General features: G+C 33.6%; 3 protein-coding genes across 6 annotated transcripts; 1 reads left to right on the top strand and 2 right to left on the bottom strand.

Annotated features, from left to right (window-relative positions):
- Positions 1 to 19708: 19708 nt before the first annotated feature.
- LOC115695975 (uncharacterized) lies at positions 19709 to 22126 on the top strand. The gene is made up of 6 exons (XM_030623089.2): positions 19709 to 19948; positions 20058 to 20185; positions 20541 to 20710; positions 20877 to 20951; positions 21356 to 21500; positions 21606 to 22126. The coding sequence occupies exons 1-6, from the start codon at positions 19843 to 19845 to the stop codon at positions 22017 to 22019; spliced, it is 1038 nt and encodes a 345-aa protein (XP_030478949.1). The 5' UTR covers positions 19709 to 19842; the 3' UTR covers positions 22020 to 22126.
- A 1592-nt stretch (positions 22127 to 23718) lies between these two features.
- On the bottom strand, positions 23719 to 27042 carry LOC115725765 (syntaxin-61). 4 transcript variants are annotated; one of them, XM_030655373.2, is made up of 8 exons: positions 26887 to 27042; positions 26383 to 26451; positions 25956 to 26069; positions 25516 to 25633; positions 25136 to 25329; positions 24785 to 24875; positions 24040 to 24105; positions 23719 to 23892 (listed from the first exon to the last, which is right to left on the bottom strand). In XM_030655373.2, the coding sequence occupies exons 2-8, from the start codon at positions 26409 to 26411 to the stop codon at positions 23782 to 23784; spliced, it is 723 nt and encodes a 240-aa protein (XP_030511233.1). In that variant the 5' UTR covers positions 26412 to 26451; positions 26887 to 27042; the 3' UTR covers positions 23719 to 23781. The 4 variants fall into 4 exon arrangements, with proteins under 4 accessions (XP_030511233.1, XP_030511231.1, XP_030511232.1 ...); XM_030655371.2 differs by having other exon boundaries at positions 25516 to 25629; XM_030655372.2 differs by lacking the exon at positions 26887 to 27042 and adding an exon at positions 26634 to 26860 and having other exon boundaries at positions 25516 to 25629.
- A 12019-nt stretch (positions 27043 to 39061) lies between these two features.
- LOC133039255 (uncharacterized) lies at positions 39062 to 39745 on the bottom strand. The gene has a single exon (XM_061118104.1). It carries the CDS (start codon positions 39743 to 39745, stop codon positions 39062 to 39064), a length of 684 nt encoding a protein of 227 aa, XP_060974087.1.
- Positions 39746 to 72089: the final 32344 nt, after the last annotated feature.

Here is a 72089-nt window from a genome sequence, read left to right as displayed (position 1 = left end):
GTAGTTCATGTGAGGGGGTGCTGGGTTCAGTATGTCGTACCCACTTCTATGGCTCCCAACTCTCACACAAGGCCCAAAAGAGAGGAATTTAACCTTAAAATAAATAACTATTATTAATTGAATAGGTCCAATACTAAATGGACCTAAATAAAATCTATCAGGGTGTGACATTTTATTTAGCAACAACCTATATGCATATATATAATAAAATAAACACATAGGCTCACACAGGTACACACTTGGATGGATCCTATTATGTTGCTAGGTCATACACAGATGAAAGAAGATTATAAAATTACCTGTTACAAATTATTAACTTGACCAACGGAGCCATCAGATCATTAGATCTGGCAAAAAGTAACCATGGCTATTTGCAATCAAGTAATAATAGGTTTTGAAAACTTACAAACAAGCTAAAACCACATACTCCTGCAACAAGGTTAGCTGGATAGTTAGAAGTAGGATTTATTTAATTTTAAATAAATAAATTTCGAAAATAATTAAATTAAAATAAAAAATATTTAATTTTGAAAAATAAAATAAATAATAATATTAATTTATTTTTCGAAAAAAAATAAAATAAAATTAATTTTAAATTTCGAAATTATTTTAAAAAAAATATTTAAAATTAAATCTACAATTTTGAAAAATTAGGTTTCAACTAACCTAAATATCATTTCAAAATTTGCTAACTACTTTTAAAAATTAAATGTTATTTTATAAATAAAAATTAAATAAAAATTAAAAAAGATAGATTAAATATCTTTTTCAGATTTTAAATTTAATTTAAATAAATAAAATAACAAAATTTAAAAGTTAGTAAAATATCTTACATTTATTTAAAATTACATGATTATAGTTATCTTATTTTAAATTTAAATAAGGTCAAATTATTTTAAAAAAAATAAATTTAAAAAATTAATATCTAACCTTAAATTTAAAAATAAGATAAGATATAATCAAATTTAAAAATAAGATAGATAATTAAGTAAAAAAAATAGATATTTACTAATTTCAAATTCAAATTACACTAATATCATTAATTAAATTTAAAAAATATTAAATAAATTAATTATGATAATTAGAATTCAATTAGGAATTATAAATATATAAATACAGAACTACACAAAAAATCGGAAGTTAATTCCATGAAAAATCATGAAAAAACGAAGAAAAACGAAAAATTTGTGAGCTGTACGGACAGTATGCCAAGCATACTGTCTGCGCGCGCACACTGGAGGGACTGGCCGAGAAACCTCGGCGGACAGGGTGATTTGCAGCATTCCCACGCGCGGAATGGGGTGTCATCAGACATGCGCGCGCGTTTTTCAGACAAAATCCTGTCTGAACACGCGTGTGACCGAGGTTGACTCGGTTCCGCGCGCGCGTGAAGGTGCACATCAACCTTATCTTTTTTTGAATCTTCAAAAAATCATAACTAATTCAAATTAAATCGAAATTGTGTTCCGTAAAAAAGTAACTTGCTTAAATTTTTCCATACTATCCAATAAAAATAATTCCAGAAACAAATATTCAATTATTTTTCACGAAAATTCACAAACATCAATCAATCATCATATAACACTCAATACAACATGAAACCATCCAAATAACAAATAATCGTTTTAAAGTCCAAATTTCTTGCAAGAAAATCAATTACCATGGCTCTGATACCAGTTGTTGGAATTATTTTACCAGGATCTTAGATCTACTCACAAGTATGTTGTTTAACACCCTAAATATGAACTTTCTAAAACGATAAATTAAACACATATAAAGTTAAGAAAACCTTACATTGATGCAGCGGAATTAATGTCTCCTTCCACGCAGATCTCTAACCCTTGTATCCTTTCTGTAGCAGAGTATAATCAAGATCTGAGCCCGAATGTCTTTCTTCTTTAAGTTTGATCCTTCACAGTCTTCCAATCTATGATTGAGTTACTGCTTGCTGTGTGTGGGCACTCACTCTTTCACTAGGGTCACGAAATTTATGAAGAGAGAAAAGAGAAGAGGTTTCGGCCAGGTATAGAAAGTACGCAAGGCTCAGTTTTTCTGAAGAGAGAAATTTCTGTCAGATAACTTATGAATTGTGTTATTTTGACTGAGCCATCACTTTCTATTTATAGGCAACTACTAGGTTTAGGTTAGGAATTATTTGGCATTAAAATAATGAAAAAATTAATTTGAAAATCCACAAATAGTGGCCGGCCATGGTGTAGTTATGGGCCCCACTTGATTTTACAGTTTTAACAAATTTTATTTCTATTTTTCTCAAAAACGCCAATTTTCCAATTCTAACCATTTAAATGTCAAAACTAATTATTTAATAACTAAAATAGATTATTAAATAATATTGTCATTTAATTTAATTATTAACTAGACATATAAAGTCCATTAATAAATAAATAAACCAAGAATCTCTTTTTTTTACAATTTCACCCATGCTTAGTGAAAATTCATAAATTAGACATAGTCTAACTTTAGAATTATAATTGATCAATCACGAATCAATTAATGAGTCTTACAAGCAGAATGTTCTCAACTAGAATGGGGACCATGGATCTATATGCTGAGCTTCCAATAAGTGAACCAAATTTACCAAGTAAATTCCTACTTATTAATTCTTCGTTTAATCCACTTTTAGAACTTAGAATTGCACTCTCAGACTTATATAGAGCATATTATATGTTCCACGATATCAATATGCTATCTCATTTAACCATTGTTATAATCTTATTGTGATTTAAAGATCCTCTATATAGATGATCTACATCAAGATGAGAATTCTTTACCGTTCTCACCCCTCAATGTATTTTGCCCCTTAAAACACTTAGCTACCTGTAAATGGTGTTTAGTGATCTAATAATTAGTCAGTTAAACAAGAGCTCATCCATTTACTTCTATTTGCTAAGCTCGAAGGGAATCATCACTTGACTTCTATACACCAGTAGAAGCTATAGATTCCATATTTATGTTCAGCACTCCCACTCAATGATACTATCATGTTCCCAAAATATACGTATCACCCTGACCCAAAAGTAGGCTTAACTAATAAATCAAAGAACATGAATAGTACTCCTGAGTTGAGCCTAAGCATATCAGGATTTAGATTCTTTTAATCTTAAGATCAACTACTGATATTGACTTGGAAGGATATATATATAACGGTATGTTTGTAATATCTTAACTTAGTTGCAATATCGGTCCAGTCCAATGTATACTCCATACATTCGAAACTAGTATACTTTACTAATGTCCTGGAAAGAACATAATACTTACTCCAAGTGTAAGTACACATCATCGCTGATTGTCACATTAGTGTAAATCCAATAACACTGATGAAACAGGGACCGAGTCTTTTGATTCATATGATCACAATCACATTCCACTATGTTGACGAAACTATAATTGTGAATAAACATATGATCTGGATTTAACTGATTCTGTGTGTAAATGTAATAAACATATTAAACCATTAGCATGTAGAATTCATGCAAACGTCAATCACTTCAAATTTCTTGTGTTGATAACTAATCAGGTTGTAAAGAGTTTTATTTAGGGCATAAAACCCAACACAAACAGTACCTCAATCATAGTTTGGAAGATTGTGAAGGATCCAAATCCAAGAGAAGAACATTCGGACTCAGATCTTGATTATACTCTGCAACAGAAAGGATTCAAGGGTTAGAGATCTGAGTGGAAGGAGACATATTATTCCGCTGCATCCAATAAAGTTTCTCATACTTTATATGTGTTTACTTATTATCGTTTTAGAAGTTCATATTTAGGTTAATAATCAACATACTTGCGAGTAGATCTAAGATCCTGGTAAAATAATTCCAACAGCCCCTGGGTCCTTCCTACAGTGGGAGGCGCTAATGGTGGATCTACTCCTGGAGGCACGGGCCTGCCACTTGGATCAACCAAGATGCTCGCATCAGGTTGGCCAACTAAGGTGGTCAGACTTATTGTGGTGACAGGATTCACCACATCTGTAGTATTCATGGGGATTCCAATTGTGACTGGAACCCGAGTGTTTGGATCTGCAATCTGTGGATCTTAAGGAAGACCCAAAGATGCAGATAGTGCGACAGGAGTTCCTCTTGTGTTCACCATGACATTTGATCAGATCACGATATCCACGCTCTCAATGAAAGCACCAAACTGTTGACCTCAAAAAGAGATCAACCGACAGCAGGGTTGTATAGATCTGATGCTTGCGACGCGTGTGTACAAATAACAGTGAAAAAGCAATAGACAACATGATTTATTATAGAGGTTCAACCCCTTGTGATAGCGGGTAATGACCTACTCCCCTCTTAGTTGTATTATACCGAGGGAATTACTATCCAGATCGCTATAGTACCCTTAGGATGACAATATATGAATTGATATCTGGCAGGGCCCAAGTGTCAGACAGCCTAGGCTAGGCATGTGAGAGAATGAGGAAGAGAGAGAGTCTGACAGTTAGAGAGTTTGAGGTTTTTAGCTTAGAGGCGGCTTAGGCAACTTATGTTTTCAGTCAGAGGTTAAGGCCATTATATAGGAGGCCTTAAATCCTAGGTTTACTATTCAAATCCCTTGGAAATTGTATAGATAGTTAGATATTTACAAGAGACCAATATGCCCTTGATTCTAGATATTCTTCAGTCAGTTTGTTGGGCTTTTCGGGCCTAATTCGCAGCCCATCTTTGTTGTCCACGTGCTAGAGTGTCCTTGGGGCCCTACAGTGCAATCCTTGGCCGCCCAAGCCCTTGTGCTGGCCAGGCTGGCCGATCCTGGGGCCAACTCCTGAGAGTGAGTTGGTAGGGGTGCACATTTGGACCCGCACACCCGAAAAACCCGACAACCCGCCCCGACCCGTTGCTAAAAAAACCAACCACCTAAAAACCGGTGTAGTCGGGTCAGGTTCAACCCGAAAAAGCCTCCAAACGGGTTTCAGGTTCGGGTGTGGATAAGTCATTTTTTTTGGTCGGGTTGTAACCCGTAACCCGAAACTATTTATTTTTTTAAAAAAAAAATTAATATTAATAATACTTAATTACTTATTAATCGAAAAAAAAGACTTCATTTCACTAAAACGCTGACTATTGGTCAGCTTAATACTATTACTTGTCATTAATTAAGTTGTCAATACTTAATTAATATTTTTTATTTTTTTTAGTTAGATTAAAAAAAAAAAAAGACTCTTCAATTCATATTGGTATTCGTGACTCTCACACTAGACCAAGAGTTTTTTTGGTTCTCACTTCTCAGTCACTCCCTTAACCATAAAGGTAATGAATGCATTACATTTTTAATATTATTATATACTACTAAAAGTCTTCATAAAGAATATAATATTTTTATATACTTTAATTTAATACTGATATATGTTATTATTATTTTTAAAAGGTTCAAACAATGTTAAAAATAAAAAAAATGGCATTTTTAAAAATTAAATATCATTTCAGCCCATAAATTAAATATTCGGGCTTAGCCCAATAGGACCGGCTCGAACCCGAGTACGCCCAACCTGAAAAAGCCCGACCTGATACCCAACGCACCTGAACACCCGAAAACCGTGTTCGGTTGTGCATTTCCAAGACCCGAAGCCCGAAAACCCGAACCCGACTACCCGAAAACCCGACCCGTGTGCACCCCTATGAGCTGGTCTGTCACTTGGTCCCCGTTTGAGTGTCGGGGTCTTTGTTGGCTTGGGTGCTGACTTGGCCTTCCCTTTAATGAATTGTACTGCCAAGTGCCACACATTCTGTCCACGTAAGCATGCCACGTCATGAGGACAAAAATTAGGTTAACAAGCACCATTGGTGCCTTTATAGCAATGCTACATAAAAAGAAATGCTAAAAGGTGGGTCTAACACTACATAGAAATATTATATCATTATTGGTATAATTAAGTATTATGTCTCACATAATTTTTTTTTTTCATTAAAGCGTTTAAATATACAATAAATTGCATAATTTAAGATACCATCTGAGGATCCCCAACAGACAACACACATGCACCCTCCCATACTTCTTACGGCCACTTGAGTTAGATTATTTAGATTATTAAATATATATATATATATATATATAAAGGAGAAGTATGAGACGGTGACATTCTAAAATCACTCTAAAACTATTTTTCTCTTCTCTCCTTAATTCTCTCAATTTTAATATTTTATTAAAGCATAAATCTACAAATTGATATTTTACTATTATTTTTATTTTCTATAAAAATATAAAATATTTTAAAAAAAATTAGAAAATAAAAAATAAATTCTACAAATTGATATTTTATTATTATTTTAATAATATTTTCTATAAAAAAAATCATAAATCTACAAATTGATATTTTATTATTATTTTAATTTTCTATACAAATATAAAATATTTTTTAAAAAAGTTAGAAAATAAAAAATAAATTACAAATTAATATTTTACTATTATTTAAATAATTTGTCTATAAAAAAAACATAATTCTACAAATTGATATTATACTATTATTTTAATTTTCTATAAAAAAAATATAAAATATTTTTAAAAAAGTTAGAAGATAAAAAATAAATTCCAAAAAAAATATTAAAACTTAAATTAAATCTAATTAATCGTAAATTTCGTTTATATACACACATAAAATATCAATCAATATATATAAATCTATATCTATATATCTATATATATAGTAGAGACATAAAGCGGTTACATGGTACTCTAAAATTTATTTAAAACTATTTTTCTTTTCTCATAACTAAAATAACACATTATTTATATTTTTTCTTTTTTCAATTAAGATATTTAAAAAATAATAATCATTTTTTCAAAACATATTAGTTAATAATAAAAGAACAAACTAATGAGTTTACTCTAATATCTTAAAAATATTAAAAAATATTTAAAATTCGAGATAAAATTTAAGATTAAGATATATATTTGGGAAATACAATAGTCACGACTACAAGTGAACTACGGTAATGACAAGGGATGTGATACAGTGATGACAACGGGTGAGATACTGTTGGAAATTATTTTACCAGTATCTTAGATCTACTCACAAGTATGTTTATTAACACCCTAAATATGAACTTTCTAAATCGATGAAATAAACACATATAAAGTTTAGTAAACCTTACATTGGGTGCAGCGGAATATAATGACTCCTTCCGTTCAGATATCTAGCCCTTGATTCCTTTCTGTAGCAGAGCATTATCAATATCTGAACCTGGATCTCTTTCTCTGATTCTTTAGTGCTGAAACTCCTTCTTGCTGAAAGTCTTTCTTCACGATCTTCCTCACTATGGTTGAGGTATCACTTGCTGTGTGTGGGCACTACTCATACACTAAGTATTTCGAAATCTCAATGAGGAAGAGAGAGAGAGAGTGGGTTCGGCCAAAGATAGGGAGAGAGAAGGCTCATGTTTTTCTCTGAAGGAAAAATAGAAAATTTAAGTGTAATTTTCCTGAAGTCTTCACTATCTATTTATAGCATTCCACTAGGGTTAGGTTTGAATTATTTGGCATTAAAATAATGAAAATATCAGTTTAAATTTCCTACAAAAGTGGCCGGCCCTATACTAGTGGATTTGGGACTCACTTTTTGTAATTTTGCAGTTTTACCTTTTCTGCATCTGATTTTCTCAAAAACGCCAATTTTCTAATTCAACCATTTAAATGCTAATTCTAACTATTTAATAACTATAAATAATTATTAAATAATATTGTCATTTATCATATTTATTAATTGAACCATACAAAGTATCATAATTAACAAATATGCCCCTAAAACTCTTTCTTTACAATTTCGCCCTTACTTAGTGAAAAATTCACAAATAGACATAGTCTAATTTGATAATTATAATTGATTAATCAAAACCAATTACATGAGTCTTACAAGCAATATTATCTCAACTAGTGCGGGGACCATGGGTCTATATAACCGAGCTTCCAATAAGTAGATCAAGAATTTATTATTAAAATTCACTAACTTATTAATTCTTCGTTGAATCCACGCATAGAACTTAGAATTGCACTCTCAGTATAATAGAATGCTCTATATGTTCCACCATATAGACACATCATTAGTTATCCATTGTTATAATCCTAATTTGATCACTAATCCTCTATATGAATGATCTACACTGTAAAGGGATTAAATTACCGTTACACCCTACAATGTATTTATTCCTTAAAACACTTGACCCCATATAAATGATATTTCAGCTTATGTGAAATGAGTACTCCACCATTTATGTTCGTTTGGTCAAGCTCGAAGGAGATCATCCTTTGCTTACTATTCGCCAGATAGAAGCTATAGATTCCATGTTTATGCTAGCGCTCCCACTCAATTGCACTACCGTGTTCCCAAAATGTACGTATCACCCTGACCTAAAAGTAGGCTTAACTAACAAATCAAAGAACACGAATAGCCTCTCGAGATTGAGCCTAATCATATCAGGATTAAGATCATTTGATCTAGGATCAACTAGGCGATTTTGACTTGAATAGATATTACGGTAAGTTTAATAAATCTAAGTCAAAGTTCAATATCGGTCCCTTCCGATGCATACTCCATGCATCCAACCTGAGCTTTACTTTAACCAATGTTCTGGAAAGAACATAGTATTTCTCCAAATACAAGTAAACTCTTGTTGTAGATTATCATATCAGTAAAACCCTATGTCTGATAAATCTAGGAAACTTTATTCACATAGTCATGTTTACTTTCCAATGTGTTGACGGCACAATAAATAGGATCAAGTATGTGAAAAGGGTTTCAGATGAATTTATACATTATGTACATATAATCATGAAATAAATCATGTGAACCATGCAACATTAAATGTTATTTCTGATCTATATTAATAAGTAAATTTGATTATATTGAAATGAGTTTTATTTAGGGCATAAAACCCAACAAACTCCCACTTGCACTAATATAAACAAAAAGTGCGTTTCAAATAATCTTAACACCTTGATATACAAATCAAGTGTAGTAGTAGTAAACTCCTCGTAATAGGATCTGAAAGGTTGAATTAACCACAACCTTTCCTCCACCATTACTCTTCCTTAATCACAAAATCATTGATAATGTGAAATTCCTCTCTATATGTCTACTCTCTTGGGATACTGGATTCTATATCTTTGGCAACTACTTTTGGGTTAATCAGGAAATTAACACTAGTAGTTTAGGCAATTTTGAATGGTGCCAAAAATGTATAGAACTTTCCTTAGACTGAATAAGTACCTTTCCTATAACTTTAACATTCAGTCCCCCTCTGGTAGACCTAGAGACTTCAGATAGGTTTTTACACTTCTCCAAAATTACTATTCCACCCCAGAGTAATCACCATCTTATCAGAAAGATTTTCTAGCACAAAGGCAAATTTCAAAATCTGATATGGTGTAAGTCTAAGAGTTTTAAACACACCCTTATAGACTAACATATAGTTCCTCTTCTTAATCTTAATATTTACTTGATTGTCTTCCAATGTTCTTCTCCTGGATTAATCTGATACCTACTCATTACTCCCACTCAACAGCAGGTGTCTGGTCTAAGGCATACTAAAGCATGTCTAAGACCTCTCACTGTTGATTTAAGAAATTCTTTCATGGCTTTATCTTTTTTGGAATAGTTGAGACTTTTCCTTAGATAAATAAAATCTTTGCCTAAGAAGTTGTGAAGCTTCTATAGATTGCCATTTGAAAGAAAATGCTTCAGCATCTTACTAAAGTAAGTTGCTTGCATTAGAGTAAGTAATTACCAGGTATACCATAAGCCATAGGTTTAGATAAACTTAAACCTATAATACTAGGAACAGGAAGTTTGTTAAGTCCATAGAATAGACTTGTTAACTAAAATTTCCTTTTATGTCCTTGTAATAGAAAACTTTAGGTTATTCCATGTGAATGGATTAAACCATAGTTCTATTGGCTTTTCTTCTTAGTTTCTTATCTTGACAATCCATTACTTGTTTAAACTCACAATGGATTTTAATCACTAGTGTCTCCCAATTCATGAGAAGGTGAGTTCCTAGAAACTCTCCCACTACGAAAAGGTACCGTGAATTATGTCTAAGAAAACTAAATGGTATTTAACCTCTTTGGTTGTGACAAGACAACAGAGGCAGTGGGATCATCATATGTCAAATAAGATGATAGAATACTTTTGGAATCAAGAAATAAATATCTCCTTTATTTGCTACTTTATTTTTCAGACTTAGTCATTATCTTAGAAAAGTAGTATTTGTTTGAACAAACACTTTCTTATCTATTGACTATGGGATGGTCCACCCCTAATCACTTAGAATAGCTAACAAACCATGGTTAACAGTTCTAGCTTTTCTTAAGATTTTGATTAGGTCATCCATGAATCTAGTAATGATTTACATTAAGTACCCAACCATTACATCATTCTGAAATTGTATTACCATAGAAGGATTTAGGCAACGACTAGTAACTAATCATCAATATGCAACTCGAAATTTCTGAGGAGGTAAGTTTGGATATAATTCAAAAATCAATAATGATCTTTGAACTGCATATCTACTAACTATTTCTCCACCCCTATCAGTTCGCAAGATCTTTAACCACTTACCTTAATGGTTTTAACCATTGCTAGAAATTAATGAAATTTTTTAAACATTTCAAATTTCTTGCTAAAAGGTATAATCTAGAGTTATCGTTTTAAGAATACAACAAAAAACTCATATCCACCCCTGAATGTACATCCATCTGCGAATGAGATGAACTACTTTCAGTGGATATAGGCATATTAACTATTTGCAGAGATTGATCTTGTCAAATCCACTATGAATAAGATACAAATGCCATAGATTAAAAAAAAAGTGGTAGTGTCTTTTGATGACATAGGTTTAGTTACATCAAAGAGTTTTTAGAATACTGCAAGTGGATCCTGGTCACAGAATACCTAACTCATATTCCATACAGTTTTAATCCATTAATGGAAGATGGATATTAAACACTTGAGAAAGTGTAACTGTATTGTATTCTGGAATTAGAAATATAAGAAAATTTCTATTTGGAATCTAAAATTAAAGTCAAAGACTTAAATTTATACCAAATATAATGAGTAATTCTATCTTGGACCAGCACTAATAATACAAACTCTAAGTCAGATTTGCCCATACAAGTAGGAGATTTCTAAGATTGAGGATTTATATCAATTGGGAATAGAATTTCGGGATTATAATCATATGCGTCATTTAATTTCTTAAGAGAAAATATAGAATGACATGAAATGATTTATACACCATTCATCCAATGATATGTTATTGAGCTAATTCGAAATGAATAAGCTAAGAGGAATTAGGATAATTTTGTTTAGAAATAAGAATCCAACGATGCTTCGATTAGCGAAAGTCAAAGTAATCTTATTTATATAATCTTCTTGTTTCATATTGTAAAAATGCTAGTCTAAGGTGTCATCAATTGATGAACAGCTAGATGTCGCATATACAATATTTATCTTTCGAGATCTAACACTATTATGTATGTCTAATGGTAAAAATCCATTAGGGATTTATCTCATTAGAAAAACAAATATGTTAGACCAACAATTAAGATTCGAAATTAAACTACAACTTAATAACAGAAAATAACATGGTTCAATATAAATTCATACACAATTCAGAAATTATTAAACATATAGCAAGTAGGAATGACCGGTGAAAATACTAAAACATACAATCCTAAATAATTTCCAAGGTTTTCAACAAACTGATACAGTGTCCCGGTAGGCGAGAGTCAAAGTATCATTCATTGAATAGAGTTGTCAGCTCATCTAAAATAGAAACCATTCTAGCAACCTTTTATTCGATCAAAATAAGAATCCAACGTTGTCCCAGTAGGCGAGAGTCAAGGTTATTCTCATTTTATGAGCTTCCACCATTGTTTCATGTTTTATAAGTTTATCTCTAAGTAGTCACCGTAGGGGAGAGTCTAATAGAGACGAAAACTTACAAAACACTTATCAAAGGAGATCTTACGGTGTTAAATGCGTTCAACGAATAACCATCCATAGGGGGACGAAGTCTAGCGTCTCGAGGTTATATTGAAAACATTTAACTATTGTAAGACCAACAATGGAGATCGAATATCTTAATAATAATAAAGCTCATTATTTAAAGTGAGTTGTATTTTCTTTGATTCTCTTTATTTAATCTATTTATTTTAAATATATATTTATTTAATTAAAATTTCAATTTAGAATGAAAAATTCTAAATATAAATTTTAATTTAATATTTATAAATTTTACTTAGATGGATATGAAAATAATATGAATTATTTCCATCTTAGTAATAATTTCCAATAAATATTTAGAAAAATATTCAATTTAAGTTGTTACAAAATTAATTTAAATTAATTTACAACTCAAATTTTATTTTCTATAAATATATTTTGCATTTCGAAAAATTAAAGTATTTAAGAATACAATTTTCGAAAAATGCATGTTAAAATAAAAAATAAATCCTGAAAAAATTATTCTAATTTAATGTTGGCCCAAAATTAATTAATAAAATTAATTTACAGCAAAAAATATAATTTTCCTATTTAATTAAATATATATATAAAAAAAAAAATCAAATATTTAAGTGTGATAATGAAAATCAACTTAAATATTAATTTTCTATTTAATTAAATACACTAGAAAAATACTCCAAGCAAAAATATCACCTATCTAGATTTTTCTTTGACTAATTAATTCAATTTCTAATAATATATTTTAATTCATTTATTTTAAATTAATCAATTAATGAAAAAATCATTGATTTAAGTTGGTCCAAAATTAAAATAAATAATTTACAACTTTAATCTATTTTTCAAATAAAATTCGAAATTCCAGCATTTAAGAAATGGAATTTCGAAATTTGATTAATAAAATAAAAAAAATATATTTTGAAAATTATTTAAATTTAGTTGAAAAAATAAATTTTAACTAAAAATAATTTTCTATTTAATTAAGTGTCATGAAAAAGAAATATTTAAGTATCATGATGAAAATCAACTTAGTTATTTAATTTTCAAATTAATTAAATGTATTAAATTCAAGAAACAAATAATTAAGTGTAGAGAAGGCTTAATTATTAATCTCTAGTTTAATACTAGGAAAAATATACTTAAAATAAATTGTACCAAAATTAATTATTTAAATAATTAATTTCACAATGTATAATATTTTCCTATTTAATATTAGAAATAATAAGTAGTCTAGAAATAACTATCTAGAAAATATCTTATTTGACTAAGTATCTTTTCCTCAAAATTTTAAAAAAATATCTAATTTAAGTTGTATTAGAAAAAATCTAGAACTTAAATATTTTCAAATTTAAATTTAATTAAATATAAAAAATTAAGTTGTAACCACTTAATTCAAAAATATTCCATTTTAAGTTAATATTCGAAAAGATATTAACCTAAAAAATATCTAAAATATTCCATTTTAAGTTAATATTCGAAAAGATATTAACTTAAAAAATATCTAAAGAATCTTAATAACCAATGCCTAAAATTCCTCAACTTAATTTTGAAATTTTAAATCCAAAAGATATTCAGATTTAAGTTGGTTAGTTGTAGATAACTAAATATCAACTTAAATAGGAATATTTAATGAAAAATTTAAATTAAGCTCCAGATGGAATCTAGATGGTTATAATTCTATATTTAATTAAATACAAGAAAATACATATAGTTTAGCTTAGAATAAAGAATCCTTTAAACTATAATTTTCTTAAATTAATTTCAAAATAAATGAAATTAATTATGTTGCTAATCAATTTTATTAGGTTAAACTAGTTTAATTAACCTAGTACAATTATTCAAATCAGGCAAATGGGCCTTCACAATTGGGGTGGTTCATGTGAGGGGGTGCTGGGTTCAGTATGTCGTACCCACTACTATGGCTCCCAACTCTCACACAAGGCCCAAAAGAGAGGAATTTAACCTTAATAAGAACAACTGTTATTAATTGAATAGGCCCAAAAAACTAAATGGGCCTAAATAAATTCTATCAAGAACTATGATAATTTATTTTAGCAACAACAACCTATATGCATCTATAATAAAATTAAACACATAGGCTCACACATGCACACTTTGGATGGGTCCTATCATGTTGCTAGGTCATACACAGATGAAAGAAGATTGTAAATATACATGTTACAAATTATTATCTTGACCAAGGGAGCCATCAGATCAATAGATCTGGCAAAAGGTAACCATGGCTATTTGCAATCAAGTAATAATAGGTTTTGAAAACTTACACACAAGCTAAAACACATACTCCTGCAACAAGATTAGTTGAATAGTTGGATGTAGAATTTATTTAATTTTAAATTAAATTATTAATTTCGAAATAATTAATTAAATAAAAAAATAATTTTTGAAAATTTAAAAAAAAAAAATTTGAAAAATTCGAAATTTTAAAAAAAAATTAAATTTAAAATTAAACCTACAATTTTGAAAAATTAGGTTTCAACCAACCTAAATATCATTTCAAAATTTGCTAACTACTTTTAAAATTTAAATGTTATTTTATAAATAAAAATTAAATAAAAAATTAAAAAAAGATAAATGAATATCTTTTTCAGATTTTAAATGTAATTTAAATAAATAAAATAACAAAATTTAAAAGTTAGCAAAATATCTTACATCTTTTTAAAATTACATGATTATAGTTATCTTATTTTAAATTTAAATAACGTCAAATTATTTAAAAAAAAAAAGATAAATTTAAAATATTTAAAATCTGACCTTAGATTTAAAAATAAGATAAGATATAATCAAATTTAAAAATAAGATAGATTATTAAGCAAAAAAGATAGATACTAACTATTTTTAAATTCAAATTACATTAATATCTTGAATTAAATTTAAAAAATATTAAATTAATTCAAAATGATAATTAGAATTGAATTAGGAATAGTAATAGTATAAATACAAAACTACACCAAAAATCGGAAGTTAATTCCATGAAAAAGCATGAAAAAACGAAGAAAAACGAAAAAATTGTGAGCTGTACGGACAGTTTTCGCGATCGCAGGAAAATTTCAGCACAACTCCGATTTTTTCGAATCTTCAAAAATTCATAACTAATTCAAATTAAATCGAAATTGAGTTCTGTAAAAAAGTAACTTGTTTAATTTTTTCCATACTATCCAATAAAAATAATTCCAGAAACAGATATTCAATTATTTTTCACAAAAATTAACAAACATCAATCAATCATCAAATAACACTCCATACAACATGATACCATCCAAAAACAAACAAACAATCGTTTTAAAGTCCAAATTTCTTGCAAGTAAATCAATTACCATGGCTCTGAGGCCAGTTGTTGGAAATTATTTTACCAGGATCTTAGATCTACTCACAAGTATGTTTATTAACACCCTAAATATGAACTTTCTAAAACGATGAAATAAACACATATAAAGTTTAGTAAACCTTATATTGGGTGCAGCGAAATATAATGACTCCTTCCGTTCAGATATCTAGCCCTTGATTCCTTTCTGTAGCAGAGCATTATCAATATCTGAACCTGGATCTCTTTCTCTGATTCTTTAGTGCTGAAACTCCTTCTTGCTGAAAGTCTTTCTTCACGATTTTCCTCACTATGGTTGAGGTATCACTTGCTGTGTGTGGGTACTACTCATACACTAAGTATTTCGAAATCTCAATGAGGAAGAGAGAGAGAGTGGGTTCGGCCAAAGATAAGGAGAGAGAAGGCTCAGGTTTTTCTCTGAAGGAAAAATAGAAAATTTAAGTGTAATTTTTCTGAAGCCTTCACTATCTATTTATAGCATTCCACTAGGGTTAGGTTTGAATTATTTGGCATTAAAATAATGAAAATATCAGTTTAAATTTCCTACAAAAGTGGTCGGCCCTATACTAGTGGATTTGGGCCTCACTTTTTGCAATTTTGCAGTTTTACCTTTTCTGCATCTGATTTTCTCAAAAATGCCAATTTTCTAATTCAACCATTTAAATGCTAATTCTAACTATTTAATAACTATAAATAAGTATTAAATAATATTGTCATTTATCATATTTATTAATTGAACCATACAAAGTATCATAATTAACAAATATGCCCCTAAAACTCTTTCTTTACAATTTCGCCCTTACTTAGTGAAAAATTCACAAATAGACATAGTCTAATTTGATAATTATAATTGATTAATCAAAACCAATTACATGAGTCTTACAAGCAATATTATCTCAACTAGTGCGGGGACCATGGGTCTATATAACCGAGCTTCCAATAAGTAGATCAAGAATTTATTACTAAAATTCACTAACTTATTAATTTTTCGTTGAATCCACGCATAGAACTTAGAATTGCACTCTCAGTATAATAGAATGCTCTATATGTTCCACCATATAGACACATCATTAGTTATCCATTGTTATAATCCTAATTTGATCACTGATCCTCTATATGAATGATCTACATTGTAAAGGGATTAAATTACCGTTACACCCTACAATGTATTTATTCCTTAAAACACTTGACCCCGTATAAATGATATTTCAGCTTATGTGAAATGAGTACTCCACCATTTATGTTCGTTTGGTCAAGCTCGAAGGAGATCATCCTTTGCTTACTATTCGCCAGATAGAAGCTATAGATTCCATGTTTATGCTAGCGCTCCCACTCAATTGCACTACCGTGTTCCCAAAATGTACGTATCACCCTGACCTAAAAGTAGGCTTAACTAACAAATCAAAGAACACGAATAGCCTCTCGAGATTGAGCCTAATCATATCAGGATTAAGATCATTTGATCTAGGATCAACTAGGCTGTAACGCCCTGTCCAACAGGGACGCCACGTGTGTGCAATTTAATAAAATACTGATATTTGTATAATATGTAATTATACTAAAAGTGTGGGTAATTAAATTTTGATAATTAAAATTCAACTTTTAAACTGTTTAACAAAAGATAAGTAATATGGACTACGGGGTTCCCCTGTTTTCAAAATATTCACAAACTGGTTTCAAAGTATTTTACAACATAAACTTTATACTTCCAAAATACAATCAAAATAGAGCATCCTGTTTACTGGGCCGTGTCACTGCGGCTGGTATGTACATTGCTGCTGCGACCAGAAACTCATGGTTGCTCAACTTTTGCCTTTCCTTTACCTGCACCATAAAGCACCCCGTGAGTCACAGAGACTCAGCAAGAAAAGTAACCAAAACGTTAACTGAAAATGATTATCAATTTAATCTCATATCAATATGTTTACTCATTATACAATATCATAAAGTATTCCTTTACACATTACACATTCACATTACACAATCTTGGTACTTTATAAAGTACCCCTTTTACCACTCGTTAACCACGAGCTGAATATGTCACTATCGTTGCTCGATAAAGCAGACGATAAGTAAGAAACCTAACCGCGGTTTCAAGAGTAATTACTCGTAACGGTAATAACCGTTTCCAACCCTAGGTCATAACCTAGGCTTACTAAATATTTAATCAAAGTCTTGATAATAATCAAGGCCACTTCCATTCAACCATTAATCTTTAACCACATACGGTGCTTACCACTTTTCTTACCTTGGTTCAGAAATCAAGAGTACGGGCCGACTTGAGTGGAAAACAAGCTAAGCAATTCCGGTCCTATATCACGACAATCAAAACTCAATAAAAACCTTAATCAAATTTCTGATAATCAACTCTAATTCTCACAATCGAACACACCCTACTTTCCCCCAGATCAAACTAGCTTAACCATCTCTAAAACACCCCGAATTCCACTGCGAAAGACACCCCGAATCGAGATCGGACTTGAGGAGAAAAACCCAAAATCTCCCATTCACAGGAAAAACGGTCGGCCGTTTTCGGACACCCGAGAAAAACGGCACGCCTTTTTTCCTGGCGACCATGGTGATTTACGGTTTTTCACCCCAAAAACCAATCAAACCTCCACCAAACCTAACCAAACTTTCCAGAACAGTATATTATGGCAATTATAACATAACCAAACAACCATTTCAATGCAATATATCAATTTGCTCAAAATCACACTTCAAAGTGAAGAAAAACACAATTTTAACCCTATGTAGCTTAATTAATTCAACCAGCCCCTAACTCCAATCAAATTAAACTTAAACAAGTTTCAAACACCCTCAAAAACTATCCTAGAATCATATTCTATCACCAAACAACTTGCAGCCCCCTTGAAAAACCAAAACCCCAACCAAAACTAACTTAAAACCAAAAGAATTTAGGGAAAACATGCAACAAAGACTTACCTCAAGGCTTCTAAGTTGAGCTTGGGAGTAAATTCTGCTAGAAAGAAAAAGAATTTGAGGAAGAACTCCCTTGGTTCAGCTAGCTTCTAGGTTGCACGAGAGAGAGAAGAAGAAAAGAGTTTGTTTCTTGTCTTGGAAGTTAATTCCTTAAAATAGGGTTTTTTTTTTTTTTTTTTTTAATAATAATAGGCAGCCCTAAAAAAGTAAAAAGGCAAAAGACTAATTTACCCCTAATGAAAAAAATATAAACTTTAAAATAACCTAGGACATTTTTGTAATTTTTCTAATTCTATTAAACCGACATTCTAAAATTTCTAACCTAGTCCGGAATATTCTCAAAATAATTCTTCCATAAATGTCGTGACATTTCTAACCAAAATTGCCGGGCCCAATAAAAATGTTTTATTTCGAAATTGATATCCTCGGTACTCACATATCCCAAAATAATCTCTGTAATTAATAAATTACGCTTTTTATTTCATTGAGTAAATTCTCAATAGTTACCCTAAGTAAGATCATAATCTTACTTCATTACCAACATAATTACATATTTAATAAAATATGCCTATTTAAATATTATTTATTTTCCAGGATATTACATAGACGATATTGACTTGAATAGATTTTACGGTAAGTTTAATAAATCTAAGTCAAAGTTCAATATCAGTCCCTTCCGATGCATACTCCATGCATCCAACATGAGCTTTACTTTAATTAATGTTCTGGAAAGAACATAGTATTTCTCCAAATACAAGTAAACTCTTGTTGTAGATTATCATATCAGTAAAACCCTATGTCTGATAAATCTAGGAAACTTTATTCACATAGTCATGTTTACTTTCCAATGTGTTGACGGCACAATAAACAGGATCAAGTATGTGAAAAGGGTTTCAGATGAATTTATACATTATGTACATATAATCATGAAATAAATCATGTGAACCATGCAACATTAAATGTTATTTCTGATCTATATTAATAAGTAAATCTGATTATATTGAAATGAGTTTTATTTAGGGCATAAAACCCAACAGATACGGTGTTAAAAATAAGTGAGATACAATGAGACAACAAGTGAGATACAATAATAATAATAGTTTTGAATGATTGAGATATGAAAATAATGTATTATGAAAAACACCGTAATTTTTTTCTATATCATCTTATTTATTTATTTTTATAAAAATAATTTCTTTTAACAAAACAATTTAAAAAATTATCTATAATAAATTTTAAATTTCGTAATAAATAATTCTAAATAATATTTAATAAAATTATGCATTTAGTTTTTAATAAATAAATTATTTATAATAATATAAAATAAGATAATATAATTTTTTTATTATATGTTAAAATTATATTTTTAAATAACTATTTGTTATAATACTTAAAAAAAAAATTAAATTAGCCGCTCTAATTATAAAGTATCACCAAGAGGCACATTGGTGCAGCAGTGCTCCGAAAATACACATGACTTTCTTGGATCTCGACTCTATAACATACCCTATTATTCAAAGTCGGCAAGAAGGAGCTCCTTCCGTCTGCAAATTGGGAGAAGTTTTAACTTTTGATGGAAAAGGGGAAAGCTCTATCGGCTATTACAGATTCTCTAACGAAACTCAATTTTAATGTCGGATCCAATTCTCAATACCCCATCACGACCTCTCATGTCTCCAGTACATCTCTCTCTCTTTCTCTCTATATGAATATATATATATATTTATATACATACATATATATATATATGTGCTTAACTGTTGTTATGTATATTTACGGTGATAACAGGAAAAACGTGGGAGAAGAGAAGGCCCCCGAGTTTAGTGAGCTTGTGCCTTGGACTTATTGGAAAGCATTTGGAGGATATAATTCTAGATTTAGATGAAATTGCCGGAAATTTTCCTGCTGATATTAAGGTTTTATAGTTATTATAATTTATGTTAAATGATTTTTATATTGTCATTATATCTTTTCTACTTTAAATGTAAGACTTTTTACCCCCTTTCTTTCGGATATTTAAGATAAAATTGTTAATTGAAGATACAAGAGAGCACTTTGGTTGGTAATGAAAGAATTTGCGTCTCAGTTGAGTTCATTCGTACTTAAACAGATACTTCTTAAGTAAAATTTATTAATGTGACTGGTTCAAAAGAACATTCGTTTTTTGTTGTTGGTATGATTAGTACACTAGCTTGCATTTGATAATTCTCTGTGTTGATGTGTTGTTAAACAAAGTTGGGTTGATTCTTAAGATTATTTTCTGAATGACAGATTGCAATGGCTGCCATTGCCAGACGAAGGAAGTTGCTAAACGATGAGGTTATTGTATCTCTAGCTGATAGTTCCTGGGAGTTTCTTGACATATCTGGTTCAGATGTTTCAGATATTGGGTTGGTAAAAGTGGCTGAAATCTGCAAGTTTCTACGAGCTGTAGATATAAGGTGTGAAATCTGTTAATCTTTCCTACTGCTTTGTTAAAACTGCGTAATCAATTAAATATGGGTTATGTTTGATTCCCTGACTTTGCGGATTTATATGATTAGAATATTTGATATAAGAAATTTATTGGCATTGGAGTTCAGTAATACTAAAACAGGTTTTCTGCAGCCGCACCAGAATTACTTCAGGTGGGGTTTCTGATCTAGTGCAGCATTGTCATTCGTTGGAGACGTTAAGATGCGGGTACTCTTTTTAAATCAGAATATCTTTTGTTTGATTTTCAGTATTTGTTGTATGAATCGTTTTTTTTTTTGTGACATATTGGCTATCTTTGGCTGACACAATGAGAACTTTTTATTACATAGTTCAAATTTTTCTTTTTGTTTCATGTCTTTAGGTATATAATTAACAAACTAGCATCTTGAAATTAACTAAGTTTTTTTTTTACTTTAACCATTTTTAGAACCTACTTGACTTACCCTTTCCCACCATTGTGTTGTATTCGTATTGATTAAATATTTAAATAACATCACAAACTGCTCTTTGTTTCAATAATTGTCTATGGAATTTAATGAGTTGGGGTCTATGGTGTTTTGACTAGTATTACAAATCTAATAACAGGATATGAACCAAAGTTAATGTTGCAGAGGGTGCCCGAGGAGTGACTACACTGCACGCTGGTGCTTGGACATATTTAAACCAAAACTACATAACATGGAGGGAGATTCTTGGGAAGAACTTGTTACTGCAGAATTTGTTAATGGTGCAAAATCATTACGGTGGCTTGTTTGGGTATTTACTTAATGAATCTGGAAAGATATTTCTTCTGATGTTGAGATATAAATATTGTTGGTTAGTTTTATTTAACTTTTCTCACGCTGCCTAATTTTTTTGCAGCCAAAAATTGATAAGGCTACTTTGGAGATGTATGCAACCGAGTGCCCACGGATTGTTGTGAATCCTAAACCATCGCCTTTTGGTTTCAGAGGGACCAAAGTTCCAAGGGAAGCATTACCAGATGTTGCACTCGATGATCCAGCTGTTGAGGATATCGATCCTAAAACATGGGTATTGTACGGATCAGTTCCAAAGGCTATGCCTCCTCTTCTCTCAAGCCCAGTTGAATTGTCCATGGCTGAAAAATTTAGACTTGCGTTTGTGGAAAGGGACAACAGATTGGCTCCAAAAAGAGCAAAAAATATCAGGCAACATCAGCGGCGGGCAGAGAGGGAGTGGGCAATGATGGATGCAAGAACAAAGGCACTTGCCCTGGCCTCACAAGCAAGCAAGTCCTTTCACATTCGTAGCTAGTATTAATTGCACTAAATGCGGATTTCATAATTAAGATCCAATCTAATCCGTATATTAACTCCGATCCAATTTAACTCACAAAAATGCAAGTTGGATCGATTATTTTAGATTAGTTACTTTTTAATATTAAACTATTTAATATTTTAATATATTTTTTTTCACATGATTAACAATAAATTAAAATAAATAATAAAAAAAATTAAAATTTAAAGCAAGAAGATATATATTTTTTATATTAAATTATTGGGTAATTCTACAATAGATACCCTTAAATTGGGTCTATCAATAGACACCCTAAATATTAAAAGGTAATTGGTTGTAATATGTATGTTCACTATATTTTGTGTGCCTCATCACATTGAATTTTTAATTCTATTTTACTTAAAAAAAATTAAATTTAAATAGGATTAACAAAGTGAGAGAAGAGATTAAGTGATTTGATTGGATCTCTTTCATCTCAAGGCTTTTATTTGTTATCTCTTATCTGCAAGTTTCTTTTTTTATCTGGTTCATAAACATAATCTTGTTTTTATATTTTTTGCATTTATGTGGATTTGGATTTACAAAACTTTTATAATCAATCAATATATTTTATAAATAATTATACATGAGGAGAAACAAATTTCATTTTTTTTTTATTATTTTTGTATGAGTTCTTATTAAGGTCACTATGAAATAACAAAATGAAGAAGAATCTGAAGAAAAAGAAAAGAAAAAAAAAAACTGCTTCATACGAGATTAAATTGAAAAACAAAATGAAAAGATTTGTGATGGGGAAGATTTTAGTGAAAACGTTTAATCTGGTAAAATTCTAATGCCATCAATTCCAGTCTCTTTTTTCTTAGAAAAAAAAACTAAGAATAAAAAATGAAACAATTTTTTTTTTCATTTGTATTTATCTAGGTGGACTAATTGAATAGTAATTTAAGGTATGCATGAGTACATCCACTTTGACCAAATCAAACTAAATTTTGATTCAATACACTAAGCCCAATAATATTTTTGAAGAAGTTTCCTACCATCACCAATTAAAATGGATTATAGGGAAAATATTGATGTGTCTATTATAAAGGGGTCCATTAAAGAATTTTCCTAAATTATTAATTGTATATATAATTCTTTTTAAAATATATAAATGTATAGATTAGATTGGATTAGATTGACATTATCATCTAATTTGTAAATTTTAGATTTTTCAATCTAATTTAATTTATCCAAGAGCAAATATCTGTACTTAGCCTTAAATTGAGTATTTTATGAACAACTTTAGCTAGTATAAGTTATTTCATATTTGTCGTGAACAAAGATGTCTAATAAAATATTTATATGATGTACTATTTTATGCAATTGATGATATTCTATATCCCGAGGTATAGTACCTTTAAAGCGCACTGCAGCAGGTATAATTTTCTCCTTCAATTGTTAGTTACATTAATAAAGTGACAAATTCAGTCAACAAAGATAAGACCTTGCATATTCACACACGAATTTAATTAGACATATAAATTACCATCCGCATTAAATGATGTGGCACGCACCCTCAAAAATTTGATTTGTCAGAAGTAAATAACCATAATATGAAGCTGATTTACGTACACTTTTTCAGTCCAAGATCTCAAAAATTGTAAAGAACCTTCAAGGACTATATTCCTTTTTTTTTTGTGCACTAATCAAATCATCTGTATTTCTCAACAGCCCCGTTCCCAAACGAGCAGATCACTCTTGTATTTATAAACTTGGCATACATGCTTCAAACTTTACACTAAGTAAAAAAGACCAAGACAAAAAGGATGATAAACAGGACCACCAAAAATAGTATCATCATAATCTGGCCTTTCGCACCAGCCTTCTTCATGACCATAGCCACCTTTTTCTGCAACAAAATCAGTCCAGACGTTTTCATCCTCTTATGAGACCACTAATATATGGCATTCTGATTGCCAAGCTAAATAGATTTACAGCTAAGCTCACTTCTCAGAAGTTGGAAAAAATGACCAGTTCAGAACATAGAAAGACCAACCTGAACAAAGTCAAGACGGTTTGATGTGCTATCCATTTCCATACCCAATTCATCTATGATTTTTTCCTGCACATAAAATATATATTATCAGGCCCTTCACCGTGCTCTTTCAGTCCTTTAAAGATTACAACAATTTCTTTTATACATTATATATATATATATACATATATATGTGAAATCTCAGCATAAAAATGCCGTATGTGTGACATACCCTATGTTACGTACTAAGGAAAACAGAAGAAACAAAATATGGGAGAAAAAGAAAATTAGACAGAAAGAAACAAAACACATTGCTTTCCTAATTGTGTGGTATGTAGCAAGGAAAAAATATGGTATATTGCAAAATTACTATATTATCCCTGAAATTATTCATATAATACTATGTATAAATATGTTTTAGTCTTTATGTTATTTGTGAGAGACTTTTCTCTTCAATTTTCTTTCCAAATTAGAGAGAAAAATTGGTGAACCCATCACCACATTTTTCTTCTCACTTTTCTCTTCTCTCTATTTTTCATTCTTACCAAACAACTCAATTTTATCTTTTCTTCTCATTTTTCTTTACTCTCTTTACTTTCCCACTTTCTTCTCTATAAATAACTAGGCGCTAAAAGTTACTCTTCAAGTAAATCTTCAAAACTCACGTGTATTCCAATAATTCCAATCAATTTCTTCCATTGAATTGTTCAAGGCACCAGAAAAAATGCAACTTATAACATCACGGTGAGTGACCATGGAATTTTACCTGTTGAAGGAGCTCTTCGTGTATGGTAAGCCCGACACCTCCAATTCTCTGCACACTTGCACTAAGTTCATCTAACTCCTCATCCTGTTGCCTACAAATAAAATTATAAACAAACAAGATATGTATCAGTACATGGGGAAGGATATCCTAAGAATTCTAATTGTCAGTAAGAAATAAGAACAAAAGGAACCAGTGGATAGCAAAAGATACTCTACTTTATAAGAAGCTACCGTCTATCTGATTCTATATAAGGCACAGGTGTGGAAGAAAGAACATGTACTCTACTATACAAGAAGCAACCATCTATCTGATTCTATCAAAAGATACAGGTGTGGGAGAAAGAAAAGGTACTTTATAAGAAGCAATTGTCTATCTGATTCTGATGCTATGAAATCATCATTATCATTGGCAGCGTAAGGGTCAGTTCCATCTGTCCCATACAGATTTGGCAGCTTCATTAGCTCTCGACGCATTGCATTTCCAGATGTGGTGCCAGTACCATTTGACTCCTTTCCTCTTGTAAGGACCTTCTTCACTGTGCTCACCTAATAAAAATATGGCAATAATTTAAAAGAGTTAGGTAAGCTCGCAGAGAGGTATATTGCTACTAAATGAACTACATGTCAAGAATAAATAACAGAACTATAAAATCCAATAGCAATGAATCTAATTCTAAACAAGTACTCTTAACCAATACTAGAAAATATTCAATACAGTTATACTAAAAATACCTGAGTACGGGCATTGCTGGTCCATCTCCTTCGTTTTTCAAGTTCTGTCTCATCAATACCATATAAAGCAGGATCCCTAGCTGCTACAGCAATCGTTTTGTCCAATTCATCCACCTTCCTATCAAGAAAGTAAGCTTTCAGTGATTGCAGGAAACTTTGAAACAAAGACAAATAGACATGCAAAATTCATAACAAGCCATGTTTCTCATAGTGTTGGTATAAAACAATGATCGGTGGTTATTACTCAGCCACGGTATTGGAGAAATTTATCAAAAAAAAAAATGCTGATTAAGTCACATCCATTGTAAAGATAAAACCATTTAAGTTCAAATTAGCCTAACCTCATCTTCTTACATTGAACAGCAAATGCTAGACATACGTATTATGATAGCAACAGAGAGGTAACCATAAGGCATAAAATGCTGTAATTCAGAATGTACCTGCCAGTCAATGCTCCCACAACTAGCCAGTAACTCTTTAGAAAGATGTATTTGCTCTCCAGTATTGGCTGGAATACGTTCCCAGTGATGAAATGAAGATTGCAATTTGTCAATCTGACAAACAAAACAAAAAGAACAAATAACTCCAACGTGCAATAAAATTATCTAGTAGCCACACCACCTTCTGGTATTTTTGCTATGCTAGTATTAGTATGAAAACGGCCATTTATAGTTGGTCCATCACAAAAGGTGAAATGGAATTTGAGAAAATCCAGGAGATGATTTTTGTAACTTAAATAATGGAGCTCTAAGGATCTAAAGCGCAACTGCTAATACTAACAATGCATAATAATGGGATCTTAAAAAACAATGCTTATATGATACATACATACGAAATCCCATAATCATAAGCAAGTTAAAAGCTTACAGATTCTTGAATCTCCTCTTTAACCACATAAAATGGGTCCTGAGCCGAAGGCATTCTTCAATTTAAGGCCTACCGAATCAAATCGCATGAAAAGAAAAAAATCATTAGCCATATAAGAACTGCAGCAATAATCTAAATTCAAATAATCAAAAAACGAATATCAGCAAATTTAGAACCAAACAAATTAGAAAACAAACAGTTTTACACAGAAAAACCGACAAGAATTTGATAAAGATTAGTTGAAAACAAACCCAAAATCAGCTTAGGAGAGAGTGTGAGCAGAGATGGAAATAGCAAAGTAATAATATATTTATCAAGGAAAATGAAAAGAATGTTTCAAAATCGCAATACAATTGGCGTAATGCAAACAGATCTAGTAGCGATTTCGCGGCAAAAATGGGAAGAAAAATAGAACAATTTCACGAGATGAATTTCGTCGAAGATCTAGCAAAGTTTAAGAATGAATTGAAAATTTACATTAATGATAGATCAATAAAAGCATACCTACTAAAAGTTGAAAGATGATCAGTGAGTTTGCGTAATCGTGAGAATGTACCAAACCAGAGAAACGACCCTGATCTGTTAAGCTTAGTCGAAGAAGGCGATGCCACGAAACCCGAAACAAGCATCTTTCTTAGAGAAAACTTTGAAAAATATATACTTTTGGGCTTTCGGCCCATATGATTATGAATATTAAAAATATTGGAATTTGGATTAATTTTTACAAAAATACTCACACGAAAATCTTTTCAAAAATACTGTATTTTATAAAACAACACTTAAATACAAAACAGAACAACTAAAAACAACAGTGGAATAACTAAAAAATAACTGTAGAACAACAGTAAACATTTAACATAATACACATTATAAAATTTACACAGTAATTTTGAAAAAAAAACATAGTAGTTTTAAAAAAAAAATTTGCCTCACAGTATAAAAATAAAAAAATTGAAAATTTCAGTATTTAGTGTAATTATCCCAAACGTAAAGCAGGAGAACTTTTTTTGGACATATTCACGATTTTTAAAATATATTTATGGATTAGAAATTTATTTTACAAAAATACAAACTGTTATTCTCACATTTTTACAAAATATTTATATTGTGGTTTGCACTTTTTTTTATATTGTTTTTATATTTATAATTAGAGAACTAAGTTATGCTTCGGTGTTGGCCAATTTTGAGTGATATAATTTAAAATATAACATTTGAATGTGTATATTATTAATAAAGTAATGATGTTAAAATTGAAAACATAATTTGTTATTTTTAAAATATAAAAAAAGATGAGGATTTTGTAACAAATATTTTAAATGTTTGAATTAATAAATAAATTGCATGTATTTTTATAAGAAGATAAATGAAAAAGATAAAAATTAATTTAATAAATTATGTTTGTAATTAATGATAATTTTTAATAACTATCTGGACTTTTTTTTAATAGAAATAAATTATTTAAATTATTCTTCTAATTTATATATATAAAAAATTAACAGAAAATAAATTATCATATCAATAATTTTTGTGATACATGTTCTAAATAAATAATATTTACAATTTGTAATAATAGGAAATTTATTTTTATACTTAGTTAAATTGAATTAATTATTATGTTATTTATAACTTTCTATTTTTTTTTTTCATTTTTGTTTGAACTATCTAAATTTTTTTAAAAAGCCGTAATTTAGGAAGTGTCCATTTGGGGCCTGTATCAGTTATGTCTTTAGCTAACTCCCCTTTGTATTTTAACTGCTAATTACATCTATCTTTTTTTAAATTTGTCAATCTCAACCGTTCCCTCTTTCCTCTTTCCCCTGCATCCTTACCGCCGGTCACCCCCACCCTCCTTATTTTCTCTGTTTCCCATGGATCCACTAATGCAAGATATGAGTAACACCCTTTCTCTCACTGAGGAAGAGCGTTCAATTGTTTCACTGCCTGAGTACTGTCCCAATCTGATCGACAGTAGCCCACATACTCTTCTGGCTCGAGTTCTTACTCACCAGACAGTATACCAACAGATGTTCATTGATCAAATGTCCGGCCATTGGAATGGTCGGTTTCCAGTTTTGATTATTGAAAATAAAGGTGAAGATGGTTTGTTCCATATCAAGTTTGGTTGTGAAGGCGATATGCACCGGGTACTTAACAAAGAACCATGGCACTTTCAAAATCATCTCATTATTTTTAAGGCGCCAGATGTTCTGCAAAATGTCTCAAAGGAAGATATGATTTTTACTTCGTTTTGGGTACAAATTTATCAACTTCCTTTCTTAAGCAAGTCAAAAGCGCTGGCTGAAGCGCTTGGAAATATTGTCGGAGAATTTATTGAAGTATTTGAGGACTCCACTAACGAAGGTTGGGGCCCTTTTCTTCGGGTTCGGGTCAAACTTTGCACAAACAATTTTTTGTTGAGAGGCCATATGATCCGTTTGCCTAGGATAAAAGATGAATTTTGGGTCGACTTCTGCTACGAACGGCTTCCAGAATTTTGCTTTGAATGTGGTCGTTTGGGACATCCTTTTGAGCGTTGTGTGGCTTTTATGGAGCATATAGATAATGGCAATGAGGATGACTTCCAATATGGCCCATGGATGAAAGGCGCCAAACTACCATCTAATGGCTATGATCGATAGCGAACTGATTTTGCCAAGGGTAATGCTTGGCTTCTACTTACTAGATTGGCTCGCTCATCTTTTACTACCACATTCCCAGCATTAAACAACCGAACTCAGCCTCAACCACGTGTGCTTTATGCTGGTGAATCTTCAAGTGAAAAGCCCCCAAACTACAATAACAATGTTGGTTCGAACAATGCCAATCCCACTGTCAATGTCCATAGTTTCACTGCTTCCTCTCCTATAACCACTTCCTTCTCCACTATTGTCCCTTTTGATCACAACACCCATGGTCACACCAGCAGCCCCTTTATCAATACCACCTCACAACCAAACTCTTCTTCATCACAAATCAATACCAATATCTTCCCACATCAGAAAACTCCTACTGATCTTCATGCACATCCAAATTTGACCATTAACTCTATACCAACCACTGGACACATTGTTGGAAATTATTTTACCAGGATCTATTTACTATCATGTATGTTGGATTAACAACCTAATATGAATTCTAAAACAATGAAAATAAACACATATAAAGTTAGAAAACCTTACAGTGGGTGCAGCGGAATATTATGACTCATTTCGTTCAGATCTCTAGCCCTTGATTCCTTTCTGTAGCAGAGCATCACCAAGATCTGAACCTAGATCTTCTTTTCTCCTTCTTTGATGCAGAAATTCCATAGTCTTACATACTATGATTGAGGTACCACTTGATGTGTGTGGGCACTACTCATCTCACAAGGATTTCAAAATTTCTCTCTATTTTTCTCTCTTAATTTCGTGGTTTTTTTGGTTACAAGAGAAGAGAACAAGGGTTGCTTTATATAGGGAAAAGGGAGAGCACAAATTTCCAAATAAACAGTTTCCTCTTTTACTGTGTAATTGATTAACTGCCTTATTTAGTGTGATCCACCACTTTCCTATTATTGCTAGGCTTTGATTAGCAATTACATGGAAATTAAAATTGAAAACAATAATTGGGAAACAAGCAAAGAGGTGGCCGGCCATAGGGTGAAATGGACCTCACTTAGATTTTGCAGTTTCCTCAATTTTATTTCTATTTCTCCAAAAATGCCATTTTTCCAATTCTAATCATTTAAATGCCAAAACTAATTATTTAATAACTAAAATAGATTATTAAATAATATTGTCATTTCAAATAATTATTAATTAGACATGCAAAGTCTCTCAATTAATAATTAAACCTAGAAACCCTTTTCTTTACGATTTCATCCTTAAACTGTGAGAATTCATAAAGTAGACATAGTCTAACTTTCAGAATTATAATTGATTAATTAAAATCAATTAAATGAGTCTTACAAGCAGTATGGTCTCAACTAGTATGGGGACCATGGGTCTATATAACCGAGCTTCCAATAAGTCGAACCGAATTTACCAAGTAAATTCCCTAACTTATTAATTCCTCATTGAATCCACACTTAGAACTTGGAATTGCACTCTCAGTCATATAGAACGCTCTATATGTTCCATGATATAGAAACGTCATTAGTTATCCATTGTTATAACCCTAATGTGATCAATGATCCTCTATATAGATGATTTACACTGTAAAGGGATTAAATTACCGTAACACCCTACAATGTATTTTATCCTTAAAACACTCAACCCTGTATAAATGATATTTCAACTAAGTTAAATGAGATCTCCACAATTTATTTTCGTTTGGTTAAGGTCGAAGGAAATCATTCTTTACTTCTATTTGCCAGATAGAAGCTATAGATTCCATATTTATGTTAGCGCTCCCACTAAATTGCACTACCGTGTTCCCAAAATGTACGTATCACCCTGACCCAAAAGTAGGCTTAACTAACAAATCAAAGAGCACGAGTAACACTCTTGAGATTGAACCTAACCATATCAGGATTAAGATCATTTGATCTAGGATCAACAGGTGATATTGAATTGAATAGATATTACAGTAAGTTTTAATATATCTAATCAAAGTTCAATATCGGTCCCTTCCGATGTATACTCCATACATCCGATACTGGTAAACTTTGCCAATGTCTTGGAAAGGACATAACACTTTTCCAAGGTGTAAGAATACCTATCGCTGATTATACCATGTCAGTCTAAATCCAGTGTTCTGACAAATCATGGAATAAACTTTTGAACATATAATTAAGATTATATTCCACTGTGCTGACAACACTATAATCTTAACAAATTCATATGTTCTGGACTTAAAAAGAATTCATACATTATATACATATAATCATGAAATAAATCATGTGAACCATGCAACATAAAATGTTATTTTTGATCTTTATTAATAAGTAAGTCTGATTATATGAAATGAGTTTTATTTAGGGCATAAAATGCAACAAACTCCCACTTGCACTAATATAAAACAAAAAGTGCATTTCAAATAATCATTAACACCTTGATATACAAATCAAGTGTAATAGTAGTAAACTCCTCGTAATAGGACCTGATAGGTTGAATTAAACACAACCTCTTCTCCACCATTACTCTTCCTTAATCACAAAATCCTTGATAATGTGAAATTCCTCTCTATATGTCTACTCTCTTGAGATACTGGATTCTATACTTTTGGGCAACTACTTCTTGGTTATTCAGGAAGTAACCCTAGTAGTTAAGGCAAGTTGGAACGGTGCCACAAAAGTATAGAACTTTCCTTAGACTGAATAAGTATCTTTCCTGCAACTTTTAACATTCAGTCTCTCTCTAGTAGACCAAGAGATTTCAGATAGGTTTTTACACTTCTCCAAAATCACTACTCCACCCCCAAAGTAATCACCATCTCATCAACAGACTTTCTAGCACAAAGGCAAGTCTTGAAATCTGATGTGGTGTAGTCTAAGAGTTTTAAACACACCCTTATCGACTAACATATAGTTCCTCTTCTTAATCTTAAGAAATACTTGATTGTCTTCCAATGTTCTTCTCCTGGATTAATCTGATACCTACTCATTACTCCCACTCAACAGCAGGTGTCTGGTCTAAGGCATACTAAAGCATATCTGAGACCTCTCACTGATTATTTAAGAAATTCTTTCATGGCTTTATCTTCTCTGGAATAGTTGAAACTTTTCCTTAGATAAATAAAATCTATGTCTAAGAAGTTGTGAAGCTTCTATAGATTTCCATTGGAAAGAAAATGCTTCAGCATCTTATGCTTGCATTAGAGTAAGTAATTACCAGGTATACCACAAACCATAGGTTTAGATAAACTCAAACCTAGGAACAGGAAGTTTTGTTAAGTCCATTGAATAGACTTATTAACGAAAATTTCCTTTCATGTCCTTGTAACAGAAAACTTTAGGTTACTCCATGTGAATGGATCAAACCATAGTTCTATTGGCTTTCTTCTTAGTTTCTTATCTTGACAATCCATTACTTGTTTAAAGTCACAATGGATTTTAATCACTAGTGTCTTCCAAGTCATAAGAAGGTAAAGTTCTTTGAAACTCTCCCACTACGACAAGGTACCGTGAATTATGTCTAAGAAAACTAAATGGTATTGACCTCTTCAGTTGTGTTAAGACAACAGAGGCAGTGGGATCATCTTGCAACGAATAAGATGATAGAACACTTATGGAATCAAGAAAAAATATCTCCTTTATTTGTTACTTTATTTTCAGACTTAGTCATTTTCTTAGAAAATTAGTATTTGTTTAAACAAACACTTTCTTGTCTAATGACTATGGGATGGTGCACCCCTAATCACTTAGAATAGCTAACAAACATGCAAACCAAGGTTAGCAGTTCTAGCTTTTCTTAAGATATCAATTAGGTCATCCATGAATCTAGTAATGATTTACATTAAGTATACAACCATTGCATCATTCTGAAATTATATTACCATAGAAGGATTTAAGCAACGACTAGTAACTAATCATCAATATGCAACACGAATTTCTGGGGAGGTAAGTTTGGATATAATTCAAAATTAAATTAATGATCTTTGAACTGCATATCTACTAACTTTTTCTCCACCCCTATCAGTTCGCAAGATCTTTAACCACTTTCCATTGCTAGAAATTCATGAAATTTTTCAAACATTTCAAATTTCTTTTGCATAAGGTAAAATCTAGAGTGATCGTTTTAATAATACAACGAAGACTCATATCCACCCCTGAATGTACATCCATTTGCGAATGAGATGAACTTAATTTCAGTGGATATAGGCATATTAACTCTTTGCAGAGAATGATCTTGTCAAAACCACTATGAACAAGATACAAATGCTATAGATTTATAAAATATATGGTTGTATCTTTTGATGACTTAAGTTTAGTTACATCAAAGAGTTCTTAGAATAGTGCAAGTGGATTCTGGTCACAGAATACTAAACTCATACAGTTTGAATCCATTGAAAGAAAATGGTTATGAAACACTTGTGAAAGTGTAACTGTATAATTAGTAATTCTTTCTTGGACCACCACTACTAATCTAACTTTATGATTTGCCTATACAAGTAGGAGATATCTAAGATTGAGGATTTATATCATTTTGGGATAGAATTCCGGGAATATAATCATATGCGTCATCTAATTTCTTAAGAATAAATAAGACTTTATATGATTTATAGACCATTCATCCAATGATATGTCATTAAGCTAATTCTAAATGAATAAGCTAAGAGGAATTAGGATAATTTTGTTTTAAATAAGAATCCAACGATGCTCCGATTAGCGAGAGTCAAAGTAATCTTATTTATACAATCTTCTTGTTTCATATTGTAAAATACTAGTCTAAGGTGTCATCAATTGATGAACAGCTAGATGTTGCATATACAATATTTATCTTTCGAGATCTAACACTATTGTGTTAGTCTAATGGTGAAAATCCATTAGGGATTTATCTCATTAGAAAAACAAGCCAAGTTAGACCAACAATGAAGATTGAAAATTAAACTACAATTTAATAACAGAAAATAACATGGTTCAATACAAATTCATACACAATTCAGAAATTATGAAGCACATAGCAAGTAGGAATGACAAGTGAAAATACTAAAACATACAATCCTAAATAATTTCTAAGGTTTTCAACAAACTGATATCAATGTCCCGTTTAGGCGAGAGTCAAAGCTACTATCCATTGAATAGAGTTGTCAGCTCATCTAAAATGATCAACATTCTAGCAACCTTTTATTCGATCAAGATTAGATTCCGCGTTGTCCCGTTTAGGCGAGAGTCAAGGCTATTCTATCTTATGAGCTTCCACCATTGTTTCATATTCTTGCAAGTCTTATACAGTCGCCACCATTAGGGTGATCAAAACTATATAAAAAACTTACAAGATTACTTATCTTTTGAGATTAAACGGTGCTAACTTGCTAATGAACGTTCCTTCATTAGGGAGGATTACTCACTAAAACAATAGCTATGTAAAACCAACAATGGAGATCAAATATCCTTATAATAAAGCTCATTATTTAATGAAGGTTGTATTTTCTTCTAATATTTATTTTAATCAATTTATTTTAAACATATATTTATTTAATTAAAATTTCCAATTTAGAATGAAAAATTCCAAATATAAATTTTAATTTAATATTTATAAATTATACTTAGATGGATATGAAAATAATATGAATTATTTCCATCTTAGTAATAATTTCCATAAATATTTAGAAAATTATTCAATTTAAGTTATTTCAAAATTAATTTAAATTAATTTACAACTTCAAATTTAATTTTCTATAAATATATTGCATTTCGAAAAAGAAGTGTATAAGAATACTACTTTCGAAAATGCTTTAAACTAAAATAAAAATAAATCCTGGAAAATTACTCTAATTTAATGTTGGCCCAAAATTAATAAAAATTAATTTTTCAACAAAAATATAATTTTCCTATTTAATTAAATATCTAAGAAAAATTTCAAATATTTAAGTATCATGATTAAAAAATCAACTTAAATATTAATTTTCATTTAATTTTACTAGAAAAATACTTCAAGCAAAACAGATAATATCTATCTAGACTTTCATGGACTAATTAATTCAATTTCTAATTATAATATATTTTAGTTCATTTATTTTAATTAATCATTAAATGAAAAAACATTGATTTAAGTTGGTCCAAAATTAAATAAATAATTTTCAACTTTAATCTATTTTTCAAATAAAATTCGAAATTTCTACATTAAAGAAATATAATTTCGAAATTTTGGGAAATGATTAAAATAAAAATAAAATATATTTTGAAAATTATTCAGCTTTAAGTTATTCTGAAAAAAGATTCCAAACTTAAAATAATTTTCAACTTTAATTAAATAACATGAAATCAACAATATTTAAGTATCATGATGAAAATCAACTTAGATATTGAAAATTTTAACTTAATTAAATGTATTAAATTCAAGAAATAAATAATTAAGTATAGAGGAAACTTAATTATTAATTCTAGTTTAATACTAGGAAAATATTCTAAACTTAGATTGTACCAAAATTAATCATGAAACAATTAATTTCACAATCTATGATATTTTCCCAATTGATATTAGAAATAATAATTAGTACTAGAAATAACTATCTAGAATATATCATTGACTAAGTGTTTTTCTAAAATTAACTTTAAAATATTACATGAAAAATAAATTTCATATATTTTAAAAGTTAATTATGTTGCTAATTCAATTTTAATTAGGTTAGACTAATATAATTAACCTAATACAATTATTTAAATAAGGCAAATGGGCCTTCACAATTGAGGTAGTTCATGTGAGGGGGAGCTGGGTTCAGTATGTCGTACCCACTTCTATTGGCCCCCAACTCTCACACAAGGCCCAAAAGAGAGGAATTTAACCTTTAAATAAATAATTGTTATTCATTGAATAAGCCCAAATCTAATTGGGCCTAAATAAATTTACTTATGTCAAAATTTATTTTAGCAACCTAGTCCATTTACTTAGTAAAAACTTAAATGGGCTTCCTAGAAGCATCTAAGCCCAAAAGCAAACATATAGGCTCACACATGTCAAATGATTTGGATGGGCCCTATCATGTTACTAGGTTTACACAGATGAAAGAAGTACAAAATTTACCTGTTACAAATTATTTATAAGATCTATTGACAATTGGACTATGATTAAAATTAGATCATTGGATCTGTCAACAAGTTAATCATACCAATTTAGATCAGATAAATAATAGGTTTGTTAAAAAGTTTTTGAATAAACAATATAAATAAACAAACATTGTCCATGTAACAGATGTGAAATAAGATATTAATATAATTAAATTATTATTCTTAAACTAACCAACTAAACTAAACTAATTTTAAAATATCTAGGTTTATTTGAATCAAATTAAATTAAATATCTAATAAGATCAATGATTTGAAAGGAAAGAATCTTCAATATCATTTTCAGATCTTATAATTTAATAAAATAAACCAATTTAAAAATAGATTTGGTTAGATAATTATTATTTTAGGAATAAAATAATAAATGAATAATAATTACCATAATTATATGTCAAAATATCTCAAATTAAACAACATTCAAATCTCTACAAAATATATTTTGCTATTGAAGGGCTACAGATTTATGTGGTGGGATTTGACAGGCCAGGCTATGGAGAAAGTGACCCGAATCCTAGCCGCACAGTAAAGAGTCTGGCTTTAGATGTAGAAAATCTTGTTGATCAGTTGGGACTTGGATCCAAATTTTCTATGATGGGATTTTCCATGGGTGGTCAGGCCATATGGGGTTGCCTCAAGTATATTTCCAATAGGTATGGCAGTGCCAGTTATAAAATAAATTGTTGTCCTGTTTTAAATTGGTGATGTTTTAATTCTCAATTCTATCAAAATATATAAAATACTAGGACAGATATCTTCTTCTCAGTACCGGAGGTAAGGTTCATTCTGGCATTCTTTTATCTTGTTCTCTCTTTAATAAGATTAGAGTTAAGTTCTCTTTAGTCTTTTTGTCATTTTTTCATCAATGAAATGGTGTAAGTTTGTTCTGTTCTAATCAATGTCAAAATATATGAAGAAAATCTTTAAAGTTTTATATGGTGTTGTTTTCTTATAAGATGTACCATCAATTTTTTCTTTTGCATTTTAAATTTTGTATATTCTGTTTTTATTTTTATTATTTTTCTTGTATAATCTTGTTTTGATTGTTGTAAGAGGAAAGAGTACAGATGAAACTATGAAGTTTTCTTCAAAGAATTTATTGTCCGAAAATTTCTTGTTTCTGTAAAGTTGAATTGTTATAATGGGATATATTGTAATATTTTTGTTATTGGTTTGTTCGATATTTGCGCCATTTTTATGGCTTTGGCGCCTTACAAGGCTATAGCGCCTATTATATGGCTGGCCCCTAATTATTTAGGGTAGTTTGTTTAAAATTTTCACGGCTTCTTGTATTGAAAATATAATAAAATGTTGGCACAATAAAATTACAAAATAAACAAGTTATGCACTAGACAAATTTTACTAGTTGGAATATAAGGGTTATTTAAGTTAAGGTATGATGTAAATAAAATTTTAAAATGATATTTTAAAAATATTTTTCAAGTGAAATAAGGTTTAAGGAGAATTAAGTTTAAACGATAATAGCTTTTAGCTATAGTTGGTTCATATTTTTAAGAATTATTAGCAAAAAGGGAAAATGGTGGAATTTAATATTCAGATTCTAATATTATTATTTAAAATTAACCAAGTAATTTAAAGAATAATAAATACGAAGATATTGTAATAAAAGGAGGTATCTTGTCAAATGCGAATTTATTGTGTTCAGATATATTTGGGAAGTCAAATTTTATGGAATTTGGTTTGTAATCTATGTGGTATAGGAAGGTATCATTATAAATATTTTTATGGTAACTTATAAGGATACCATTTTTTGAACTTTTACAAGTTGTCTTTTGGAAATTAAAATGGGAATAATTATGTCATAATAGCTAAATTGGATTATTTTAAGTAATTTTAATTCAATATAGATTGATTTGATTATAATAAAATTTTACCATAAATAAATATGTATAAAAATTGCTCTTTTGGGATAAGTACAATAAAGGAATTTCTAATATTTTAGAAATGGGGACATTAATAATGAATTAATATAGTTGATTTTGTCTATTTTGGGTAGGATTATGGAATTAATGGGTCATTAATGCTTAATAATCAAGATTATTTTGTTTCATTGTATTGAATTACACTAATCATTGATAATCAAGGTTATTGAAGTACATTATTCGTTACTTACTTTATTATTGCGATAATTTTCAAAGTAAACTTTTGATATCCTATGGATTGGAGCATTGCAGGATTTTTGTTATTACTAGATTACATATCAAAAATTTTAGGTTTTAGGGTCTTAGTAAGGGATAGTAAACCTAAGATGATGATGAAGTAAAATACAAGAGTTAAGTTGCTACTAGCCAAAGGGTCTCCCTTTGGCTAGTTATAGTATTTTATATGGGGATCTAGTTTTTCAATTTTTGAGTTTTGAGTGTTTTGATCGGATTGATTATTTTCTGATAAATTTTTTTGGTTTTTTGATTTGTTTTCAGTTTATTCATATTCGTTAGCTTTGGTGACGACTATCAGCAATGGGGAGATGTATTTCAACAAGTTAGGAGCGTTATTTGAAGATGTTATAACTTTATTGTCTAAATTTCTGGGGCCAGTTTTGTCCCATGTGGCTCGCTCTGAGAACTTAGCGGCCCATGGCTTGGCAAAGCATGCTCTGCGGTTAGACGATGAGCTATCCCGGTTCGAGGAGGTTCCAGCGCCGGTGGCGGACGTGGGCGTTATAAATTCATGAGTGATTCTAATCACTTTGTCAAAAAAAAAAAAAATCTCTACAAAATATCTATGTTATTTAAATATTTAAGATATGATTTATAAATTTCTAATAAGCAAAAAAATGATATATATAGAAAAAATATCATTTTTAAACTTATAATTTATAAATAATTAAATATTTAACAAAATAACAAATTTTGAATTTGAAAATATTATGGTAAGTATATCTATAAAAATATCTATGTTTTTTTTTTTTTTTTTTTTTTTTTTTTCTGAAAATGAAATATCAACTTCATTGAATTAAAAGCATTCTGAATACAAGAGGGCCTTCAAATCAGGCCAGACATTATACTCAAAAATACTACAACTAGAGGTAAACCGGGCATGCCTAGCAACAGCATGAGCAACCCAATTTGCTGATCGTTTAACAAAACGCAACTTAACATCAATTAGAGACAACAATAACTCAAAACAGTCTTTGGTGATTAAACCAAAAATAGAGGACATATTATGATCACTTCTGATAGCCTGAACAGCAAGAAGACTATCGGTCTCTATCTCAACTTTTTGCCAATTTTTGCTCTTAATCCAACTGAGAGCTTCCTTGATCCCCAGAGCCTCCACAACCTCAGCAGAATAGGTACCGGCTTTGTAACAAGTTTTAGCTTCAATAAGCTTTCCAAAATCATCTCTCGCTACAATGCCAAAACCATAGGAATTTTCGTGATGGAATAGCGCATCATCTATATTAATCTTGATGTAGTTTTCAGCAGGTTTAGTCCAAAGCTCGGCTCCATCACCACTATTATTAAGGGATAGAGATGATAAAGCAAAATTTTCCTGAGCTTTTCTCCAATGATCAAGAGTAATAGAAGCAGATACTAATACATCACGTACCGTAGAATTCCTTTTGTTCCAAATTGTGTTGTTGCGAGATTTCCATAAAGCCCAACATAGCATAGAAGCTCGGCAAACATAGTCCATGTCCCCTATTTGTTGAAGGCCATCGAACCAACTGCCAAAAGTAGAAGCAGTACTTGTGTTGATGGAAAGGCCGAATGAGTTCCAGCAGGAATTTGCAAAAGAACAATGCAAGAGAGCATGTGTTACAGTCTCGGGAGAGGCTTTACAGACCGGGCATTGTGTAGAAATTGGAACATGCTTTGTTACAAGGTTTACACATGTTGGAAGGGAATCAGTTATAGCACGCCATAGAAAATTTAACACTTTAGGTGGGATCTTTAAGTGCTAGAACTTTCGCCAAAAACCAGAGTTGTTGCTTGTTGGGGCTGCTGGTTTTTCAGATTGCAGCAGACTATAGGCACTACGGACGGTAAAAATTCCTCTATGGTCAGCTGTCCAAGACCAGAAATCTGATCGTGGAGTGCTGGTTAGTGGTATACCGAGAATAGCTTCTGCCTCATGAGGTGGAAACAAGTCCAAAACAACCTCGGGATCCCACTCACGGTGGTCAATCTGCATGAGTGTACTGACTGTATTATTTTGCAAACCAGGGTGAGTTGAAGTTGTGTATCTGTTATGGGGAATCGGCAGCCAAGGGGAACCCACTATACTAGTAGTAGTGCCATCACTTATAACCCGAGACGCTCCTAGACGAACCACATCTTTAGCTCCCCAAATGTTACGCCAAACAAAGCTTGGGTTATTGCCAAGTTCAGCTGAAAGAAAGTCAGTATGTGGGAAATATTTAGCTTTGTAAACTCTGGCAGCAAGAGTGTTGGGGTTACATAGAAGCCGCCAACCTTGTTTTGCAAGCATAGCAAGGTTGAAATCATGTAAGTGTCTAAACCCCATACCTCCTTCATCCTTAGGAATAGCAAGTCTCTCCCAAGACATCCATATAATACCACGACCCGTGCTAGAATTTGATCTCCACCAAAAGCTTGCCATTAACTTCTCTATCTCTTTACATGTGCCAAGTGGTAGGAGAAATACACTCATTGCATACGTGGGTAATGATTGAATAACAGTTTTGAGAAGAATTTCTTTCCCAGCACGAGACAAAAATTTTCCATCCCAACTATTGATACGGGCAATCACTTTATTTTTAATAAAGCCAAGCATAGCTTTTTTATTTCGACCAATAGTGTTGGGAAGTCCAAGATAAAGACTACCTTCGTGGGCTTCATTCATATTAAGAGAAACACATACTTGAGTACGGGTAGAGCCATCTGTGTTAGGACTGAAAAAAATGGATGACTTGGAGGAGTTCACTTTTTGACCCGATGCCTCTTCAAAAAGCTGGAGTAATCTTGAGATGCTAGCAGCCACACCTACAGTTGCTTGGCAAAATAAGAAGGAATCGTCAGCAAAGAACATATGAGTAAGTGAGGGAGCACGATGAGCAATGCGGCAGCCTTGGATAAGTCTATTCTCTTCAAACTTTTGGATTAGAGCAGATAACCCTTCAGCACAGATAATAAAAAGGTAAGTTGATAGTGGATCACCTTGGCGGATGCCACGAGACGGACATATAGGATCCAAAATGTGACCACCATGAACAACCTTGTAGCGAACTGTCGATACACAAGCCATAATTAAGTCCACCCATCTACTAGCAAAACCCATACGAAGCATTACCGCTCTTAGAAAGCCCCATTCAACCCGATCGTAAGCTTTGCTCATGTCAAGCTTTAGTGCCATGAAACCTTTCTTGCCTTTTCTTTTTTCGCTTCAAGTAATGCATTACCTCAAAAGCTACCATCACATTATCTGAGATTAGGCGTCCTGGGATGAAAGCACTTTGAGTATTTGAAATTACTTGGCCAATAAGATCTCTCATACGATTAGCAAGCACTTTTGATATGATCTTGTATAGAACATTACAGAGAGAAATTGGTCTAAGATCAGTCATTGCCACAAAATTTTGCTTCTTGGGGATTAACACTAAATGTGTATCATTGAGACCATTGGGCAGAGCTGCTGAATCAAAAAAAGTCTTCACTAACTGAGTTACATCAGTCCCAACTATATCCCAGTGATGTTGGAAAAATCCTGGGCCCATACCATCCGGCCCGGGGGCTTTGTCCGGATGCATAGAGAACACTGCAGATTTGACTTCTTCATCAAGGATCGGCTTCAACAATTCTTCATTATGGTTGCTGTTGACAGATACTTTGATATTATCAACAACAAGTTGTGAAAAAGTATTTGATGTTTGAAAAAGCTGGGAGAAATAATCATTAATAGTAAATTCAAGGCCGGTTCCCCATTTCTTCCAATCACCATTAACATCTTGAAGTTGCTGAATTTGGTTTGATCTTTTACGAGCACTAGCGGTAGCATGAAAATATTTATTATAAATATATCTATGTTAATTTCAAATTTATTAATTATTTAATTTGTCATATAAGATAATTTTAATATAATATTTTAAATAAAAAGACAAAGTTATCTTTTAATTTAAAATATCTTAAATATCAAAATATCTAATCTTATAATTAAATAATAAATAAATATTAAAGAAGTTAACAAATTTTTAAATTTGACCATAATAGGAAATATTTAAAATTGGAAACATTCCAAAAAAAATAAATATTTTAAATTGGAAAAATTCCAAATTGAAAATATTTAAAATTTGAAATATTTCAATTTACAAATATTTAAAATTGGAAAAATGAATTTTGGGAAACAATCCCATGAAAAAATTGGATTTTTGGGGAAAAACCCCAAAAATCGCAACTTTTTGGGAAACTGCCCAGGAATGGGCGTGCAACAGGCTGCACGCAGCCTTCATGCGCGCATGGATCGAAGGGATGCAGCCCCATCTACCGAGAAACCTCGGCGGGCTGCAGGGTTCCATGGGCGAGACTCGTGGGCGCTGGCAGGGTGCACTCGGGCGTGTCACGCGCGCGCGATTGAGCACCCATGCATACCCGAAATCCCAATTTTCCAAAATTCATAACTTTTTCAATTTTTATCGGAATCAAGTTCCGTAAAAAACAAAATTGCTTAATTTTTGACAAGGAATCCAAATAAAATATTTTCAAAAATCGAAAAAATATTTTTCATGGAAAAATGTACTGTACAACATCAGCATTCATCAAACAACACATAAACCAACATGAAACCATCCAAATCAACACAAAAACATATCAATCATCGTTTTAATTCATATTACATGAAAGTAAATCATTACCATGGCTCTGGTGCTAGTTGTTGGAAATTATTTTACCAGAATCTATTTACTATCATGTATGTTGGATTAACAACCTAATATGAATTCTAAAACAATGAAAATAAACACATATAAAGTTAGAAAACCTTACAGTGGGCGCAGCGGAATATTATGACTCCTTCCTTTCAGATCTCTAGCCCTTGATTCCTTTCTGTAGCAGAGCATCACCAAGATCTGAACCTGGGTCTTCTTTCTCCTTCTTTGATGCAGAAATTCCATAGTCTTACATACTATGATTGAGGTACCACTTGATGTGTGTGGGCACTACTCATCTCACAAGGATTTCGAAATTTCTCTCTATTTTTCTCTCTTAATTTCGTGGTTTTTTTTGTTACAAGAGAAGAGAACAAGGGTTGCTTTATATAGGGAAAAAGGAGAGCACAACTTTCCAAATAAACAGTTTCCTCTTTTACTGTGTATTTGATTAACTGCCTTATTTAGTGTGATCCACCACTTTCCTATTATTGCTAGGCTTTGATTAGAAATTACATGGCAATTAAAATTGAAAACAATAATTGGGAAACAAGCAAATAGGTGGCCGGCCATAGGGTGAAATGGGCCTCACTTGGATTTTGCAGTTTCCTCAATTTTATTTCTATTTCTCCAAAAATGCCATTTTTCCAATTCTAATCATTTAAATGCCAAAACTAATTATTTAATAACTAAAATAGATTATTAAATAATATTGTCATTTAAAATAATTATTAATTAGACATGCAAAGTCTCTCAATTAATAATTAAACCTAGAAATCCTTTTCTTTACGATTTCATCCTTAAATTGTGAGAATTCATAAAGTAGACATAGTCTAACTTTCAGAATTATAATTGATTAATTAAAATCAATTAACTGAGTCTTACAAGCAGTATGGTCTCAACTAGTATGGGGACCATGGGTCTATATAACCGAGCTTCCAATAAGTCGAACCGAATTTACCAAGTAAATTCCCTAACTTATTAATTCCTCATTGAATCCACACTTAGAACTTGGAATTGCACTCTCAGTCATATAGAACGCTCTATATGTTCCATGATATAGAAACGTCATTAGTTATCCATTGTTATAACCCTAATGTGATCAATGATCCTCTATATAGATGATTTACACTGTAAAGGGATTAAATTACCGTAACACCCGCCTACAATGTATTTTATCCTTAAAACACTTAACCCTGTATAAATGATATTTCAACTAAGTGAAATGAGATCTCCACAATTTATTTTCGTTTGGTTAAGGTCGAAGGAAATCATCCTTTACTTCTATTTGCCAGATAGAAGCTATAGATTCCATATTTATGTTAGCGCTCCCACTCAATTGCACTACCGTGTTTCCAAAATGTACGTATCACCCTGACCCAAAAGTAGGCTTAACTAACAAATCAAAGAACACGAGTAACACTCTTGAGATTGAACCTAACCATATCAGGATTAAGATCATTTGTCTAGGATCAACATGTGATATTGAATTGAATAGATATTACAGTAAGTTTTAATATATCTAATCAAAGTTCAATATCGGTCCCTTCCGATGTATACTCCATACATCCGATACTGGTAAAATTTGCCAATGTCTTGGAAAGGACATAACACTTTTCCAAGGTGTAAGAATACCTATCGCTGATTATACCATGTCAGTCTAAATCCAGTGTTCTGACAAATCAGGGAATAAACTTTTGAACATATAATTAAGATTATATTCCACTGTGCTGACAACACTATAATCTTAACAAATTCATATGTTCTGGACTTAAAAAGAATTCATACATTATATACATATAATCATGAAATAAATCATGTGAACCATGCAACATAAAATGTTATTTCTTATCTTTATTAATAAGTAAATCTGATTATATGAAATGAGTTTTATTTAGGGCATAAAACCCAACACACATCACTCCCCACAAATCCAATACTATCAACAAAAATTTCAACAACAACTCTCCACCCTCTCATACCAGTAACTCTTCTCCCAATCTACCCGTGCCCCCATCTATTTCTCATTCCACAAAACTTAAATATCAGTAGTCTCAGACTTATATCAGCAACCCCACTTCCACTCCCTCTTTCACTAATCTAAGTCACCCTCCAACCAAACCTTCTACCACACCAACTCATGGTATTTCACCCCCCAATCTACCCTTGCCTCCATCTGGTTCTCACACCAGCGAGATCAAAAACCAGCAGCCACGAATTTCCCACAGCACCTCTGACAAATCCAATCAAAATGACAATACTATCTCTGACCTTTCTCACATTTTTATACCTAATATCAGAGCCAACACCTTTGCTACATATCCACCTATATTAACACCCTCTCCTATCGACACTAACCTTTCCTCACTCTCTCTCAACCAACCCGCAACTCCTATCTCAACTTTTACTTCTCCCAAAGTGTCCATGGCAAAGGAAAATCAGCCTCCAAATGCTTCTTTCAAGAGGCATCAAGACTCCCTATCAATGAGGAAATTTCTGAAAAGATGTCGTAATGTTCATGGATCATCGTCTTCTCCTTTGTCAAGAGAGGATGATGTTGAGGCGTTAGTTTCTGACTGTGATGATTCTAGCTTCTCCAATGACTCAAGTGCGGTGGTTGCTAAGCAACCCCGCAACTCATCATGAAAATCTTAAGCTGGAATGCACGGGGTTTGGGGAACCCGAGTGCATTCAGACACCTTCGATTGCTTGTTCAACAACAATCGCCCCAAGTTTTGTTTCTTATGGAAACCAAACTACCAGTCAACTCAGTTACACGTGTACGTCAATATTTATGCTTTACTAATTGTTTAGAATCGCCTCGGATAGGCCTTAGTGGTGGACTTTTGCTCCTTTGGAAGGATGATGTTGACATATCTCTATTGAATTTTGGATCTCACTATTTCGAATGTTATATGAAGATTGAAGACAGTCCATCTTTTCACTTCACTTGTTTCTATGGAGCTCCTGAAGCTTGCAACCGTCCAGCCTCATGGACACTTTTACAGCGGTTTGTGGATGTTGCCCCTCTCCTCCCTTGGTTGATTATTGGAAATTTTAACGAAATACTATCCAATTCACAGAAATCTGGTGGAGCTCTCCGAAATGAATCACAAATGGAAGCTTATCGAAGATGTCTTGATAGGTGTAATTGTTGGAAATTATTTTACCAGGATCTTAGATCTACTCACAAGTATGTTGATTAACACCCTAAATATGAACTTTCTAAAACGATGAAATAAAGTTTAGGAGACCTTACATTGGGTGCAGCAGAATTAAATGACTCCTTCCGTTAGAATCTCTAACCCTTGTATCCTTTCTGTAGCAGAGTATTATGAAGATCTGAACCTGGATCCCTTTCTCTGAATCTTTGATGCTGAAACTCCTTTTGCTGAAAATCTTTCTTCACGATCTTCCTCACTATGATTGAGGTATTACTTGCTGTGTGTGGGCACTACTCCAATCACTAAGGGTCTCAAAATATTAATGAAAAAGAGAGAGAGAGAGAGAGTGGGCGGCCAAAGGTAGAGAGAGAGGCTCAGGTTTTTCTGAATGAAAAGTGTAATTTTCCTGAAGCCTTCACTATCTATTTATAAAATTCCACTAGGGTTAGGTTTGAATTATTTGGCATTAAAATAATGAAAATATCAGAGGATAATACCTAAAAAAGTGGCCGACCACGACTGATTGGATTTGGGCCTCATTTTTTGCAATTTTGCAGTTTTTATCACTTTTTTCAAAAACGCCAATTTTCTAATTCAACCATTTAAATGCCAATTCTAACTATTTAATAACTATAAATAATTATTAAATAATATTGCCATTTATCATATTTATTAATTGAACCATACAAAGTATCATAATTAACAAATATGGCCCTAAAAACTCTTTCTTTACAATTTCGCCCTTACTTAGTGAAAAATTCACAAATAGACATAGTCTAATTTGAGAATTATAATTGATTAATCAAAACCAATTACATGAGTCTTACAAGCTATATTATCTCAACTAGTGGGGGGACCATGGGTCTATATAACCGAGCTTCCAATAAGTAGATCAAGAATTTATTACTAAAATTCACTAACTTATTAATTCTTCGTTGAATCCACACATAGAACTTAGAATTACACTCTCAGTATATAGAATGCTCTATATGTTCCACCATATAGACACATCATTAGTTATCCATTGTTATAATCCTAATTTGATCAATGATCCTGTATATGAATGATCTACACTGTAAAGGGATTAGATTACCGTTACACCCTACTATATGTATTTTATCCTTAAAACACTTGACCCCGTTTAAATGATATTTCAGCTTATGTGAAATGAGTACTCCACCATTTATTTTCGTTTGGTCAAGCTCGAAGGAGATCATCCTTTGCTTACTATTCGCCAGATAGAAGCTATAGATTCCATGTTTATGTTAGCGCTCCCACTCAATTGCACTACCGTGTTCCCAAAATGTACGTATCACCCTGACCTAAAAGTAGGCTTAACTAACAAATCAAAGAACACGAATAGCCTCCTGAGATTGAGCCTAAACATAACAGGATTAAGATCATTTGATCTAGGATCAACTAGGCGATATGGGCTTGAATAGATTTTACGGTAAGTTTAATAAATCTAAGTCAAAGTTCAATATCGGTCCCTTCCGATGCATACTCCATGCATCCAACCTGAGCTTTACTTTAACCAATGTTCTGGAAAGAACATAGCATTTCTCCAAATGCAAGTAAACTCTTGTTGTAGATTATCATATCAGTAAAACCCTGTGTCTGATAAATCTAGGAAACTTTATTCACATAGTCATGTTTACTTTCCAAAGTGTTGACAACACAATAAACAGGATCAAGTATGTGGAAAGGGTTTAAGATGAATTTATAAATCAAATAGACAAGCAATTGAGAAAGTGAACCAAAACATACACAAATGAATGAAAAATACTTCTATTTCTTTATTGATGTTAAATGAAATAGATTACATTGAAATGGAGTTTTATTTAGGGCATAAAACCCAACAAACTCCCACTTGCACTAATATAAAACTAATCAGTACATATCAATTAATCCTAAATTCTGACGGTGCTTTTCAAATGCTGTCAGGACCAAGACTTTGGTAAATGGATCAGCTAGGTTGTCCTCTGTGTCAACTTTCTCAACTAGTACATCCCCTCTTCCCACGTATTCTCTGATAATGTGATACTTCCTTTCAATGTGTTTGCTTCTCTTGTGGCTTCGAGGTTCCTTACTATTAGCAATCGCTCCATTATTATCACAAAGTAGGACCAGAGGATTTTCCATTCCAGGAACGACACCTATACTAGTGAAGAACTTTCTTAGCCAGACAAGTTCTTTAGCAGCTTCGACTGCAGCTATGTATTCAGCTTCCATAGTTGAGTCCGATATCGCGGTTTGTTTTGCACTTCTCCAAACCACTGCTCCACCCCCAAGAGTAAACACCATCCCAGATGTAGATTTCCTGTCTTCAAGACTTGCCTGGAAATGTGAATCAGTGTAGCCTATGGGATTTAAAGCACCACCCTTGTAGACTAACACAAGATTCCTTGTACTCTTTAAGTATTTCAGAATATACTTAACTGCATTCCAATGTTCCCGTCCTGGATTAGACTGATACCTGCTCACGATTCCCACTGCATAGTAGATGTCAGGTCTAGTGCATAACATTGCATACATTAGACTTCCAACTGCAGAAGCATAGGGAATTTTCGCCATGTCCTCTATCTCTTGAGGATCATTCGGAGACTGTTCCTTAGATAGACGAATACCATATCTAGAAGGTATGTTTGCCCCATTGGTGTTGTTCATGGAGAATCTCTCTAAAACTTTGTCAATGTAGGTTGTTTGAGAGAGAGCAAGAGATCTGTTCTTCTGGTTTCTGATAATCTGAATACCAAGAACATAGGCTGCTTCACCCAAATCTTTCATATCGAATTGAGTGTTGAGCCATTCCTTGATGTGAGTCATTTTCTTGACATTGTTTCCAATAATCAAAATGTCATCAACATAAAGGACCAGGAATACTACTACTTGGTCTTCCTTGAGTTGGTAAACACAAGGTTCATCTTCATTCTGAAGAAAGCCATAGGTCTTGATAATTTCATCAAACCTTTTGTTCCATGAGCAAGAAGCTTGCTTAATTCCATAGATAGACCTATTTAATTTGCAAACTTTCTTTTCCTGCCCTGGAAGAACATAACCTTCTGGTTGCTCCATATAGATGGTTTCTTCAAGTACCCCATTAAGGAAGGCAGTCTTGACATCCATTTGCCAGATTTCATAATCGAAATCAGCAGCTATGGAGAGAAGAATTCGGATGAATTTGAGCATGGCAACAGGACTAAAAGTTTCCTCATAGTCCACGCCTTCTCTTTGGGTATAACCCTTGGCTACAAGTCTAGCTTTAAAACTTTCGACTTCGCCTCCAACTCCTCTTTTCTTCTTGTAAACCCACTTGCATCCTATCGGATGATAATCGTCAGGTGCGTCTACATATTCCCAGACTTTTTTCTTTTTCATGGAATCCATTTCTGAATCCATGCCGGCCGACCATCGTTTCTGTTGCGGACTAGCCATTTCCTGTTTATAGGTCAATGGATCGTCTTCAATACCGTCACCAACGACCATATTGATTTCACCATCCAAGCCATAACGAGCTGGTTTTGTTGAAACCCTCCCACTACGACGAGGAGCGGTGATCTTCTGAACAAAACTTTAGTAGTAGATTTCTCAGTTGGTTCGATTGAGGGAGTGGGATTGTCCTCTTCACGAGTGGAGGAGGACGGAACATTGGAAGGACTTATATCTGATAGCAATTCCTCTAGAACAACTTTACATTTCGGTTTGTTGTCTTTAATATAGTTCTCTTCAAGGAAAGTAGCATTTGTAGAAACAAACACTTTGTTATCCTTGTGACTATAAAATAGTCCACCCCTAGTCTCTTTAGAATTTCCAACTGTTGACCGAGATTTTCGGCAACTAATAAAATATTATAAAATTATTGAGCTGTAAGAAAGTGAGAGAAGGATTTTTACGTGGTTGGGGCGTTAATGAGCCTTAGTCCACGAGTCTTTATTATTTATGGATGTATTTAATACAGATGTTATACTTGGGAGAATTTCACCCTTATAAATACAGAGAATGTTCTTGGTGAGTATTTACTCTACTTGCTCATATGCAACCCAAGATTCTCGATCCCATTTAATGAGCTTTGAGGGGGTATTTATAGTGTTTTTGGTGGGGTAATCCCTAGAATTGTCCTTACAAGTGTATCTGTAAGTATCCATAAAGTTGGGTATTCCCAATGAATATACCATGGGTAATGCATGGTCAAATCCCTAGGTGCTGTAGGGTTTTTATGTGGAATGTCCTTATTGTCTTTTGATTGACGTGACTCTTCACAGTGTAGCCGTCGCTAGACTTAAATGATCATTACTGTGGCGCTGCTGGTTGGAGGTTGTGCCGTCAGACTTTATTGCGTGTAGCAGTCCCAACACGCTTCCTCCCATGCGGCATTTAATGCGACTTGATTGCTCAGGAGAAACCTGACACTTCGCGGAGACGCCTTAGCGTTATATGAGCTTCCGGGAGCACCTTGAGCTCCATGTGCCTTCTCCGGGACCCACGTCCGGGACGTTACCTTATGGCATAAAAGACTTAGCAAATTTGTGAATTACTTGATCCACGTGTCCCTGTCTGGTTGGTCCACGTATATTGGGAAAAGTTAGGGGCAACACCAACAAACATGCATACTTTGGTACGTGATTCAAGTTTGCCTTCTTTCTTTCTTAAGACATGAGCAGGGCACCCCCAAATTCTGTAGTGGCGTAAACTAGGTGTACGACCATTCCAAAGTTCGACGGGTGTCTTAGGGACTGCTTTAGATGGAACAACATTTAAAATGTCATTTGCCATCTGTATAGCATATCCCCAGAAGGAGGTAGACAGAGTTGAATAACTCAGCATAGACCTAACCATTTCCAAAAGAGTGCGATTTCTTCTTTCTGCAACTCCATTTTGTTGTGGAGTGCCTGGGGCAGTGTATTGGGATTCAATTCCAAGTTCAATTAAATGATCTTTGAACTGCATATCCATATATTCTCCACCCCTATCAGTTCGCAAGATCTTTAATGATTTGCCTAATTGGTTTTGAGCCAAAGCATGAAACTCCTGAAACTTTTCAAACGTTTCAGATTTCTTTTGCATTAGGTAAAGAAAACTATATCTAGAGTAATCGTCAATGAAAGTGACAAAATACTCATAACCACCTCGGGCTTTTACATTCAAAGGTCCGCAGACATCGGAATGCACTAACCGTAGAGGGATTTTGGCACGCTCTCCCTTTGCAGAGAAAGAACGTTTAGTCATTTTTCCTTCTAGGCAGGACTCGCATACTGGCAGTTCACCTAAGACGACAATTTTCAATGGACCGCCTTTGGTTAGCCTATTGAGTCTATCAAAGCCTATATGACCTAAGCGTAAATGCCATAGATAAGTTTGATCATCATTATCAATCTCTTTTCTTTTGAGGTTTCTAGGTTTAGCTACATTGAAAAGTTCACTGTTTAGTGAGATTTGTGTATTCGGTCTTAAAACATAAAGCCCTTGTTCCATGGTAGCAACACATATTTGAAATCCATTACGAGAAATTGAACAATTTGTACTCGAAAAATTCAATATATAAGATTGTGTTTGCAAACATGAGACACTAATCAAGTTTCTACTAAAGTTTAGAATAAATAAAACATTTTCTAAAATTAAAAATCTTTGTTGAAACTTGATGCGGGCTTTTCCTCTAGCTTTGACCGACACTAACTCGCCATTGCCAACTTTAAGCTTTAACTCTCCTGGAAGCAGATTTTCCCAAGTTTCAAGCAACTGCAGTGAAGAACATACATGGTTAGTAGACCCAGAATCAACAATCCAGACAGATTTGTCGTTCTCTAAAACACATGATTCAAAGACAAAAGCATTACCTTCGTTTGAATTGTTTAGAAGCCTGGGACATCGTTCTTCTTGATGTCCCTTTTCATTACAATTCGAACATAGAAGATTATGTCTGATAATTGTTCTTGAAAAAGCAGCTTTGCTAGAGCCTTCATGCCTAGTCCTTTTCCTCTGATTATGAATTGCAAACCCAGGGGGACCCATTGCAATCAGATTCCGTTCATGGGCTCGTAATTCTGCTTCGAGCTTGTCCATGTCGGAGGAGTTGAAATTGTTGATCATATAAGAAATAACAAATTCATTATACTCCGGAGGAAGACTATTAAGAATGAGTTGGACCCATTGTTCTCTTGATAAATCAATTCCTAGTAGATTTGCTTTTGGAACTTCAGATTCATCATCAACAGGTGCGAGTTTATGCAACTACCAGGGTGCATTTTCATACTATAGAGTTCTTTTGCTAAGATATTAACTAGGAGAGGATCGGGGTGAGGGTTATTCATAATGACACTACAACACATCAATAAAACAGAAGTAAGGTTTTGGTTCATAAATTCATACACATGTTCAGATAATAACAAAATAATCACATATGTTATAAAAATACTAAATCTAACATAGTTTATTTTCCAAGGTCTTTCAACAAACTGATACAGTGTCCCGTTTAGGCGAGAGTCAAAGCATCATCCATTGAATAGAGTTGTCAACTCATCTAAAATTATAATCATTCTAGCAACCTTTTATTCGATCAAGATTGGAATTCAGCGTTGTCCCGTTTAGGCGAGAGTCAAGGCAATTCTATCTTATGAGCTTCCACCATTGTTTCATAATTTGCAAGTCAAGTATGGTCGCCACCATTAGGGTGATCCATACCATACAAAACACTTACAAACTACTTATCTTTCGAGATTAAACGGTGCGAAATTGCTAATGAACGTTCCTCCATTAGGGAGGATTACTCACTAAAACAAACGCGATGTAAAACCAACAATGGAGATCGAATGTCTCTTGATTAAAAGCTCATTATTTAAAAAAAATATATAAATTTTGTATAATCATTTATTCCATATTATAATAATGAAAAATTACAAATTAAAGTTGGTTTAAATAAAAAATCAACTTCAATTAATTTTCTATTATTATTTAGTTTCGAAAAATAGATTCGAATAAAAAAAATGGAATAAGTTCCATATAATAATGAAAAATTACAAATTAAAGTTGGTTTAAATAAAAAATCAACTTTAATTAAATTTCAATTATTATTTAAATTCGAAAAATAAATTCGAATAAAATGGAACAAATTTGAAAATATCTCGTTTAAGTTGTTTTAGAAGAATCTAAAAAATCAACTTAAATATCTTTCAAATCAGATTTAATTAAATTAAAATTAAGTTGTAACCACTTAATTTGAAAATATTCCGTTTTAAGTTAATATTCGAAAAGATATTAACTTAAAAAATATCTAAAGAATCTTAATAACCAATGCCTAAAATTCCTCAACTTAATTTTTAAATTTTAAATCCAAAAGATATTCAGATTTAAGCTCGTTAGTTATAGATAACTAAATATCAACTTGAATAGGAATATTTAATGAAAAATTTAAATTAAGCTTCAGAAAGAATCTAGATGGTTATAATTCTATATTTAATTAAATACAAGAAAATACATATAGTTTAGCTTAGAATGTAAAATTCTTTAAACTATGGTTTTCTTAAATTAATTTCAAAATAAATGAAATTAATTATGTTGCTAATCAATTTTATTAGGTTAAACTAATTTAATTAACCTAGTACAGTTATTCAAATCAGGCAAATGGGCCTTCACAATTGGGGTGGTTCATGTGAGGGGGTGCTGGGTTCAGTATGTCGTACCCACTTCTATGGCTCCCAACTCTCACACAAGGCCCAAAAGAGAGGAATTTAACCTTAAAACGAACAACTGTTATTAATTGAGTAGGTCCAAAAACTAACAGGCCTAAATAAAATCTATCAAGAACTATGATATTTTATTTAGCAACAACAACCTACATGCATCTATAATGAAATTAAACACATAGGCTCACACATGCACACTTTGGATGGGTCCTATCATGTTGCTAGGTCATACACAGATGAAAGAAGATTGTAAATATACCTGTTACAAATTATTTACTTGACCAAGAGAGCCACGAGTTAAAATCAGATCATTGGATCTGTCAACAAGTTAACCATGGCTATTTGCAATCAAGCAATAATAGGTTTTAAAAACTTACAAACAAGCTAAAACACATACTCCTACAACAAGGTTAGCTAGATAGTTGGATGTAGGATTTATTTAATTTTAAATAAATAATTTCGAAAAATAATTAATTAAATAAATAAAAATTTATTTTTCGAAAATTTAAAAAAAATTTAAATTTTTTTTAAAAAATATGTAAAATTAAACCTACAATTTTGAAAAATTAGGTTTCAACCAACCTAAATATCATTTCAAAATTTGCTACTACTTTTAAATTTTTAATGTTATTTTATAAATAAAAATTAAATAAAAAATTAAAAAAAGATAAATGAATATCTTTTTCAGATTTTAAATGTAATTTAAATAAATAAAATAACAAAATTTAAAAGTTAGCAAAATATCTTACATCTATTTAAAATTACATGATTATAGTTATCTTATTTTAAATTTAAATAAGGTCAAATATTTTTTAAAAAAATTTAATTTAAAAAATTTAATATCTGACCTTAAATTTAAAAATAAGATAAGATATAATCAAATTTAAAAATAAGATAGATAATTAAGCAAAAAAGATATATATTTACTATTTTCAAATTCAATTTACACTAATTTCATGAATTAAATTTAAAAAATATTAATTAATTTAATTATGATAATTAGAATTGAATTAGGAATAGTAAATGTATAAATACAGAACTACACAAAAAATCGGAAGTTAAATCCATGAAAAAGCATGAAAAATCGAAGAAAAACGAAAAAATTGCGAGCTGTACGGACGGGATGCTGTGCATACCCGTTTGCACGCGCAGGTGGGTGATTTGGGCAAGGAACCTCGGCTGTATGGGGATTTGCATCAAAATCTGCGCGCGCGTAAGCCCTATGCTCAACCTTGATTTTTTCGAAACTTCAAAAAATCATAACTAATTCAAATTAAATCGAAATTGAGTTCTATAAAAAAGTAACTTGCTTAATTTTTTCCATACTATCCAATAAAAATAATTCCAAAAACAGATATTCAATTATTTTTCACGTAAATTCACAAACATCAATCAATCATCAAATAACACTCAATACAAGATGATACCATCCAAAACATCAAACAATCATTTTAAACTCCAAATTTCTTGCAAGCAAATCAATTACCATGGCTCTGAGGCCAGTTGTTGGAAATTATTTTACCAGGATCTTAGATCTACTCACAAGTATGTTGATTAACACCCTAAATATGAACTTTCTAAAACGATGAAATAAACACATATAAAGTTTAGGAAACCTTACATTGGGTGCAGTGGAATTAAATGACCCCTTCCGTTCAGATCTCTAACCCTTGTATCCTTTCTGTCGCAGAGTATTATCAAGATCTGAACCTGGATCTCTTTCTCTGAATCTTTGATGCTGAAACTCCTTTTGCTGAAAATCTTTCTTCACGATCTTCCTCACTATGATTGAGGTATTACTTGCTGTGTGTGGGCACTACTCCAATCACAAAGGGTTTCGAAATATTAAGGAAGAAGAGAGAGAAAGAGAGAGTGGGCAGCCAAAGGTAGAGAGAGAGGCTCAGGTTTTACTGAATGAAAAGTGTAATTTTCCTGAAGCCTTTACTATCTATTTATAGCATTCCACTAGGGTTAGGTTTGAATTATTTGTCATTAAAATAATGAAAATATCAGAGGATAATGCTTAAAAAAGTGGCCAGCCATGGCTGATTGGATTTGGGCCTCACTTTTTGCAATTTTGCAGTTTTATCACTTTTGTATATGATTTTCTCAAAAACGCCAATTTTCTAATTCAACCATTTAAATGCCAATTCTAACTATTTAATAAATATAAATAATTATTAAATAATATTTTCATTTATCGTATTTATTAATTGAACCATACAAAGTATCATAATTAACAAATATGCCCCTAAAAATTCTTTCTTTACAATTTCTCCCTTACTTAGTGAAAAATTCACAAATAGACATAGTCTAATTTGAGAATTATAATTGATCAATCAAAACCAATGACATGAGTCTTACAAGCAATATTATCTCAACTAGTGGGGGGACCATGGGTCTATATAACCGAGCTTCCAATAAGTAGATCAAGAATTTATTACGAAAATTCCCTAACTTATTAATTCTTCGTTGAATCCACGCATAGAACTTATAATTGCACTCTCAGTATATAGAATGCTCTATATGTTCCACCATATAGACACATCATTAGTTATCCATTGTTATAATCCTAATTTGATCAATGATCCTCTATATGAATGATCTATACTGTAAAGGGATTAGATTACCGTTACACCCTACTATGTATTTTATCCTTAAAACACTTGACCCCGTAAAAATGATATTTCAGCTTATGTGAAATGAGTACTCCACCATTTATTTTCGTTTGGTCAAGCTCGAAGGAGATCATCCTTTGCTTACTATTCGCCTGATAGAAGCTATAGATTCCATGTTTATGTTAGCGCTCCCACTCAATTGCACTACCGTGTTCCCAAAATGTAAGTATCACCCTGACCTAAAAGTAGGCTTAACTAACAAATCAAAGAACACGAATAGCCTCCTGAGATTGAGCCTAAACATAATAGGATTAAGATCATTTGATCTAGGATCAACTAGGCGATATTGGCTTGAATAGATTTTACGGTAAGTTTAATAAATCAAAGTCAAAGTTCAATATCGGTCCCTTTCGATGGATACTCCATGCATCCAACCTGAGCTTTACTTTAACCAATGTTCTGGGAAGAACATAGCATTTCTCCAAATGCAAGTAGACTCTTGTTGTACATTATCATATCAGTAAAACCTTGTGTCTGATAAATCTAGGAAACTTTATTCACATAGTCATGTTTACTTTCCAAAGTGTTGACAACACAATAAACAGGATCAAGTATGTGAAAAGGGTTTAAGATGAATTTATAAATTAAATAGACAAGCAATTGATAAAGTGAACCAAAACATACACAAATGAATGAAAAATACTTCTGTTTCTTTATTGATGTTAAATGAAATAGAAGCTATAGATTCCATGTTTATGTTAGCGCTCCCACTCAATTGCACTACCGTGTTCCCAAAATGTAAGTATCACCCTGACCTAAAAGTAGGCTTAACTAACAAATCAAAGAACACGAATAGCCTCCTGAGATTGAGCCTAAACATAACAGGATTAAGATCATTTGATCTAGGATCAACTAGGCGATATTGGCTTGAATAGATTTTACGGTAAGTTTAATAAATCAAAGTCAAAGTTCAATATTGGTCCCTTTCGATGGATACTCCATGCATCCAACCTGAGCTTTACTTTAACCAATGTTCTGGGAAGAACATAGCATTTCTCCAAATGCAAGTAGACTCTTGTTGTACATTATCATATCAGTAAAACCTTGTGTCTGATAAATCTAGGAAACTTTATTCACATAGTCATGTTTACTTTCCAAAGTGTTGACAACACAATAAACAGGATCAAGTATGTGAAAAGGGTTTAAGATGAATTTATAAATTAAATAGACAAGCAATTGATAAAGTGAACCAAAACATACACAAATGAATGAAAAATACTTCTGTTTCTTTATTGATGTTAAATGAAATAGAAGCTATAGATTCCATGTTTATGTTAGCGCTCCCACTCAATTGCACTACCGTGTTCCCAAAATGTAAGTATCACCCTGACCTAAAAGTAGGCTTAACTAACAAATCAAAGAACACGAATAGCCTCCTGAGATTGAGCCTAAACATAACAGGATTAAGATCATTTGATCTAGGATCAACTAGGCGATATTGACTTGAATAGATTTTACGGTAAGTTTAATAAATCAAAGTCAAAGTTCAATATCGGTCCCTTTCGATGGATACTCCATGCATCCAACCTGAGCTTTACTTTAACCAATGTTCTGGGAAGAACATAGCATTTCTCCAAATGCAAGTAGACTCTTGTTGTACATTATCATATCAGTAAAACCTTGTGTCTGATAAATCTAGGAAACTTTATTCACATAGTCATGTTTACTTCCAAAGTGTTGACAACACAATAAACAGGATCAAGTATGTGAAAAGGGTTTAAGATGAATTTATAAATTAAATAGACAAGCAATTGATAAAGTGAACCAAAACATACACAAATGAATGAAAAATACTTCTGTTTCTTTATTGATGTTAAATGAAATAGATTACATTGAAATGGAGTTTTATTTAGGGCATAAAACCCAACAGTAATCTCCATGAAACACCATTTGAGGGTGATCTATTCACTTAGTCTAAATGCCGAAAAGCCCTGCACACAATAAAAGAACGTCTTGATTGGTGTTTTGTTAACAATCATTGGGAGAATTATTTCAATACACCACAAGTCCATCATCTTGATTACTATCAATCGGACCATCGAGCTATAACCACTGCCTTTAATCTTCTCTCTGCCCAAACTTGCAAAGCTAAACGTAGAAGTCATTTTCGATTTGAAAAAATGTGGCTGGCAGACCCTGAATACAAAGATATTATTGTTGATCATTGGTTGAACTCAACCACTTCAGACCCGATTACAGTTGTTTCCAACAATCTGAAATCCTGTGCTGAAAATTTACAAAGTTGGCATGAAAGGAAGTACGGCAGCATGAAGAAGAACATCAAAGAATGCCAAAAAAAGGTGGAAACACTCAACAACTCCTACATTAATTCTAGCAGCCACCTTGATGAACTTAAACAAGCTGAAACCATTCTTGATGAGCTTTTAGAACAAGAAGAAACCTATTGGCAACAGTGCTCCCGAGTGGATTGGTTAGCTTGTGGAGACAGAAATACAAAGTTCTTCCATGCCAAAGCGAATGCTCGAAAATCCAACAACCGAATTAATTTCCTTATTGATGATATGGGACTCAAAGTGAAATCAAATGCTAAAATTTCTTTGGTTATTCAAGATTATTATGCTGAACTTTTTTCGAGCTGGTGACATAAATGATTTGGCTCTTCAAACTACTCTGGAATGTATTCCCAATATGGTGTCTGATGCTCATAATGCCACTTTACTTGCACCCTTCACAGCTATGGAAGTTGAAGCTGCCATCAAGAACATGGGATCGGATAAAAGCCTGGGAATTGACGGAATGTCAGCCATGTTTTACCAATAAAATTGGTCAATTGTAGGAGATCTTGTAACTTCGGCTGTACTCAGTATCTTGAACAATGGAGCTGACCCTCACAGTTCAACCGCACCATAATCACTCTCATACCGAAGATCAAGAAACCACAACGCATGAAGGATTTCAGGCCGATTAGCCTTTGCAATGTCATTTCAAAGATGGTTACCAAAATCCTTGTGGCTAGATTCAAAGAGATTCTTCCTATGGTCATTTCCGAATCATAAAGTGCCTTCTTACCTAACCGATTGATAACGGACAACATTTTGATTGCCTTCGAATTGGTCCATGCAATTAAAAATAAAACATCGGGGCGCCATGGTATTGCAACTATTAAACTCGACATGAGCAAGGCTTTTGATATAGAGTTGAATTGCGTTTCTTGGAAGAAGTTATGAGGAAAATGGGGTTTGCTAATTCTTGGATTTCACTAATAATGGGATGCCTTACTATTAATAGCTTCTCCTTCATTGTAAATGGCGAAGTCACTAGTCAAGTAACTCCCACCCGAGGATTAAGACAAGGTTGCCCTCTATCTCCATATCTCTTCTTGATATGTGCTGAAGGCTTGTCTAGGCTGCTCCAATATGAACAAAGTATTGGTACTCTACATGGGTTCCAACTCACACGCCGAGCTCCTACCATATCACATTTACTATTTGCTGATGATAGTCTTCTATTTTGTCAAGCTGATGAAAGCTCCTGCCTTGCTATCAAGAGAGTTTTAGACACTTATCATCAAGCTTCGGGTCAACTTCTCAATCCTGAAAAATCTGTGATGTCTTTTTCTCCGAATACTACATTGGCTGCCTAAGTTTTCTTTCATCGACACCTTTCCATGCCAATCCGTGAGTGTCATGAACGTTACCTTGGCCTACCCTCCTACTCGGGTAGAGACAAGAAAGAGCTCTTCAGCAACATTAAGAAACGAATTTGGAAACTCATGCACTCTTGAAGTGAAAAGATATTCTCTTCAGAGGTCGTGAAGTCCTACTCAAGGCTGTTGTTCAATCTATTCCAACATATGCCATGAGTTGTTTTCAACTACCGGGTTACTTTTGCAACCAACTTGAGAGTATGATGGCTAATTTTTGGTGGGGGATGAATGCAAATGGGTCTAAAATCCATTAGCGCTCGTGGAATTTGCTATGCAAAACAAAAGGTGAGGGTGGAATGGGTTTTCGGTCCTTCATCAACTTTAATCAAGCATTACTAGCTAAGCAAGCGTGGCGTCTTCTTGAAAATTCAGATTCATTCCTAAGCCAATTACTCAAAAGCCGACACTTTCCACGTAACTCGTTCCTTGAAGCAAGTATGGGTCATTCTCCTTCATTAACTTGGCAAGGTATTAAGTGGGGTCGTGATCTTTTGACCAAAGGGTTGCGATGGAAAATTGGAGAGGGACGTACTGTCAACTGTGGTAATGACCCTTGGATTCCTGGTTATACTTCTTTCCTTCCAATAATATACATTGGACCCCCAAATGCTGTGGTATCAAATTTTATAACTGAGAAAGAGAGTGGGATGTTCCTTTATTGCAGCAAGTTTTTTGCCCTCTTGATGTTGACAAAATACTCACCATCCCTTTGAGCTACTTTAGCACAACAGACAAACTTATATGGCATCACCACAATACAGGCACATACACGGTTCAAGGTGGCTACCACCTTGCAACCTTTCTTGAAGAAGAAGATCACAGCTCCAGCTCTTCCTCATCCCTGTCATGGTGGAAGTTCTTTTGGTCCCTCCAAATTCCTCAAAAAGTTAAGATTTTTGCTTGGCGGGTCATTCATGATGCTATACCAGTTGCTACTTCACTTATGCATAGAAAGATCATTACCGATTCCACATGTTCCGTTTGTAAAAAAGCTTGGGAATCAATCTGACATGCTCTATTTAGCTGCACCTATGCTAAGGCAGTTTGGAGAGCTCAAAATTTCAAGTTTGATTGGCAAAAGTGTACATCAATGCGAAATGGTGATTACTTATTACATCTCTCAACTATTTACACAAGGTTAGAGATGGAACATATCATTTGTACACTTTGGGCTATTTGGACTGAACGAAACAAGGTGGTTCATGGCGGCAAAGCAAGAACAGCTCAAGACTTATCCATTTTTCCATCTGTGTTCGTACAGAACTTCCAAGCTGCCCAACCGAAACCCACTGCTGCAACTGTGACTACACTAGCAACTTCGCACAAGCAGGTTAATTCTGCTGCAACACCGGCTCCAATTCCGTGGACTCCACCAGCTTCTGGTGCCCACAAATTCAACGTGGATGCGGCTGTTGACTCCTCAACAAATATTACTGGTGTGGAAGCTGTTCTCCGAGATGAAAATGGTTTGGTTGTGGCTGCCCTGTCAATGGCGATTGTTGGCAATTTTAAATCACACGAAATGGAGGCCAAAGAACTTTTCCATAGTCTCAATTGGGCTATTCAACATCAACTCCCAATTATGCAAATTGAGACCGATGCGCTTATGGTAGCAAACGCTTTAAAAGCTCCCTTCAATCCAAATTCATCTTTTTCAGATTTATTAGTGGATGTTAATAGTCTCTTATCCTTTTTTCCTAAAATAATTGTTTCACATATTAAACGTACTCCAAATGAAGCGGCACATAGTCTTGCTAAATTTGCATTAGGGTTGGATGAGGCTTGTTCTTGGTTGGAGATTATTCCTCCGCCTATCTACTCTGTTATTGTAAACGATTCTCTATTTGTTTAATAATAACAAGTACTTTTCCTCAAACTTTTTTTTTTAAAAAGACTCTTTGTATGAAGAGAGATATATATACTTATATTTGATATTTTTATTTATTTACTTTTTATATGGAAAGAGATATGTGAATTCATTTTTATATAAAATAATAAAAAATATCTTTTAAGATTATAAATTAATTTAATTTATAGGTAAAAAATTACTACTATATTATAAAATTATTAATATTTTGTTTATTTTTTTTAATAATATGTATTATCCGCATTTTCGCAAGCATGACACGTGGGAATTAATCAGGAAAGGTCGAGGAATCATTAAGCCGCCCAAGGGCCTCGCTCCGCGCTCCAGGAGGATAAAGGTCCTAACCTCGGGGAACTGACCTCCGCAAGAGAAGTCTTCTCGAATGCGAGCAACGAGAGAGATGTCCGCGAGCTAGCAACTCTCTCCATTCTAGAAGACGAGACCCATTGCTCCAACAAAGGATATGGACCTTCCATCAAGATGCACTAGTTCGGGGTACGCCTTTGACCCACGGAAGCTCTGCCCACATATGTCAGGCTACAAATCCAATGGTGGGCCTTTTGCTTGTACGATGTCAGAGGTTGTCTACCACACCACGCTACCATGCAGAGCACGTGTGCCCCTGTGTACTGTGCTAAATGATCCAACGGCTAGGAAGAAGGATAATTCAAATGAGATTGGCCCTGGAATGACACGCGTCGAAATCACTGCCAGTACAGCCAGTATAATCTGACATCGATAAAGACCACATGGAAAATATGTCACCTACCAATCCAACGGCAGGGGTTCATCCCTACAAAAATTTATCAAAGGTGACCGAGGCGAGGGGATCGGCCTATAAATACCCATGAAGACTCACAAGGCAGGGGACTTCACTTTTCCTTCCTTTGGCTCTTCAACTTGAAACTAAAGACTAATTCTTTGTAAAACATCGTACTGTAACCCCATAATCAACTCTAGAATATTCCTACTAAGCTTCCTCTTCTTCAAGAGGAACACGGTGGATTGGAGTAAAAGTCCATTCTTTTTTCTATTTGTATTAACAGTCGCCGGCCAAAGAGCCTAATAAAATGGACTCGTGGACTAAGGATAATTAATGCCTGAACCACGGAAAAATCTCTTTCCTATAATCTTGCTATTTACGCCTTCATTATTTTCCTTGGCTCTATAAATATTTGGTTTCAAAAAAACTCGATAAACATTTTGGTGCTTTCATTGAGAGCTGAAGAAAGAGATATGCATGGTGGCTGCCGACGTAAGACCGTCTGGAAGAAGGCTCTGTTGGAATATATTTTACCAGGATCTTGATTTACTACCATGTATGTTGTTTAACATCCTAAATATGAATTTCTGAAACAATGTAATTTAAACACATATAAAGTTTGAGAAACCTTACAGTGGTTGCAGTGGAATTAAATGACTCCTTCCATTTAGATCTCTAACCCTTGTATCCTTTCTGTCGCAGAGTATCACCAAGATCTGGGCCTAAAACTCCTTCCTTGTGTTTGGATTCTTCATAGTCTTACACACTATGATTGAGGACTTACTTGATATGTGTGGGCATGCACTCAATCACTAAGGCTTGAAATTGTTTGTGAAGAGATGGTATAGTGTTTCGAAAATTGAAGAGAAAGAAGAAGGAAGAGGTCTCATCAAGCCTAGAGAGAAAACTAGGTTTTTAGCTTTGGAGGCATTAGTTGGATAATGAGACCATAGCCTTCCTTTTATGCTATCTTCAATAGGGTTAGGGTTGAATTGTTAGGAATAAACAAATGATAAAAATAGAGTGAAAATTAGCACATATGGCCGGCCACTTAATGGGCCCCATACAAATTTGGTTTTTGCCATTTTTCTTAACTATTTTATCTATTTTTCACAAATACCATTTTTTGTAACTTCAACCCTATAAATGCCAAAACTATTTATTTAATAACTAAAATAACTATCAAATAAAATTGTCATTTCTAATATTTATTAATCAGACTCCATAAAGTCTCTTAATTAAAAAATAAACCCCAAAACACTATTTCTTCACTGTTGACCTCGCTTTTAGCCAACGACAATGAGTCTAATTTTGTAAGCGACAAGTAGTTTAATACGAACGAAATATAGTAAAGCAAATAAAGACACAAGAATTTTATAGAGATTCAGCCCCGAGCAGTTCGGTAATAGCCTAATCCTTGTTATTTGTATTGACTTAAGAACAAGGAAAATGGTTCCTTTTCTTAGAGCTCTTACAACAGTATCTCTGAATATGAATTCTTAGACAAAATCTCTCAACCCTTTGCCCAGTGAATATGAATCACTATTTATAGGGCTATAAGCTTGGAGAGGAAGTATTTTCCTTCTAGTTATAATTGATATAAGTAGAAAGATTGCATAGTAAATACAGAATACAATAATCGTGGGATTTGGATAGCTTTCCATATCTCTGTAATCTAATCCCAAAGTTATAGGGATTTCTTTGATGACTCAGGATGCGGAAGCTGAATTTGCTAAGTGTTGGCGTGCTGCACAAATTGCTCACTGCTCGGTCTAGAGGACCTCGTCTGAGCAAATGTATGAGGTGCCCTGTTAGGCCTATGTCTTGTGAGCAGGTACCTAGAGTCGATTCCACGTGTCACCATCGTGTGATGCCACGTCAAAGTGCAAGAATTGGAATAACATTTGCCCCCAAGTCTGTACGGGACTTTCAAAGTTGCGTGTAGACTTCATCCGAGCTGTCTTTGCATTTGGATGGGTGACACGTGTCAGGTGCGTCTGTTCATGACTCGATGTGAGGCTGACTAGGCGTCTCTTCGGTTTTTGGCTAATAAATGCTTTGCCGCAATGAATGCTTCGAAATCCAATTTTCTCTCACCACGTTTGACGGTCACACTTGATTGTTTTTGATTTCCAATATTTGCTTTTGGGGGAACTGAGGCGTCTGAGGTTTTTGAAATGATTACTCATTTTCGCTGTTTTGCCTATAAATACGGCTGATCATCGTTCACAAACTCATTTTTTCCAACCTTCTTTGTTAAGCAAGTTCAGAGCAAAAAAAGAGGTTTTTAGCTTTGAGTTTGCTGGAAAATTTTCACAAGAACTGTTCGTTCAGCTTTGCGTAAACTGTATCCAGACGTCGATCATTGAGTAAGTTCTCGATTTCTCTTACTTTGCACATTTACTTTCTGAATGCAATCTTAACTTTGTTGTAGAAGATATGTAGAAAACCCTAGGTTCAGAAACTCTGTGATTTTCCTTTGTGATGATTCATGCGACTTCACCATTCATGATGCTTGCTTTTTGACTGCACAATGTCTGTCTTTTATCTTGCTTATTAAAAGCTTCGTGAAATTTTTGCCCTAACTCTCAAAAATTTCAAACTTCTGAGTTTTGACTTTTCATCGAATATTTTCATTCTTTAATCTGTTGAGTACTCACTGTCGGCATATTTGCCCGTTTAATGTTCGATATCCCGACCAAACACTCATCTCGCATGTTGTCTTTTATAGATGAACCCAGTTGAGTTTTGGGGAAGCGAACACCGAATCAACCAGGATTTGCTTCTACTCTTGCACGAGGAATAGCCTCGTCTTTGTTCTAGTCCCCCTCTTCAAGCAACGGACTTTTTAGTTCAATCTTCCCATCCAGCCACAGGATGATGGCTCGCACTAAATAGACAACGCGTAAAGTCAACGAGTAAAGTCAACATGTTTGACCCTCATGTGGCCCATCATGCCACCTTGCCCAACGTCGAACAGGATCCACCCGTGCACGAGGAGGGGGATCATGAAGGGGACGCTGAAGTCCAAGAGATAGAGGAGCAGGGCGATGTCCGTCTTGGTAGTCCTTTCGAGGCAGAGATAGAGGAGGAGGCTGCACCCCCAAACTTTGGGGGATAGAACGAGGCTGGGGAGCTTGTAGACGCGAATGGCGATGTCCTGGTCGAGGGCGTGGACTTCGTCACTGAGGAACTTACTACTGTAGTTCCTCATAGGAGGCAGGGTGCCTTGGGTGCCATGTGGGTGAGCCCTCCGTCCAAGGTCACTGAGGCACGCCTACGGGATTTGGATCAGGGCGGCTATCTGGGCGAGCTGGTATGTTATGTTCCCACCTCAAACTATCGAGCCACAAACCCTAAGAGGGGGATGTGTGGTCAGGTGCTCATTCTAAACAAGGAGCAGTGCTGCCTTTGCACCCGTACTTTAGGAAGGTGGTAGACTTCTTCTGTCTCTGTCTGACCCAGTTCACTCCCAAGGGCATCAAGTATCTGTCTTCCCTGTTCGTTCTCTACGCCACCCAGAAGTGGGATATGCCTTCTCCCCATGAGGTTAGCTGGTTTTTTTGACTTGAAGTCTACTCCTAAGTAAGGCAGGTCGGGATACTTCTACTTTTCTCAGCCAGACTTCAAGTGGTTGATGGGCCCCGAGGACAAGGCCGTTAGCAAAATTGGGAATTTTGTTGACGAGTTTTACATGGTGGATGGCATGGGTACCACCTACACTCGATTCCAGCAGATCCCTATATATCACCGTCCACCCTTCACACTTGCTCTTAGGGATAGAGCTCAAAGACTCGCTCAGCTGCCGGGTGCTGCCCGGAATATCACTTTGTTGACCTCAGAGGACAACTTTGTGGAGTATGGGATCTACCCGAAGGATTTCATTCCTTAGCCTGTGAAGGAGAAAAAGAGGAAATCTAGTGCTTGCTGGGCTGAGGGAGCTCATCAGTAGAATGAACTCATTCAACTCAAGCGTGAAGCTAAGTTGAAGGGAGGTGTAGGGGCCAAGCAGTATGCTCAGGAGTGTCCTGAGCAGGAAGACGAGGTTGAGGAGGAGCAAGTGACTCCGCTCAAAAGGAAGAAGAAACTTCCAACCGAGCACAGGCCTGTTGAACATGAAATTCAGATCAGGGAGCCCAGTCTACCTGCTCGGCCATCCACTCCTGTAGTAGGAAAGGGAAAAGCCGTCCTGGAGGAGCAAAGAGATTTGTCAGATGATGATGAGCCATCTGGTCTTACTCGGGCAAACGCTTCTTCCGAAGTGCAAGATACTCCGTCTTGCCTTTAACTTTCTTGATTATTATGCTTTCATACTTCTAGTGCTTTTCTCTTACTATGTTGCTTTTATTTCGTGCAAACATGCCTCAGAAAATGGTCGAAGCTCTGAAGAAGAGAGTGGGAGGAAGCTCAGGCTTATCTCCTCCGGCCAAGAAGTTCAGGGGCGGTGAGACAACACCATCCAGAGAGAAGGCACCGGTCGAAGCTGTTATCGATCTCTCCGAGGAGCCAACCGTTGTGGATCCTTCTGCCCCGATAACTAAGTCCAAAGACTCTCGAGGAGGAAGCTCGGACAGACCCAAGCAGTCAAAGGGCGGATCTGAGTTGGTCAAGAGAGGATCTGAGCAGATTCGGGCTCCTGCCCCACCTCCAGCACTGCATCTAGAGACTAAGAGAGGTAAAGATATGCTCACCCACTACATGACCCGGTCAGTCCCTGAGGTGAATGAGTAGCTATCTGGAGCTGATAATGAGCTTTCCCTGGAACTAGTGATGGGAGGAGCCTTGAAGGAGTTCACGAGAGTGAGTCTTCCTTGATAGTTTTCTGTTATCCTTCTTTACTTAGCTCAGATTCTAATGTTTTTTCTCTGTGCAGACCGGTGTGAAGATGGCATATGCTTATTCCCCGGCTAAGTCAGCTGCCTCTAAGAATGCTGCCATGTCCAACACCATGAGGGCGGAAGTGGACTTGGCCAGGAAGGATGCTGATGAAGTCAGGGTTCAACTTGGAGCCGTCCGAATGGAATTGGGTGAAGTCAACAAAAAACTTCTTGCTACCGAGAAGAAAGTGGCCGAGCTGACCAAAGATTTAGAGGCTTCTGATCAACTTGAAGCTGCCATGACCTCCCTATCCTAAGAAGTGTACAGCCTCCAAGAAGAAAGGGAGGTTCTTCGAACTGTCTTCCGCTGGTCGGAAGCGGAGAAGAAGTCTAAGGAGGAGGAGCTTGCCGCTGAGGTTGAGAAGTACAAGGCTGAGGCCGAGCAGCAGAGAGCTAAGGTTCAGGAGAACAAGGGAGAGGCCAAGCAACAGAGAGCTGAGGTGGCAAGGCTCGGAGACAAGGTAAAAGCCTTAGAGACAGCAGGTCTTGAGATTTTTTATGACTTCTGAAAGGCTAATCCCAAAGCAAACTTTGATTACTTGGGCGATTCCAAAGACATGTTTCTTGAGTATTGCACTTCTTAGGTGGCTTATGGAGAATCCGAGGCGGCCACTTTTGCCTCTGGCCAGGACGTTGACATGCCCCCCGCTCAGACAGCAGATCCTCCAGCTCCTATCGGCCTAGAAGACCCGTATAAAGAGCCTAGGACTCCAGTCGTGTGAATACTTCTCTTTTTATCTATTTCTTTTTTTATCAGTCTGGCCATAAGGCCTTTTTTAAGACAAAGTGACCGACCAAGCGGTTTTTAAAATTGGAATTATTTTTATTTTTCAAACAACAGGCTGACCGGGTAGCCTTTAATCCCAATTTTACGTGCTTTTGTTATCTTTAATGAATTTCATCCTTTGTTTATAATCATCGTTCAACTGTGTTTGTTTTATTTTTACCAAATGCTTTGTACAGGTATAGGTGCCCTCCAAGTGACTAAGCAAACTTATGACTCTTGGTCACTTATAATATTTTGCAAGTATGCTCTTTTGTCTGTTCGGGGTTTCGGGTTCGACCAAACCTTTTGTACGCACTAGATGGTAAATTAACAACATGCTAGTTAATTCGACTCAATTTTGAATTTTGAAAGAAACATCTTTATTCATTTATTGATCAAAAATGTGTTTGTTACCGTAGTAACTTACATCAAAGCTATTTGATATAATCTGATCTTTTAGCTTAACATGAAATAAAACAAATTACAGAAATTAGAAATGGTGCTTTAAATGGTGGTAACTCGACCTGAGTACTTTAGAATTTTGTCTGAACCTTTGAGCGTTGTCTGCCCAGAAGGCCGTTCACTTGAAAGTAAATGTTCTTTCGTTTAGTACTTAATATGGTTATCCGACCTGGTACTTCTATTGGTAGTATTTTCTTAAATATTCTCCATTCCAATACCTTGGTACCAAAACGAGTTGCATTTTTTCATCATAGTTACCCAATTTGTATGCTCCTGATTCGAGAACTTCGACCACCTGATATGGTCCTTCCCAGTTTGGTTCGAGTACACCTACTGTACTATCTTTGGTGTTTAGAAATACTCTTCTTAGGACCATATCTCCCACAAATAATTTCTGAGCCTTCACTTGTTTGTTGAAATATCAAGCTACTTTTTGTTGATGGGCCATCGACGTTAAGTTTGCCGTGGTTTGCTTCTCTTCGATTTCATAAAGTGATTCGACAAGGAGTACGTGATTTGCTTCTTGGTTGTACGTCAATCATCTGTGGGATGGTGGCTCGAGTTCTACGGGCAGCATTACTTCATATCCATATGCCATGGCAAATGGGGTCTGTCCGATTGTCGTTTTCTCTATTGTTCGATACGACCATAGAACTTTAGGAAGTTCCTCCGACCAGTTTCCTTTAGCATCCTCGAGCCTTTTCTTTAGTGTATCCTTCAGGGTCTCGTTGACTGCTTCAACTTGACCATTTGCTTGGGGATGCGCCACTGCGGAGAAACTTTTGACGATACCATGGTTCGAACAAAAATTAGTGAAGGACTGGCTGTCAAACTGTTTGCCATTGTCTGAAACTATTTTGTACGGCAATCCGAAACGGTAGATTAGGTTCTTCACAACAAAGTCTTGAACTTTTTTTAGATGTAATGGTTGTTGGAAATTATTTTACCAGGATCTTAGATCTACTCACAAGTATGTTGATTAACACCCTAAATATGAACTTTCTAAAACGATGAAATAAACACATATAAAGTTTAGTAAACCTTACATTGGGTGCAACGGAATATAATGACTCCTTCCGTTCAGATATCTAGCCCTTGATTCCTTTCTGTAGCAGAGCAATATCAATATCTTAACCTGGATCTCTTTCTCTGATTCTTTAGTGCTGAAACTCCTTCTTGCTGAAAGTCTTTCTTCACGATCTTCCTCACTATGATTGAGGTATCACTTGCTGTGTGTGGGCACTACACTAACACTAAGAATTTTGAAATCTTTAGGAAGAAGAGAGAGAGGGAGTGGTCAGCCAAAGATAGGGAGAGAGAGAGAGGCTCAGTTTTTTCTGAATGAAAAGTGTGAAATTTTAGTGTAAATTTCCTGAAGCCTTCACTATCTATTTATAGCATTTCACTAGGGTTAGGTTTGAATTATTTGGCATTAAAATAATGAAAATATCAGAGGCAAAACCCTACAAAAGTGGCCGGCCATGCAATGTGGATTTGGGCCTCACTTTTTGCAATTTTCCAGTTTTATCTTTTCTGCATTTGATTTTCTCAAAAACGCTAATTTTCAAATTCAACCATTTAAATGCCAATTCTAACTATTTAATAACTATAAATAATTATTAAATAATATTGTCATTTATCATATTTATTAATTGAACCATTCAAAGTATCATAATTAACAAATATGCCCCTAAAACTCTTTCTTTACAATTTCGCCCTTACTTAGTGAAAAATTCACAAATAGACATAGTCTAATTTGAGAATTATAATTGATTAATCAAAACCAATTATATGAGTCTTACAAGCAATATTATGTCAACTAGTGGGGGGACCATGGGTCTATATAACCGAGCTTCCAATAAGTAGATCAAGAATTTATTACTAAAATTCACTAACTTATTAATTCTTCGTTGAATCCACGCATAGAACTTAGAATTGCACTCTCAGTATATAGAATGCTCTATATGTTCCACCATATAGACACATCATTAGTTATCCATTGTTATAACCCTAATTTGATCAATGATCCTCTATATGAATGATCTACACTGTAAAGGGATTAGATTACCGTTACACCCTACAATGTATTTAATCCTTAAAACACTTAACCCCGTATAAATGATATTTCAGCTTATGTCAAATGAGATCTCCACCATTTATTTTCGTTTGGTCAAGCTCGAAGGAGATCATCCTTTACTTACTATTCTCCAGATAGAAGCTATAGATTCCGTGTTTATGTTAGCGCTCTCACTCAATTGCACTACCGTGTTCCCAAAATGTACGTATCACCCTGACCTAAAAGTAGGCTTAACTAACAAATCAAAGAACACGAATAGCCTCTCGAGATTGAGCCTAATCATAACAGGATTAAGAACATTTGATCTAGGATCAGCTTGGCGATATTGACTTGAATAGATTTTACGGTAAGTTTAATTAAATCTAAGTCAAAGTTCAATATCGGTCCCTTCCGATGCATACTCCATGCATCCAACCTGAGCTTTACTTTAACCAATGCTCTGGAAAGAACATAGCACTTCTCCAAATGCAAGTAAACTCTGTTGTAGATTATCATATCAGTAAAACCCTATGTCTGATAAATCTAGGAAACTTTATTCACATAGTCATGTTTACTTTCCAATGTGTTGACAGCACAATAAACAGGATCAGGTTTGTGAAAAGGGTTTCAGATGAATTTATACATTATATACATATAATCATGAAATAAATCATGTGAACCATGCAACATTAAATGTTATGAATAACTATTTATAGGGCTATAAGCTTGGACAGAAAGTATTTCCCTTCTAGTTACAATTGATATAAGTAGAAAGATTGCATACTAAATATTGAATACACTAATTGTGGGATTGTGACAGCTTGCCATATCTCTGTAATCTAATCCCAAAGTTATCGCGATTTCTTTGATGACTCACGATGCGGAAGCTGAATTTGCTAAGTGTTGGCGTGCTGCGCGGATTGCTCACTACTCGGTCTAGAGGACCTCGTCTGAGAAAATGCACGAGGTGCCCTTTTCGGCCTCTGTCTTCCGAGCAGGTACCTAGAGTCGATTCCACTTGTCACCATCGTGTGATGCCACGTCAGAGTGCAAAAATTGGGATAACATTCACAATCAAGCCATATCTTAGTGAAAAATTCATAAACTAGACATATTCTAATTTTAGAATTATAATTGATTAACTAAAATCAATTAACTGAGTCTTACAAGCAGTTTGT

Source organism: Cannabis sativa, chromosome 6, assembly GCF_029168945.1.
Source record: "Cannabis sativa cultivar Pink pepper isolate KNU-18-1 chromosome 6, ASM2916894v1, whole genome shotgun sequence".
In the NCBI taxonomy this organism is placed as follows: Eukaryota; Viridiplantae; Streptophyta; class Magnoliopsida; order Rosales; family Cannabaceae; genus Cannabis; species Cannabis sativa.
This window is presented reverse-complemented; position numbering and strand designations above follow the sequence as displayed.

Excerpts from the sequence above, each read along its gene's own strand:
- LOC115695975 (XM_030623089.2), top strand. The coding sequence starts at position 19,843 with ATGGAAAAGGGGAAAGCTCTATCGGCTATTACAGATTCTCTAACGAAA. Across the intron at positions 20,186-20,540 it reads ATTTTCCTGCTGATATTAAG|ATTGCAATGGCTGCCATTGC; the intron begins GTTTTATAGTTA and ends TCTGAATGACAG. Across the intron at positions 21,501-21,605 it reads CATTACGGTGGCTTGTTTGG|CCAAAAATTGATAAGGCTAC; the intron begins GTATTTACTTAA and ends ATTTTTTTGCAG.
- LOC115725765 (XM_030655371.2), bottom strand. The coding sequence starts at position 26,436 with ATGCCTTCGGCTCAGGACCCATTTTATGTGGTTAAAGAGGAGATTCAA. Across the intron at positions 24,876-25,135 it reads AGACAATTGCTTCTTATAAA|GCAACAGGATGAGGAGTTAG; the intron begins GTACCTTTTCTT and ends TTTTATTTGTAG. Across the intron at positions 23,893-24,039 it reads ACCGTCTTGACTTTGTTCAG|AAAAAGGTGGCTATGGTCAT; the intron begins GTTGGTCTTTCT and ends ATTTTGTTGCAG.
- LOC133039255 (XM_061118104.1), bottom strand. The coding sequence starts at position 39,745 with ATGGACTATGTTTGCCGAGCTTCTATGCTATGTTGGGCTTTATGGAAA.